The sequence below is a fragment of the Haliotis asinina genome, chromosome 1, assembly GCF_037392515.1.
Source record: "Haliotis asinina isolate JCU_RB_2024 chromosome 1, JCU_Hal_asi_v2, whole genome shotgun sequence".
In the NCBI taxonomy this organism is placed as follows: Eukaryota; Metazoa; Mollusca; class Gastropoda; order Lepetellida; family Haliotidae; genus Haliotis; species Haliotis asinina.
In genome coordinates, this window is record NC_090280.1 from 38,950,647 (window position 1) to 39,020,541 (window position 69,895).

The 69,895-nt window shown below is 40.2% G+C and overlaps 1 protein-coding gene across 1 annotated transcript; it reads right to left on the reverse strand.

Moving 5' to 3' along the window:
- Positions 1–50,809: 50,809 nt before the first annotated feature.
- Positions 50,810–60,530, reverse strand: LOC137278730 (glycerophosphocholine cholinephosphodiesterase ENPP6-like). Its single transcript, XM_067811247.1, has 8 exons — positions 60,355–60,530; positions 58,140–58,371; positions 57,673–57,827; positions 55,955–56,120; positions 55,366–55,664; positions 53,849–53,989; positions 51,435–51,540; positions 50,810–51,187 (listed from the first exon to the last, which is right to left on the reverse strand). The coding sequence occupies exons 2-8, from the start codon at positions 58,360–58,362 to the stop codon at positions 50,961–50,963; spliced, it is 1,317 nt and encodes a 438-aa protein (XP_067667348.1). The 5' UTR covers positions 58,363–58,371; positions 60,355–60,530; the 3' UTR covers positions 50,810–50,960.
- Positions 60,531–69,895: the final 9,365 nt, after the last annotated feature.

The window sequence follows — 69,895 nt, forward strand, 5'->3', positions numbered from 1 at the left end:
AGATGTCCAAGATGGAAATGGCAACACGCCACTTCATCTGGCTGTCATGTATAATCAGTTAGAGTGTGTGAAGTTACTAATTGGAAAGCACGCAGATGTAAATATTTCAAACTTCCGGAGATGTATTCCAATGCTATGGGTGGACGAAGTAGGAAGTCCACACACAGACATAGTACAAGCGTTAGTACAGGCAGGCAGTGACATCGAAGGTGTAGATATAGACCACAAGACTATCCTTTACAGAGCAGCTGAATGTAGTAACCTAGCAATGGTTAAGTTTCTGCTAAGAAATGGCGCTGATGTCAATACTGACATTGTATCAAATCCTCAAGGAATCTTGGCTAAGCATCCAGTCTGCAAACGTGCCATTCTTGTTGCTTGTAGGCATGCCGATGTTGACGTAGTGAAATGTCTGCACGAATCGGGTGCTTCTCTTGACATGGCAGATGTCACCGGTGAGACTGTACTTCACAAGGCAGCAAGATCCTCGACTGACACTATTGAGAAACTCCAATATCTTCTGTGTGTCCGAAAGGACCTTTTACAAGTAGTGGACAATGAAGGAAGAACAGCTGTATTTGCAACGGTATTGATGTATATGGAGACTGGAGACGATGAACCTCTGTCTTTCTTACTGGAAAATGGACTGACAGCAACAAAGACAGGCAAAAATGGACACAAACAAAACCTGTTGCTGTTTGTATTGCATAATGCATCCAGTGACTCCCTTCATGCACACACTTTAGATAACTTGACTAAAGTGCTTTTGTGTAAAGGTGTCGACCTGAATGATCAAGATTCAACAGATAAAACGGTGTTGCACTATGCAGCGGAGAAACACACTGGATTATTGAACACTCTCTTGCAATCAGGTGCTAAACCAAACACTAAAAGCAAGGACGGAAAGACTGCTTTACACTATGTTGTTGAAGGACGATGTAGTGACAATGTTAAATTGCTACTAAATGCAGGGAGTGATCCATGTCTTCAAGACGCTAAGGGTAAAACAGCACTACACTGTGCAGCTAAAAGAGGAATGACTGACATTGTGAAGCTATTGCTGGACACACCCACTGATCTGCAAGTTCAAGATATAAAGGGCAAAACTGCCCTTCACTATGCATCTGAAATCAACACCGATATTCTGAAACTTCTTTTAGATGCAGGAGCTGATCCTTGTATTCAAGATGGGCGTAGAAAAAGTGCATTGCTCAATGCAGTTGTGAGGCGCAATTATGCAGGTGTTAAGTTACTTCTGGAGAGAGGGGCTGATCCTTGTTTAAGTGACGAGTTGGGTGTAACTCCACTCCATCGTGCATCAATGCACTTTGACGGGGATTTTCTCAAACTTCTTTTGGCACACAATGGCAATCTGCATGTGCAGGATGAGAAGTGCTGGACACTACTGCATTATGCAGCAGAAAGTTCAAACAGTGACAACGTTAAACTTCTCCTGGAGAGAGGCCTAAGTGCATTTTCAAGGGACAAATTTGGCCGAACGCCTCTGCACTATGCAGCCGGATACGAAAATGTGGACATTATAACATTATTAGCAGAGGCAGATCCTGACATTGATGGGAGAGATTGTGACGGAATGACAGCGCTGCATTATGCAACAAAAGATAATTGTTATGAAGTTGTTCAAATTCTTTTAAAAAAAATGGCAGATCCAAATTTAACAGATCATATGGGCATGACTTCATTGCTTTTTGCTGCCAAACATGATTGCAGCAGTGCAATTACTAATCTTCTTTTAGAGGCAGGTTGCGACCCAAATCAACAAGACAATCGTGGAAAATCTCCCATTCATTATGCCGCTGGAAGCATAAAAAGTGACAATACTGAACTACTTTTGGAGTATGGTGCCAACCCATGTGTGATGGATGAACTTGGGAGGACTGCTCTTCACTATGCAGCAGAGAAGAGCAACACAAAACATTTGGACCTCATTCTGCATAAAGGGGCTGATCCATGTGTCAAGGACAACTTTGCCAAAACAGCTCTTCATTATGCCTGCAATGTAGATTCCAAATCTTGGTATAGCAGCACTAGTTATGTAGATACGACAAGTAAAAGTGTTCAACTTCTCTTGGAGAAAGGAAGTGACCCTCTCATACAAGATAAAGATGGAAAGACTGCTCTTCACTATTTAGCAGAGAAGCAAGGCATTGAATGTTTGGTTATGGTGTTGGACAAAGGTGCTGATCCATGTAAGCAAGATAAACAGGGCAAAACAGCTCTGCATTATGCCTCACAACTTCCCAATACCGAGTCAGTGAAACTCCTCCTGGACACAGGTGCTGACATATCCACACGGGACGTGCATGGCAAAACGGCCCTTCATCACGCAGCAGAACATGGAAATCTGAAAACCGTATCATTACTCCTGAATCGAGGGGCTGATCACTGTGCCCAAGATGAGCAAGGAATGTCACCTCTCCAGTATGCAGTGACAAGAATGGACTGTGTTGTTGCTAAACTTCTCGTGGACCACGGCTCTGATGTGAATTTACAGAGTTATTGCAGCAAGACGGCTCTCCACTATGCAGCTGAAAGGGGATGTTCAGCCAGTATTAAGCTGTTGTTACAGAGAGGCGCCAATCCTAATGAACCAGATGAGAAAGGCATGATGCCACTTCATTGTGCAGCACTTGCGACTGAAGTTTGGTGTACTGATAATGTTGAGACGCTCTTACGTTTAGGCGCTGATCCATCTGCTCAAGACAGAGAGGGAAGAACGGCTCTTCATTATGTGGCTCAAAGTGAAAATCATAGAGCTTTGAAGCAGATTTTAAATAAATCTGATGTTGCAAGCATAAAAGATCAAGAAGGAAAGCTAGCTCTTGACTTCGCAGAAGCGACTGGAAATGCAAAGATTGTAAACCTGCTCAAGGCACTAGCTCTGCAAAATGATTGTGGTAATCCTCACCGTTCAGAAATGGGTTGAAGAAGTTAAGAGGACCAGATGAAATGATAAAAACAAACATGTACAGTGTGTATAATAGCATAGATCACAATGTCATGTATGGGATCACCCTGACATAGTGAGACAGATACTGGACGACAGCTTTAATCAGTGGTGTTTTTGAAAAATGTGTACAAGATTTCGAAGGGCTGCCATGCATGCAGTAGATCAGCTTTTAGTCAGTATGGATTCGATGCGTGCAATCTGTTCACTAAGTTTAATATTGTTCAGAACTGGTTCACTCATTAATACAAAGACGCGTTCTCAACGATGTTTAAGTGAGTTATTGTTTGTGCCTCATGTCGCCTGTCACACCAAAACCCCTTGAGCAAACATGACATTACCAACTCCCGATTCGTCAGACCGGAGGCTTACTTCTCAGTGGTGCCATAGATGGACTGGACTGACCAAACTATACTGATGGTTATTACACCCTGATACCTTTGATGCACTCTTCTGATAATTATTACTCAATGATGGTATAAACCATAATGGCGACTTTTACCCAGTGATAACACTGAAACAAAGTGTGACCAGTTTGTACACGCCAACCACAAACTGTGTGGTTGGGACAATAATTATACACTGATATCGATGCCTTGGTTGCTCTGTGTTGTAAATTATTAAATGAATCATTACATAAAGCACAGTGGCGACTTTTACTCGATGATAACTATGAAACAGTGTGATTGTTTTTATACACTGGTTCCAGATACGATGTGCTTTTGACAGTTCTTATATACTGACGTCTTGGATATGCTCATCTGACAGTTATTAGGTCCCGGGGTAGAATAGGCCTTCAGCAACCCATGCTTGCCATAAAACGCGACTGTGCTTGTCGTAAGAGGTAACTAACGGGATCGGGTGGTCAGGCTCGCTGACTTGGATGACACATGCCATCGGTTCCCAATTGCGCAGATCGATGCTCATGTTGTTGATCACTGTATTGTCTGGTCCAAACTCGATTATTTACTCACTCACTGGCAATTATTACGCAGTAGTACCACGGGTAGGATCAGACGTAATTCAAATCTGACACTTGACACTAGAAGAACAAATATGACCCATTACTATACTAACACACACTGGAAACGCAAAATTTAATTCATATGAGAAAAAATTAACAAAGACCATTTGGATGAAAATTGTAATACAATAATTTTGAGGATTTGTGCTTCAATTTCATAAAAATTGTTACAGGAGTTCCGCTAATGACTCGACACGTTAAGCGTCACACTCAGACTCCCTTACGTCCATCAGTAGCGAATGTGGCCTCCCCGAACATGTGCACATGCACTAAGTCGACAAGGCATGGATTCACACAAACGTCAACCAGATGCTTGGGGGATGTTGTGCCACTCCTGTTGTCAAGCCAGGGTCAACTCAGGGACGATGATTGGCAGACGTTGTCTTTGACACGAAAAAGGTTCGAACCCAGATGGGCTTGTGGTTTTATTCGGCAACGTCACAGCACTATATTTTTGTGTGATAAATGAAATTGCTTCACAAAACATTATTAGAAATTGCTAAATGGGTTTTGTGTTTTCAGTGTGTGTCAGTATACATTTCAAGACGATTCAACGGGTTATCAGATAGGCATGTGCAGGACATTTCCATACTTGATACATCAGTGACAAAGATTTCCGATGCACACCTTATTTATTTCTTAATGATTCACAGAGACATGCTCTGTTATCGCGTCAACTGAATAGATTGTCTGGCTCAGAGTGGATTTGTTTATAAACAGCACCATACACACTGCTGAAACAAATATCTGCTCATGATGTGGTCACAATTGAACAATCGACTCTGCTTTTGGTAGAGATTCCTTATGAATGTGGAAAAAGTTGTGTCGCCTTAAGTTCAACAATTATAGTGTCTGTTATCAGAAACTGATACATATAACATATGTTATATTTGTAATTACGCTCTCTTAGCACAGTACAACCTCTTGTACGTTTATGTCACATGAGGGATTCAAACCCGCATCCTCGTAGTCAGGCACCTAATTACCACCACACACAGTCTGTGGGAGCTGTGCCAATTTACACGTATCAGAGGGGTACACAAAATACGCAGTCTAGGCTACCAGTTGTCCATTTTTGTGGAAGTCACGGTGGCTGAACGGGTTATGTGGTTGACTTTGTGTGCCTGCGATTAGGTGCCTAACTCGGAGGGTGCTGGTTCGAATCCCGGATGGAATTCAACCCAAAAACTACTAGAATTTGTACTTGACTAAGAAAGAGTAATCCCAAAGATTGTACATTCAATGTTTAAAAAAATGATATTTGGTATGAAATATGATAGAGAGATCATTGTGATGTCAGTAGCTAAAACTGATACCTTATTTCAAACATATACAATGGAAGCTGTATTCAAGATCACAACGGAGCTCAAAATCTTATTCTTATTGTCTGTGCTATTGTACCACTGCGGGTTCTGTCCAGACAGGACAGTGGCAGCGTGTACGCGAAGTAGAGAATCACCATCTGGGATCACGCGGTATCTGAACTATTCATTTTGCATTTTGCCTTCTTCCAATAACTTTTCATCTGTACCTTTTGTGTACTCCTCAATGCGTCAGTTCAGAGTAAAAATTCATTTAGCAATACTGAGGACACAAGAGTGTTTGTTAGTAATTGCATAGAGAATTAACGCATTCTAGATATTCATTCTAGGACTCTTCCTTTTTCACATGTGAAGTCGTTAGTCGGGTAGTAGTTTTAAAACAGCCCTTAAATTCTCGAAACGTTTCTGAAACTGTCTTACATTTATGAATTTACATATGCAAAGTGGTGCCTCGTCTGCACCTCGCCTATGACAGGTCACCTCTGCCAGCAAACTGTATCGTTCCTGTGTCTTGTGTCTAATGTGTCTCTGCTGATTTAACATTCTGAACAAAAATATTCATAACAATCTTATGTAGTATAATTCATTAAAAATGATAAAATTAAGATAATTATTAAGGCATTAGTTCAGATGTATTTTCGTTCAAACACTGAAGTGCGTGTCTTTAGTTCGAGTTAAGCGCAGCCTTGGAGGTGCATTTCGTGCTGTGAACCATTGAAATTGAGTCTTTGTGATAGCTTCTTGTGAGTCATCCATCTCTTCTTCCGTCAGAGGAAGGAGAACAATGACTGTCAATGATAACGTCTGCTTCCTGTTGAGGTGGAGCGTTAAAGAGTGAACAAGGGTGCGTACATTACACAGGCAATGTTAAAACAAAATGTAGAAAAGAATCTACACAAGATAGCTTCTGGAGGGGTACATCAGCCAGCAGGTGTCCAAAGTCACGCCAAACCATGGCTCGAATCTCATGTGTACAATGTGTGGAGGTCATATATTCAGTCCCGACTCATCCTTCGAGGAACGAGAACAATGACCGCTGACGACTGGTAATGCCTGCTGCATGTTTACGCGAGATTTCATCTGGATTTCCCCCAATGTCAGTGTGACTTGGTATAAGAAAAACAGGATGTCAGTGTTCTCAAGACCGAACTTGTTAGAGAAATGTATGAACTAGCAAGTAAAATTAGACAAATAGTACTTGTAATAATACAACATGAAATGGGTCTGGAGATCACCAGCAACTGAAGGCAGATAACCATGAGAGGGACCTTGGATCCTAAATGGATTTACATCATCCCTTCATCAGTGCTGCCAACTTCCGCCTGCCCGACTGTCCGGGACGGTCTGTTTTGCGAGCGGACGGTCAGTTTCAAAAAGCTGCACGCCCGATGTTTTTGGACGAATCTGACTTTGAATATACTGATCACAACCTTGACTGAAACAGATTTGAAAACATTATTCAGTTTCCCACCTATATGTACCTTCTTAGTACTTTCTTAATCCAGACAATTCTGGACTGGCAACTTTCCAGTTTTCTTGCTGAAGTTTTGGTGAGTTTACAACTCTGCCCTCAGCCACTGGGGATTGGAGTTACGTGTGGCTATAATTTGAAAAAAAAACACATATTCTACGATTAAAGAATATGGTAAGTTTAACTTTTCTTTGAATGTATTGGGACGTGTCCTCTGAAGGGGGACACAGCCAATTACTATGTACACGAGAACAAACGCCGGGTGTACAGCATTAAAACAGTTTCCTCACGCGTGTTTGAGTTAAGCTTAATGAGAGAAAGAAGTTAGTTTTACCTCGTACGCCGCACTCAGTAGGATTCGACTGTCAGTAAATATTCGTGTCTGGACCAGACAAGCCAGTGATCAGCAGCACAAGCATCGATCTAGGCCTCTGGGATACGATGACCCGTGTCAAGCATTCGTCCCTTATGTCGCCTCTTACAACACGCACAGTTTACCGAAGGTCAGTTCTAAGCCGTATCTTCACGGGTCCAAACGTTTAATGAGTATCTTCATCCCCTTCTTCAGTACCCAATAGACAGGATATCAGACAAGTACATCGCACATGCACTCGCATTATGTTAAAACACAATGTTAGCCTTACTCTTTCCATGAATCCGAGCACTTGTTAAATGTGATTCGCAGGTGGTTATCAGTTAAGTTCAAACCGTAATAGGTCATCTGTAGAAGGATCATGCTGTTTCATTATCCGCTGTAGTCAGTCTGCTTATTTATTTTTCTTCCCCGGATGTGTCAAAACGAAATACTTTAAAATATGGTACTTGTTGATTCCTGCCCTGCAGTTTGCATGAATGGGTACAAAAAGGACTGGTCGGCTCGGAGTCTGTGTAATGTCTCTCAGTGGGATGTTCATACTTAACATGGTACCTCGGTGAGCTAGTTCTATAAAACCAGCTTAGATCTGAGGTAGTACAAGCAGTCAAACATACAAATGCATTCACATCATCATATGAGCGAACTATACTCACCACACAAACACACACAGGCAGGCACAGACGCAGCCACAAACACAAAAACACACCTTCCCTCCCTCTCTCTCTCTCCCCTCCCTCTCTCCCCCCCCTCTCTCTCTCTCCTATGTATCATACAATTTACAATAATATTTTGTAAGTTCACCTTAACCTTTGTCTAACACTCCGTGTGTTAGCGTTTACATTAGATTTTAAGATGCTTGCTGGCTTAAGTGAGGTACACAGTTGAAACTGACTGAGTCTCGGTGACAGTGGCCCCATCCATCTTCATTTCCCCCAGAAGAACGCGAACAATGGCTGTTACTGATAATTACTGCCTCCTGTTGAGTTGGCGCGTTATATGCACAATGATTGAACAAGGGCGTGTAGATCGTTGGCAAAATTAAAATGAAATTAAGGAATGAAACGGACTGAGTCACTGTGATGAGCATATCCGGGGTTTGATTTACTCCATTATCACAGGATCCGAGCACTTCGACATCCTGGCTGCGTAGACCAAATATGGCGCATATGGTTTGAAATTCCATCTTAAAGCCATAATTTCCTCCTAATTTTAGCATTCATATTAATGAATAGAACCCAAACTAAAGAGTGGAAACAAACAAACAAACAAACAAATAAATAAGTACCAGACGAATAATACAGCATGAAGATATGGCAGAATACTCATACACAAATGTTAAGCACCAGAACTCTCTGAGTAGAAGGAGCAGTGGGTGGTCTTGTACCTCCTTCTGTTGGTCACCATGCCATGTTGGATTTTCGTTTAACTGAGTGACTGATTTTGCTAAAGTTAGATCGAATCCCAAAGAAGTCCGACAACCGTGGAGGGACAACCATGGACCCATGCATACTTATTGTGGCCTGAAGATCTGAATTTCTTGTGTCAATGAACATTGGTAGTGTGATGTTTCAGAAACATAGCACAGGAATACTGCTGTAACTGTCATGATGATGGTTTTTTTCCTGTTTCTCTTGTTGTTGGTGGTGGTGTTTATATTTTGTGTTGGTTGGTTTGTTTATTTGTTTGATTTTATTTTTATTTTATTTTTTTATTATTTTAAATTTTTTTGTTCTTACCTTATTTTTTCTGTTTTGTTTTTGTCTAAGTATATTTTCACATTACTTTGTTTTCACTTTTAGTTGTTATGCGTACACGTTTAACGCTTAAGATGAGTTCGTAGTGTGCTTTCCTCCAAAATAGCCACGCTAAAGGCACGGCTTCCATTCCCCACGTGGATACCATGCGTGAAGCCCATTTCAGGTGTCCTCAGCGGTGATATTGCTGAAATATAGCTAAAAGCCGCATAAAATCATACACACTCACTTAAAAACAATGAATGTCAACTGTTACAGAAGACTTTGATAATCTCTAATAACGTTTTACTGTTACGGGCAACAGACAGCAAATTTATCAACAGGGTCGATGTTGCAGAAGCTGTGTGCGGGGCCACATCAGAGATCTGTTCCATCGCTGACCTTCACTGGCGTCTTGAGAACCGGACACAACTGGAGATCTGAAAGATGTACAAATCGCGTCGGAGAAGCTTGTTCATATCAGGGCCTGACTGTGGGCTCGCATTACTTAACAAATAAAGGCCAAAAAATAGCAAAATAGACACAGTAGTACACACAATTAACCTTTAGCTGTTGGTCAAATAACAGCTTAAGTAGCGGTTTCCGTAGTTATTGCTGAAAAATAGAATGATAATATCTAGTTTATCAAGAAGCATATCCCTCTCCGAGCTTGCACCCTTGCCTCTGAGCAAACACAGAACAAGGAGCTGTGAAGACAGTTTAAAAATGTGTCCGTGTAAAAATGTGTATCACACATAGCAATGAGAATTTCTCGCGGAGAGTCCTTGGACCTTGGGTGACCGTGTCTGTCGGCTTGACCAATGCGAGTTTCTAGGAACTCAGTTCTTTCTCACTACGAAGTACATGTAACACATGTTGTCCCACCCAAAGTAACCTGGAACATAAATTGCCTCTGTTTACACACAAGTTACCTGTCCGGCTGAATTGATCATTAAGACTGTTAATCCTCTAGCTCCTCACAGACAGCTTGCTTCAGCAGGTTAATAATGATTTAGTGCCTTGAGCACGCACAAGTCTCTCTATACAAGCGGTGCATAACTAGCCATTAACAATGGTATAAAGGTGGTTCAATAAAAATATCTGTGTATTAATGGTGAGACTTACAACTTGTTCCACTAGATCAAGTGAATACTGATGCAGTGCGTGACCGTCACAACTGGTTGGGTCTATTGTTGTGAAGGGGTGTATCTTTGTCAGTTGATCTTCAGTATGTCCAATCAGCAGAGACAAGATCGCCGGTTGACATCTCAGTGTCGAGAAATCGTCAGCAATGTCCTAACTTTCTTTAAACAAAGAGTCACAAATTTAATGTATCCGATTCGGGCTTTTGGGCAACGAGCAGCTGCTGGTGTTTCCACTCATAACTGAGCTACGTACAGAGAGTGATGGCGAGAGTGAATCAGATCCTGAAAGTAACTGACATCTGTACGTTATAAAGTTAGTACAAATTTAATTCAATTAAAACATGAAATGATTATTTATTCACGAATGTTGTTTTCTTGGACATGTATTCATTCTTCGCACGAATGCGACTTTAATAACATTCTCTTCTCCCCTATTTATTTAAGTCGACCTGCCGTTCAATGCATAAGCGCTGCGGTATGGAAGCTTGGATTACATAGGATTTCCATGAACAGATACCGCATCCAGCATTTTAGCAGTTTCCTTGTGTGCTTGCCTTACTGCTTGACTTACACTGAGTGTTGGTAGGGCCAACATGCAGATGGCACTCTCTCAGCAGCTGGAGGTACGTCATTGCGATTACGAATTGTAAGGCATGTGTCATTTACATGTTGGCAGCCTTATCACATCCGCCTAGCATGGACGTGGGTTCAGCGAGAAACTGATAAGAATAGTCAGTCACCTTCACCGATGTGCAACACACCTGCAAATGGAAGCAACAGTAACAATAAACAATGCCTGCTGAATAAGACATAGCTCCTTGTAAGAATACATTCAACCTCTGACCCGTGCAGATCCGACTTAGAATTGATCTTCAGCAGTCTGTGCTGGCGACTGACGGGATCGAGTGGCTTAGGCTCGCCATTTGCCAAGATCGGTGGCCTTGCTCCTGGTCACTGGATGGTCTGGTTACAGACCGCTGTCATGTAGCTGGAATATTGCTGTTTAAACATGAAACCCGCCCAATCAACCTTTACACGTGCTGTTTGAATTACTGCTTTGATGATGCAGTTGAGGAATACTAACACTGGGAGATGCATCTCAGTGTTCCACACGCTGACGCATGTATAAATTTTGTTCCAAATTAGCTTCACATAATCTAGATCTACATGGGGGAGATGTTTCTCACAGTATGCCATCACAGCCTGTGTCTTGACGGGTGAAAATCACAAAATGCACAATAGGGTAAAAATCCTAAAAGACCAGTTGTGCTACTGCTTACTACTTCTGGCAAACTGTTAACTTGAAAGCTCATGTACATTCGATTAAGTGACCCTAACGACATATCTTAAGGTCAAATCACCACATTTATCTTTCAACAATAAATGGCCTGGCAGGCCCGTAAATGAAATATGCATTATGTTGGAGATCACAAGAAGAACCTCCAATAGCATCACCTTCATCAATTAGCAGATAATATATACATTCCGTCGGCAGATTTTGAACTCGTTGCATTTATTCGTTCATATTTGGATGAAACGAATTCCGTTTGTTAGAAATTCAACACGAGTCCGGATTCGTAGCTGAAGTAAGTTTAACCTATATGTTTTTATGAAATGCTGATGCACTGTTAGGAAGGAGATTTTATCTTATCTTAACCAGAACAAACAGAACACGGGAGAGTGCCAGGTCACGATAACCAGTGAATTAGGGTTAAGGTTAGGAATATGACTACTTCCCCTCTATTTGCATTACACGAAGTAGTTATCTAAAACCTGTAAAGTTAAAAGCCAGTCTCTGCCCCTGAGAGTAGGGCAATGCTAAACACTAAGTTCAGTAATGATAACCTTCCCATAATATACACTGAATATATCCTTTATTTGACTTTGTCGTTTTCATCATCTCACGCAATCTCAGGACGTTTGATGCGCTTTCACTTTGGCTATTTAGTTTGATTATACGAACCAAGAGAGTACCAGTCGTGACACACAGTAGTGCTGAGGAAAACCGTCCTCCTCTTCTTGTGGCGCCGGTATGTTACTTGTCACCACTAGCCCTTGTCGATACGTGTTGTAAATTATGCCCGGTAATAATACAAATCAACTGTAACTCACGTAATGATTGTCACGATATGGCTGCAATATTGCCGATGTGACGTTAAATGTTAACTCACTCACTCACTCAAGTAATGATTGTAGAGCTTTGATAAAAAATATATTTCGTCATGTTGAAAGTACAATGCACCTAACGAAGAGAATTATTGTGCTGCTTCACACACACACGCACGCACGCACGCACGCACGCACGCACGCACACACACACGCACGCACACTCACTCACACACTCACACACACTTGCATAATTTTACAGAACGGTTGTCACTGGTCGAATTGACTTTATTCTGACGAACTTACGGACTTGGTTTGAAGATTGTACGTGCGCTTCCCACCATTTTCAGGAAATATAATCGCTACGACAGACACACTCAGGCACACACGCAGAGTTACATACACACAGACACACACACAGACACACACACACACACACACACACGCATACATACATACATACATACATACATACATACATACATACATACATACATACATACATACATACATACATACATAAAAGGCGATATCTACCTCTACAAGAGCCTAAAATTGTTATATTGTATAATGCAACAGAAACAGATTTGAATAACATAATCTTTGAATGCGCACACTGTCATCTCCATAATCAAAATAATTCAGTAAATTTACCAGAAACAACATCAAAGACAACTTCTAAGTAAGATTTCTTTAAAGAGTGAGTGAGTGAGTTTAGTTTTACGCCGCTTTTAGGAATATTCCAGCAATATCACGGCGGGGGACACCAGAAAATGGGCTTCAAGCATTGTACCCATGTGGGGAATCGAACGCGGGTCTTCGGCGTGACGAGCGAACGCTTTAACCAGTAGGCTACCCCACCGCCCAGTTTCTTTAAAGAGATGATATCAGTCAAAATATATAGCATCTAGCTACCTCATTATTGCGTAAAGTTATATTTGATGGTCACATTACCATTATTAAAAAATGGCCCTGTCATATGGAACATGAATCTATTTGTGGTGTTGAGATTTGATACATGCACATCAGGTACAGAAACAGATGACGCAGGTACAGTGATAAGTTTGAGGATTTCACCAAACTCACGGTCAGTCAAAAAACTAGTTAGGTCATCACTTGTAAGCAATGCGTTCTTCTTCTCCCTAGAAAGCTGCTCACAGGTCACATCACTGATGGCGGTAGACATCATCCTTTTGGTTTTGTCATCAGTGAAACCAGTGTACGTTTTCAGACTCTCCTACAAGTATTCACTTTGAGATATATTTCAAGGTAGGTATTGTATGTCTCCTTCGTAGGTTTTGGTTATAATCGTCTCAATCTCTATAATCATACTGATTTTTCTTTCAGGTAAAATATCTCTCTTTTCACTTGCCTATTCAAAATGACTTTTGTCTCTTTGTATTTTGTCTATTGCAAATGACCAATCAACATAGCTACAGCAAATGAAGTGTCACGCTGCCATGTGGGTAATGCGAAATATATGTCCCGCTTTCATACATGTCCCACTTTTAATGCATATCCACGGCTCACGTGATTCAAAATGACACCGCTTACATGCGAGAGATCGCCTTAGATGATTGACAGCTTGCAAATATTCACCTCTAGATATTTCGATAAATAAACTAGTTATACATACAACAATTTAATTCACATGAGCGTTTAGAATGTAATAATCGTAACGCGTGCACGAAAGGACTTCCTCCTTCGCGGCCTACAGAGGTGCTACATAGCGTTTTTGTGTGTGAGTACTACATATCCTAGCTGAGAAATGTGTAGACTTGAAAAAGACATTTGATATGAAATGTCAGATACTGCAGGTGAGAGAACGGAGGCATACCCAGAAATACATATGTGTCAATATACTGAACCACAAAATAATTATCGCACCGATAACGGTTTCTTCAAAAAACTCTTTTATTTAATTCACTCTAATTAAGAATCAAAACTGAGGATTGATTTCATGTTTGACGATTATGCTTAGCCTATTTTGTGGCATCACATTTGCACAGTTCACACAAACAGAATCACCACAAATGGTACCGTAACATACACCAAAGTCAGAATTGTGTGTGGCCTCTTTGGGCATCTCTCTCTCACACACACACACACACACACACACACACACACACACACACACACACACACACACACACACACACACACACACACACACACACACACACACACACACACACACACACACACACACACACACACACACACACACACCGTGTGGACCCGGGGGGGGGCATATTTGGTCCCATTTGCCGTGGGTTGCGGCCCTGTGTCGGTGGAGGAAGCGATCCTAGTGGTTGAGGGCGTGGAACCATGTTAGTATTGCCTAACACACCACTTTGGCCCTGACTTCACCTAGACGGGTGTTTGAATGGGCCCGGCTCAACCAATCGGCTGGTCATAGATTGTGTACGCGTCACTGCACAAATTTGATTTGGAATTGTTTGAATTTCGGTCTTGGCACTACTGTTGATCTGTAACTTTTCTGATTTTGAAATATGCTCATATGAACTTTACCAAGAGTCTTATGCCAGAAGGCGATGACGCTTGGGCCAATCTGGTGGATTAGTTATTTATAATTCTTCCGCTGGAGTATATCATTTGAATATCTTTGGTGCTGCAAGTCGGAGACCCACTTGTGTTTAGTATTGTCCTTGTGATACTCCGTGGTGGGTGGGGAGCTCGGATGATGAATTCTAACTAACTAAACATGGCTTACGAAAACCCGCAAAAAAAAGAGACCAAGCGTCAACTTGACACTGATTCCGTTGAAGTTGTCCACAGACTGCCCCACTCAGCTGATTACTGGCCACGTTGTCTTGTCGTTGAGACTATACAAGGCAATTGAATCCTTTTGCCGTAGCTAAAGGTATACAAAGCACAGGCCGGTGATGTTAAGAACATTAGGCGATTACGTTCCGGTGCTCTGCTCGGCATTCCAGTTTCGATCTCAGCTGACAAACCACAACCTAAACACCGTCGGAAGCAAGTATAGCAAAAGCAACCGCAAGCTGTCAAACTCACTTGACTTGGATTACATCAGAAGCTCATCTGATTTTCTCACCTACAATATCTACTCAAAAGCCAGAATCACTTTCGTCTCAGATCCAATCAGTAGCATCCTCTGATCATGAGTCATCTTCTCAATCAACTCCAAAATCTTCAGAAACCGTTATAACTGAACCGAAGACGCCAGATCCTTTGAAAAATCTAAGTGGCAGAGCCCCGAAAGGGTCGGAAAATAGAATCAAAATGTGTATGGATCACTTGAGGACATGGACGTGTCGGAAAACGTCAGCTCTAGGGCACACACCTTGTCGCCCTCCAAACAAGTGCCCTTAAAGCATCCCCCATAAATCCACCTAAGAGATAGGTTATCAAAATAGCATCATCAAACGGAATTGTAGAAGACTAAGAACTAATTTTAACGAATTACAACTATTAGTCCAGGATTTTACACCATCAGGAATATGTCTGCAGGAGAGATATTTAAAACAGACGGATACTTTTGACCTACGCGATTTGAATGCTTATCAATCTTTCTCACCTCAAGGTGATCGGGCCACTGGCGGATCTTCAATCCTTATCAAACAGAATATTATCCATAGCCCAGTTACACTTGCCACTGGACTCCAGGCTGTTGCCGTGCTACTCACTTTACACGCTACGTTCACATTATAATCTTTGTATATCTCACCGTCTTCAACTCTTCAGAAGACTGACTGTCAAAATCTGTATGACCAAATGCCCAAACCTTGTCTTATTATGGAAGATTTAAATGGCCACAGCCCACTCTGAGGCGGTAAACTACTAATTCTAAAGGTGAACTATTGGAAGACATCTGTTCAGATAATGATTTCTGCATATATAATGACGGTTCCAACACATTTTACTTCCTGGCACGGGAACTTATTCAGCTCTAGATTTATCACTTACAGACTCGAAGGAGACCTAAGGAGTGAATTCGAATGGTCAGTCCATGATGACCTCTGTGGAAATGACCATTTTCCCACGGTATTAAAACCCATGAACCCATCTGATACTACTTCATCCTCGAGATGGAAAAAGCTAAGTGGAATTTATATCGTACTCTATGTAGTAACAGACTTAAACCTGAACATTTTATAGAGGTTCCTGATCTCTTAAGTATTTCTCTGATGAACTGAATAATATAGCGGATGAGTGTATCCCCAAATCTTTTGCAATTCCACACATACGAAAACCATGGTTCAACGCTGAGTGCAAACAAGCTAGGAAGGCACGAAAGAAAGCTGAACATTATTTCCTTTGATGCATAACTTCAATAAATTTAAAATTCGAAATGCCAAAGCGCGGCGTTCATTTAAACAGAATAAACGCCAATCTTGTCAAAATTACGTATCCAAAATCAATTCTCGAACTCCCATGTCCAAGGTATGAAACATGGTCCAGAAAATTAAAGGTAAAGGTACTAAATCTGGTGTCCATCATCTCAAACATGGAGATCAATTACGTACCGATAAATCAGATATTGCAAATATACTGGGTGAAACTCTCGATAAACACCGTTCCTCTTCTAATTACGTACCTAAATTCCTGCAATATAAAAAACAAGAAAAGAAAACTATTAACTTCAATTCTGATAATGGGGAAGAACTATTTTCTATTCCGTACAATTAGCGACCAATTTCACTAACTAGCCGTGTTTGCAAGACCATGGAACGCATGATAAATAATTGACATGTTTGGTACTTGGAAGCAAATAACTTTATAACCGATGTACAATGTGGTTTCCGTAAAAATAGAAGTACTGTCGATCACCTAGTGCGTTTGGATTCATTTGTATAAACGCTCTAATTAACAAACAAAACGCTGTGTCTTTTTTATCTTGAGAAGGCATATGATACTACTTGGAAATATGTCAGTTTAAGAGATTTACATGACCTCGGTTTGAGAGGTCGTTTGCCTCAATTTATAGCCAACTTTTTAAATGAGAGACAATTTCAGTTCCGAGTGGGTTCTACCCTGTCTGATCATTACAATCAGGATCAGGGTGTTCCATCTTTTAGTATAAAGATAAAGAGTTTATAAAAAGTTTTAAACGATTCAGTTGATGGATCATTATTTGTGGATGATTTTAATATTTCTTGTCGTGGTAAAAATATGCATACTGTAATTGTGTTTAAACAAGATTAGTAAATGGTGTCTTGAAAACGGCTTTGAATATTTAAAAACTAACTGATACATTTTGTCTAATCTTTGATTCACACTTAACGTTTTTACCACGTATTAAATCCCTTAAAACGAAATGCCTGAAGGCACTTGATTTGTGGAAAGTGGTTTCAAATTCTAAATGGGAAGGTGATCAAGCTACCCTTCTCCATCTATATCGATCATTCGTGCGTTTTAAACTTAATTATGGCTCCATCGTCTGTGGTGGAGCCTGCAACATCAACCTAAAACTATTAGATTCTGTTCACCATCAAGGTCCAAGACGTTGTGTTGGGTACTTTAGAACTCCTGCTATTGACAGTCTCAACGTTGAGGCAGATGAACCATCTCTTACACAAGGCCGTATAAAATTAGCTTTACAATATATCACAAAACTATTCTCTAACGAAACCCTGCATATAACTGTGTTTTCAATCCTGACTATGAGGATTTATATAACAAAAAGTCCTCTCTGGTTCCACCTCTTGGGCTCAGAATTAAGCCATTTATTGCTGTTGCCGGCAATGAGCTGGAAAATATAGCTCCTTCAGATTTCTTTCTTCTCCTCCTTGGCAATTGGTTTGGCCTCTAGTTGACCTAACATTAACCACATTTAACAAATCAGAAACTAATGAATTACAATATAAACAAGAATATCATCACTTAAAGTAAATATAGCAATTAGAGATGGGTCCAAAGATGGTGGGGCAGCAGCTTGTGCCACTGTCATTGGATCCAGAACAATATCTTCTAGATTACCGGATAGCAATTCTATTTTCACAACTGAAGCTAACGCCATACTAACGCTCCTTACAAATATCCAAAGACACCCTAAACAAAAACAATATATAATCTATTCTGACTGTCTTTCTTGCCTTCAGGCTATTAAAATATTTCTTGCAAACATACACTCTTAATTGAAATCATTGAATTATATAATGATCTTGCTACTGGCCAATACGATATCGTCTTTTGCTGGTAACCCGGTCACATTGGCATTTCTGGGAACACAATGGCCGATCTTGCTGCCAAGGCAGCACTCAACAAATCTGTGACACCACTTCTTATTCCATACTTACAAAGATGGTATTACAAGTGGGACACCCAAGCTGGTATCAATAAATTACATGCGATGAAACCCTATACTTGGGCTGTCAGTCCAGATTTGAAGAGGTCAGTTTGTGAAGACGTCTTCTTAGCCATACACGACATACCCATGCCTACCTATTGAAAAGTAAGGATCCTCCGTTTGGTTACTTTTGTGATGAGTGAATCACGGTCAAGCATGTGCTTCTTGACTGTGTTGAATTCTCCATCACAAGGGATAAATATTTCAATGTTAAAACTGTTAAGGATCTTTTTACTACTGTTAGTACTCATTTAATTATTGTTCTTTATAAAGAAATTCATGTCATGGATGAATTTTGATTAATATGTTCTGTAGGTAGATGTAATTTTATGACTGGCAGTTCAGATTTATAGTAACTTGAACTGGTAGTGGCTGTACACTCAAAGGGTGTTGAAGTATTGTAAAATTAGTGTCCTGCTGTGAGGGTACGTAAGTCCCCAAACGTTCAAAGTCAGCGTAGACTTACCAGCATATTTCAGTGTGGTATTGTTGTTATTTTAATTTTGGCTAAAATCCCCTACAATCGCCAACGGCTGATGGGATGGTGTAAATCCAACTAGGGTCCATGCAGGTACTGTAAGTCCCCATGGCCCCTAGTGCGGTGATTCACCTTCTGTTGTTGGCGATTTCTAGCCTGCTTTACTATTGTATTGTCCATATCATGATATCAGTTTTAAGTTTCCACGCTAGATTTAATGCTAATTGTGATATTCTAGTTGTTTTATTTTCCTTCTTCGACAGGTTTTATAATATAAATATAGCCCTCTTCACTGTTAAATGTTCTCGTCACGATATGGCTGAAATATTGCCGATGTGACGTTAAATATTAACTCACTCACTCTGTAACGTCCAAAACATGGTACATCGTGCGGTCTTATTGAATATAGCGAGCAGCTGTCATGTCCTCTCCTCAGCCTGGACAAAGATTCTGCTTCCGACCGATTGCACCACACATTGTGATGCTTGGACAACCCCACGAGTCTCTTTCAAGAATACACTCACTGGAAAACGGCTCACCACGCCTTCACCATACTCGAATTCTACCATCGACTGTCGAAAGAAAATATCGACTTTCATGAGATGAAACGCAGAGCTGTCCTTTGTCAATAACGCGAATTCCGATGCTGAGTTGCCCATTGCAGTCGGTTTTAGCGGTGAATAGTTGTGAGGATAGGACCAGGATATGCCTTGTGAGAGCTGAGGTTTGTTCGACGCACTGTATAGGCAGTGGTCGGTCTGTTGTTAGTCATAATGGTCTAGCGAGCAGCGAGCGTTGCTCTGGTGAAGCGATCCTGCAGATGGTTGACCTTGACGTGTGCAGTCTGACAGCCTTTACCTTGTGATATTATGCTCATGCCCTAACATTGATTTCAATCGAGTTTGGGACTCTCCTTCATTGGTAGGGATGTAACGATATTCACGTGCTTCATTTTCACGCATATTATACAGTATGTCCCATATATCTGCCATTTTCGGTGCGTTTGATGGATATGCTTTATCATTAGAAAACAGACACATGTTAGTAATAACTGTCAGTGTAGACTGAAAAACGGTTCAATCATAATACAAACAAAAGTTTGCAAGAACAATATTTTGCATTTGATCTTGAAGAGCGATTTTTCTTTTTTGGTTCGGTTTACAAGGTGAAATAGTTGCGTTAAAGCAAATTATTATGATCATTGCTATTTGTTAAAATGGGTTAGAATCATTAAGAGAAACTTTGGAGTTCCTCAGTAATTATTATCATTGTTGGAATTAAACAGAACGGGAGTTATGGTTCTTGTTTAAGGAAGTATACGGTATTGCGAAATCCTTCTGGACGGGACACCCTTTAAGATCCAGAGCTCTTCAGCAACCGACACGTACCCTTAGAGGCGTCTCAGGCTCGATGACACTTGAGACACATGTCATCATACCCCAAATACGTAGATAGATGTTCATGTTGTTGATCACTGGATTGTCTGAACTAGGTTCTATTATTTCCAAATAGTCTCGATGAGCTTTATGCAGGTTGTGTTGACAATCACAAACTCTACAGATTATAAATCAGCTTCAATGGAGATTATTAACGAATTCCAAGATGTATTCCACTGGATTGGATGTGTCGAAGATGAATATTACATACAGACTGCGGGAAATGCAGTACCAGTTGTATATGCTGTACGAAGGGGTCTCTTAGCTTTGGATACAAAAATACAGAAAGAATGAAGAATTTTCGTGTGGTATGTAAGGCAAATGAACCAAAACGTTGGGTGAGCACAGTGGTGGTTGCACCTAAGTCAAATTGTGAAATTAGACTTGTATCTGGAGACCATCAGGCTACGGACAGCAGTGCTACTCCAACTGCTTCACCGTTAACACACGTAGAGAGTACTCAACAGTCAGATATCAAACCCACAGTCCCAGTGAACCTTTGGCAGCCAATTGTCTACTCACCCAGAGTACGGCAGGGGCTTTAATATCTTTTTGAAAGCCACTTGCCACAGGGTAAAGAAAGTAACTTGTTCTGACTACTTTTCCATTTGTCATGATTGTATGACACAATGTTTGATGTTAATGTTTACTGGACTATTTATCGAAGAGTGATAAATTTCAAAGAACGATGGCTCTACATTACTATTATTGCGAAATGTAATAGCTACAGTATGAGCAGATATGAAATGAAATCCAACTTTATGTGGAGTTTGAAACCATAAGTGGAAATTATCTTCTAGTCCACGGACAAGTAATATACCATAGATACCATCAAGATTTGAATGACTTAAAACACATAAACAGTGGCAGTATATCACGAACTTTGTCTCATTAAAGTGACTTTCCATTTGTAGTTTAGACAATGTTTGACAGTCAGCAGCTTTGAGCCATAACAGAATGACTACTATAGTTTGTTCTTTCGTTTGTGTTTAGAGCTTATAAACAAGAGGGGATGTATGTTATTCGTTTCGGCTACGATCCTATATTTGTTGACAACACTTCGATAAGTTAAGCCTGTACAAGTTTTTGAAACAATACCTTAACAGTGTGTTTGTGTGTGTGATCTCGCAGTGCGGTTATGCCGCCGAAGTTCAGATGAGCTCAATATTGCGTCTTGTTTTTACTCCACGTCGGCACAATAGAAAACATTGTTGACAAAGAAGAAAGAAAGATAGATAAAGAAAGATAATGAGACTCACTTTAGCAATCGTTTCTGCAAACATTTTTCATTTTTAATAGTTCCTTATCTTAGACTGATTCGTTTCGTGTGTGAAGTACAGGTAACGATAATATGTCATCAGAATTACATACTGACTTAAAGATTATAACATACATGTATTTGCATTCTTATTCTAACCATGAACGTGGACATACCTCTCATTCTAAATACAAAATGATACGACAGTCATAGTACGTAAGGTGCGAGAATGGCGTACGTACAGTCACTGAAGACAGAAGAAAGTAGATATGAATATATGGAGACATGTTTTAATTAAGATGATTTTGATAAGGCGCACGACGGTTTATTGCTATCAAGGAGGAATACATAATGAAATCAATACATAATCAATAGCTTCTATTCCATGAAGCATACATTTAAACTTGTCACTGATGGAAAACACAGTGTGAACCAGATAGGAGTTATTGTGTGAGTACTCTCGTTAACACACTGGAACGAAAAACAGTGACACTAATGCGGTTTCATTTTTCAGTCGTAAAATAATGATTGTGTATTTTTATGTATATAGCGCTTGGCCCATCGAAAATAACAACGCTTACTGTGTTAAATATATTGAGGTCATGTGGAAACATTAAATTCTGCCGTGGAACTTACTATTACATATAAATAACATTACAAAATTGAAACGACATTACAATTTTCAATAATAAAAGGAGAAATGTGCTATTTAAATTCTGTAATCCAATGGCCGTGTCTTAAGGACTGTATTTTCACTATGTTAAGGACTGTATTTTCACTAGTTGGTCAGGTGATATTTATATTTGTTTATCACTAAATGTCATTCAAAGATACTTCTTTTATGAACTGTGAAACCCAACAATTTGCACTGAAGACAATGCCTGAACGGAATTGTACCTCCATATAGAAGATAGTACAGCTCCTTTCCGATGAAAACCTGTTTGACACAAAAAATTAGTTCTGTAGTCGCAATTGCGGACCCGAGTCAGGATGAACTAGATAGATATAAACACAACTGGCCAACACATTACCTGAAGAGCGGATAAGACCCCCACAGCAGGGAATTTGTTAACCTTATTTAATTAGATATTTTCCACCGCCACGTGTTCCGCACAAAGTAAGCTCGTCTCATGGACTGATTCCTAAATTAGGTCTGTAATCACTCTCTACAAGCGGTTGTGAGTCAGATATTGTATCAGTGGGATGAAATATTCATGCTCTGTGTGTCTGACGTCATGACCTTCAGTTGTCACTTCTTAGATGCATCAGGGTACAATTCATCTTAATCTTTTCTTCACGTGATCGTGTTTAAATGGCTTCAGACCCAAACAATCCGACAGTGAAACTGAACCTTTTACATGCCATCCATGAAGCTACTGTACAGTCACAATACGAGTAATCGTTTCCGTCCTAAAATTAAAATGTTTTTAGGTAAAACGCTGAATTGTGATGAAAATAAGATAACTACACAAAACATTGTTTCTCGAGCTGATCAGATCCACTGAAATAATGACAGTCTGAAAGGACCTCCACACATCTGGCTGCTGTTACCAGCACATGGACTGTTGCACTCCCCTTCGTTCTGGACAGTATACTTCACCTTGTCATGCGAGTTTCCACAAAAACAATGGTGATAATGCTGAAAGAAAATAGTATTGTGTTACTGTGTTTTCTTGCGTATAAACCAAAAATATAATTTCCCATTCATCATGGTGGCAAATGGTAAGTGTCAATTCCATATGCGTTTAAGTCTCCCTTTCCATAGTGCTACACACATATACGTGCACAAAGTGAGTTTGCACTGATAATACCGTTTATCTTGGAAGATTCCGTTCAAATACCAAGATTCATTTTTTATGAAGGATTTGTAAAAGACAACTGCAATCAGTGGAAGGGATACTAGAATAATATGGCTCCTAAATCATTTCCCTCATCGACTGTTATTGCGTTTGGCTGTGTATAAAAATAAATCTACTTCACTGCAGTTAATACACGTTGTTCATCAATCACCAGTCAACACTTATCAGAGTTTCAGAAAGCAGGAGTGACACATGTACATACTAAGTTGAACGAAACAGAACCATTAATAACTCACTGTAATCAGGTGAGGCTAACCCTGAGCATGCGTATTTGATGCGTTTGCTACACACAATGTAGTGACAGTTGTGCGTTGTGGATTATATTATGCATCGAGAGAACTAACCACTCGAATAGTTCGTATTGAGCTTGGATGTGTCTCGTTCTGGGTAAATATTTCGACTTCTCTTGATTTGTGTTGCATCAGTAGTCAAGGTAAACATTGCGAAGTACAGTTCCAGTTTGTTTTGTTGCGTTGTACTGACTGCAATGGAAAATGTTTTCCAGGTGGGTAGTGTCATATTGTCTTGTAGAAAGGATGTATACCCAAGTGATGTAGGCGTCCCGATCAGTATTTCAGTGATGTCAGTCGCCCTCCACCCCAACCTCCCACCCCCTCCCAAATCAAACTCTGTCACCCACATTCAGCACCCTGCAGCTTCTTTACAACCATGGCTCACGTTCCACTATCGCAACTTATAAACATTAAAACATTTATGCCAAGATTTCAGAATACACCCGCTAACCAGAACTGTCATGACTATACCAGGCGGCGTATTATACCATTCATTCGGTCTTGCCAGGTTAAGGGGATGGATACGTTCCAGTGTTATGACGCAGGGTACAAATTACTTACCTCTAGTCCTGCAAGAAGAAAGCTACCCTGCCTGCAGCGGGTCAGACACATCTCGTGAGCCATGTAATCGTCCACAATGTGCAAGTCGTTGATCAGTCTGTCCAGGTCATCCAGGTAACATCCACGGTACACATAACCTGCAAGCAGTTTAGCATGTCAGATCAATGACTTTCAGAGCTTACTTTGTACATACTGAAACAAATATAAGCTTTTGTTGTTTCTATTTTTATTTTTTGTTGCCTGATGTTTACATCTGCATGCATTCGCAATCCGTCCACTTAAAGCATGAACTGGGAAATAATCAGTTCTGGGTAAACCGTACAGTGATTGACATCGCGATCTTCTATAGCTAGCAATCTTAAAACAGAAACTTTCATGTGCCAAAGCATCGTGTCTCGCCTCTTACAGCACTCGGCTAGCATCGTTAAACCAGTATGCATGTTATGAGCTATATGCAAAGATAACACATGTACAGTACATTCTGCAATTATTTTACGGTGATATACTGTTACAGAGAACACTTTTTAAATGCTCATTAAGACATAAGACCTAGCTTCATTATAAAGGAGAGCTGAGGTAAAGGTAATAATACTGAAACAATTAAGGATGTAGCTACCATGGAATCTCATTTTAGTATCACTATAAAAGGCAAACAGATAGAAGGGGTCGTCTCAAAAGCAAACCAGGACATTTGTCACAGACGATGTTTTGGGTCGGACAAGGGGATAGAGATATGAACCAAGATAGGGTAATCATTCAAGGAAATAAAAGTGGGGAAGTAAACAGCATGAATGTAATAACGATTTAGAAGTAACAAACAGTCCTGTCGATCTCCGGGTGGTCATGCCACCATTATGTTTTGAGACATTTAATGCAATAGCTGATTTAAGGTTTTCTGTGGGCATCATATACTTTTGCACATATCTACATAAAGCTTAAGAAGGAACGAAGATCTTAAGCAAAAGATGAGTCATATTCAACCCATGTGAAAAGGTATAAAACATCTCGTTCCCTAATGCAGCACATGCAGTTCGTGTCAGGTGAGTCGACAGTCTGTCGCCATATGTGTCTGAGCGACCTATAATCTGAGATATTTTTTTCAGCAGCTATTCGTATTTTTGCCAAACATGGTTTCCTGAATATCCTACTTGACATCCCACTGAAGAGCAAGTTAACTGAAAATGAATTTGTCGACACACCTCATTAGCAATTGTGTAAATATTAGGGATACACACTAACAGCGTAAACACTGTTTTTAAAATATTTTCAACCCAGTATATTAACTAAACGACTCTTATGATAAGGTGCTTACAGCGTGTTAACTGGTACTGTAAGCTACATGATTAGTGTGACCTGAAATGGTTACAGTGTGTTGAGGTGTAGATTAGCTAAATGGCTATTGTGATAGGATTGTTACAGTGTGTTGAGTAGTAGATTAGCTAAATGGATAGCGTGATAGGATGGTTGCAGTGTGTTGAGATGTAGATTAGCTAAATGGCTATTGTGATAGGATTGTTACAGTGTGTTGAGGTGTACATTAGCGAAATCGATAGCGTGATAGGATGGTTACAGTGCGTTGAGTTGTAGAATAGCTAAATGGCTATTCCGATAGGGTTGTTATATTGTGTAAACTTATGGATTAGCTGGATGACTCCTGTGATAAGATTGTTACAGTGCTTCAACAAGTAGATTAGCTGCATGGTGATTGTTTCAGGGAGGTTGCTGTTTGCTTAGTTATGCTGAACGACTGTTATGACGGGATGGTTAAACTGTTGCCTAGCAGATCAGGTAAATGCCTATTGTGATAAGGTGTTTCAACTGAGGTAACTAGCCGAGGGAAGATTCTGATACATACTGACGCATTCAACATTTGTTCGTTACATACATTTCAGTTACAGATGCAAAACTAATACTCTACACACAAACATCTCCATATATCAATTATTGTCCATGCAAAGATAATATTGGGATCTAAATTAGCCTAACTCAATTTATTAACACTAAATGGACCCACCAAAATTTGATCGCAAGACATTACCGTGAAACCCACAACAACGATTTGACGCAAATTATCTCAATCATGTTTTTCAATCAAGAGTGAGGGGGGAAAATATATGCAAGAATAAGCGTTGGTAATCGAGATATGACTTAAAATGTATCCAGAAAACAGAGACACATATAATGACACATTTTAACAACATTCCTATCTGAGCCTGAAGAAATGTATATTAGTCAATTAATTAATTTGATGTACTTCATTGTGACTAACCAAGTTTGATGAATGTTCTGGCTCCTGGAGCGTGAACAAAAGATGTTGACACCGATGAATTGTAGAGGAAGCATTGCCCTCCATAATGGGTCAGAGATACACAGGTATCATCCTGGGCACAGAGTATCCCACATTCCAGCTGATTTTCCGTGTAAAGGACGCTTGACGGGATATCTCCAGACTTTTTATTATCCAGGGTGTTCCGTCTCACGAAGTAATTCCTCAAAGTACGCCTCTGTGCAATAAGGATTGGGACGAAGAGAGGGAGGACGAGCACCAGCTTCATCATTTTCCACAGAAGTGTAACCAACTGTAGATGTATATACGGCGGTTGGTATGAGCCCTGAAACAATACCACTGCTACTGCAGCTGATACATGAGACTGGTCGCACATTACAAAGTTGTTGAACACCGTTTCTCCATCTCTATTTAGATGCCTCAACCAATCCTTGATTAGCATAATGGACCGTGGCGCATCGATCTAAAAACGTGAAAACATAGTTGAAGCTATTATGCAATTCACCTGTGATAACAGTATGTAAAATATTAACGACCAAACGATATCATAACGAGTATCGCTAAGGGCACAAATATTGTGCAACTCCTAACACATCTCTCAAGCGAGACATCGTACATGTACGTATGAAGAATATTGTTGACAGGTATTTAGTGAGTAAGTTCGTTAAAAGTTAACATTGCATTTCAGCCATATATTACTCCAGTTATGTTAAATGTAAGAAACATATGTCATAAAAGACGGTGAAACATTTCGTTGTAACTTGAAGATTATTAAGGCGTTAATACCATTAATATATGAGCTTTATGTTACCTTAACGGGGGAAAAGGGGACTAACTGCACATCGGCTTCATGCATGAGCCGACAGCAGGATTTAAACAATCACTTTGGTAAACGGTAGTTGTAGATAATACATGCGTTATTGACTGCAACTATCACAAATCTAGCTTCAGCCAAGAAGAGATATGCAGACGAAAAGAAAATTCCCGTAATGTTTTGTTGATGAGTGAGTGAGTTTAAAACTTACGTCACATGCATAATATTCAAGTGTTATCTTAACAGAAGCTCACGCACGAGGAATAAATATTTTAATTTTGTATAGCAACAACAAAGCAACAAGAATGCCACATATTTTTATAACTAACCTGTGAGCAACTATAATGTTGCACAATCACTTTATGGAACATGGGGTAAAAGGAGCCCACAGATGATTGGACTGTCACTTATGTATCCCTTGTGATCAAATATCACTTCAAACAAGTACTGCGTTCTTTCTTTCGTCACCAGGGATACAAAACGTTGTATCCTCATCTTTTAAATGAAATATTCATTGAGTGGCCAACATGACATGGCCGCGTGATGACCTCTTTAAATCTGAACTGTCAGTCCAGGTGAAAATTGCTGGAAAAATTAATCTTATGTATAACTTCTTCAAAACGACGTGTCCCACTTCTTTTGAGTTTGATTCCCTATGTAGCAACTCAATGTATGGGTTAAGAAGAGGGGTCACAGAATAACCGTTTTCGTTGCAGCATCGGCTCTTGAATGAGGATTTTCTGGATAACTATGATACAAAATACACCATAACGGCCACATTACATCTTTATAGCAGAAGATGGACGGAATAGATCTTGATAATAAAAGATCTGTAGACTGGAACCCTATGATACAAGATGGCTACACAGGAACCCCTACGATTGAAGGTGGTCAGACTGGATCCCTACAATAAAACATGACTAGATTAAACCCCAAAACAATTAAAGTGGCCAAACTTGATCCCTATAGAAAAATATGTTCTCAGGTTTGATTACTTTGCAATTCCACTGGTGTTTCAACAGGGGTAGCAATCTGCGTTGTAATTTTCTTGTTTCCTTCAATGCTTTTATGTTTTTCTTTTTGATTTTGGGGGACATTTCATTTGGAGGTTTCATATTAGATGCTTGTTTTCAGATGTCGGTTTTGCTGGTGTAACATAGTTGTTTGAAGAATGATATATTGCTGACAATCTGAACAATGTATCTGTTTGTCAGATGTTCTTGTAACAGACACAGAATTTATCCACGCCATTTATGTAGAAGATGCAGTGTATGCTGGTGTTGATAGAGGTGGTCTGCTAGCAACAGTTCGTTTGCATCTTGAAAAGAAATGTCGTTTTGTCATTTTTACTGTTGCAATTTCATTTCCCTATGCCACATTGGACACGATTTCGAAGGAGCACCATGTTTGGCCAATTACCGCACTTTAAGCCAGCTGTACAATCAGAGCCTTCGTTACGAACACCACAGTCGGGCGAATACGACAACCACTCGGGCCAATCCAAGATTTGGAATCATGTCCTAATTTTTTACTTTAATAACACTGAAGTTGATTAGGAACATATACCTCCACTTCAGTGTAGATATATCCTGCTGCTATGAATTGTGTATGATTGTAAGAGAAAAAGTGAAGAAATAAGTGCTGGTCGGAATGATATGTTCTCTATCTTTTCTCATGATACGTTTGGCGGAAATGACATGTCGGTCTGCAAGTTCTTTCAATGTTCTTTCCATCTTCTGACATTTCTGCCAGACAGCGGGTTCTGTCGCGAAGCTCTTAAAAGTTGAACAGTCAGTAATATTACATTCAGGCTGTCGACAGAATATAAGTGATTACAAACGTTGACCTGATTACAAACGCGACAGCTGGCACCGATGATCGTTTCATCATGATGAACCCATGGTCAACGTGATTTCTTAGACTAGAGATGACCATCCCAGGTCTACTGGTGTTAGAATCAGTGACCAGACAACTTGTAATCAGCTACACAGATGGAACTGTCAGAAGTCCTCGTGTTATCCCACGACTGATGGACAGTCACATCTGTCTAAGGCTATTTGACTGCTAATGTAAAGCTCAGTAACATGCCTAGGTTAGTTTATTTATGTCAACAAAGACATAAAATATGAAAAATTGCTACAAGATTGTATTACATATCCCTATAGTAATATGCGTAGCTGTCAAAAGTCTAAAATTATGAGTTCAAATAAGGCACAATATCAAATGGCACCACGCAGCAATAGGTACCGTAATGGTGGGTCAAAAACTAGCACAATGTTTGATTCAAACGCCCAAACACAATAGCCTAGCACATATGGGAGGCGGATTTCATAAACAACATGAATGCAAAATGTGTGTAATGATGGTTATGCCTATCATTTTCAGTACGCAAAAGAGAGAGAGAGTGTGTGTGTGTGTGTGTGTGTGTGCGCGCGCGCGTGTGCGTGCGTGTGCGCGACCGCAATCATGGCTGCACCTATGTGTTGTGTTGCTATGGTTATTGCCATCGTTTTTAATATACTTGTGTAAATGTGTGTGTCGTCACACTGTGGTTCCGAATGCATCTGAAACATGACACACTCTAATGTGAAAGAGTGATACTTGTAAAGAAATGGAAGGCAAGAGTGGAACGTAGATAATGATATTTGGAGAAATAATTTAGTGAAATTGATTTTCACAATCGATGATGCACGATGAATTATCATTCCACTTAGCACGAATGCATAAACTGAATCAATATGTTATCAAGTGTTGAGACATGGAGCATGTAAGAACCACATAAAAAGAAAGATAATATAAGTCGCTTTAACAATCGTTTTAGAAGAATTTTTTATTCGTGAGAAGTTCCATTCATGGGCAGATTCGCTTCATACGTAAAGTACAGGTAAGTAAATTATGTAATCAGCATTACATATTGGCCTAAGAATTTTAACATATTTGCATTCTTATACTTCGTATATACAATCATAATATATACGTTGCAGGGATGACATACGTTCAGCCACTGAAGACTGTAGAAAGTAGACATGAATATATGGAGACATGTTTTCTTTAAATTGATATTGACAATCGAAGACACACGGCGGTTTATTGCTATCCAGAAGGAGTCCATAATGAAATCAATGCATAATCAATACTTTGTAGTCCAAGAGGCATACAAACTAGCCACCGACGAAACACAGTGTCAACCAGATAGGAACCATCGTGTGAGTGTTTTTTAACACATTAGACCAAATAATAAAGACTAATGCGGTTTCAGTTTTCTGTCGAGAAGTAATAATGTATTCTGATGTATATAACCCATGGCCACCCTCAAAAAGGAAAACTTACTCCGTCAAATATATTGAGGTCATGTTGAAACACTAATGTCTGCCATGGAACTAACTGTGGACTACAGATGGCAAAACTGAAACGACATTATAACATTGAACTTGATGAACAATGCAAGGGGGAAATGTGTGTGCAGGTTAACTTCTGTAGTACAGGTGTTATGTAAATGACTTAAGTTGATATTCATAAAATATATTTCCCCCTCAAGCTTATATACATACATACATATTCCACCTCCACGTGTTCGGCTCAAAGTAATCTCGTCACACTTATTTCCTCCAAAATTATTTCTGTACTCTCCCTACACAAGTGCGAATCTAAGCAAGGATGAACTGGATAGAGTACAGACATAAACACAACTGGCCAACACATTACCTGAAGAACGGAGAAGACTCCCACAGTAGGGAATCTGTCAAACGTATAATATGACTTACTGTAGCCATCGTTGCAAGCACTATTGATTCTTAAGAGGTTCCTTATCGTTGATCGTTTCTTTAGTGAGTTCAGGTAAAAGAAATACGTGATTCAAAGATTATAGCATATGGGCATTGTGTTGTTACCATGGATATGAACATATCCATCATTCTAAATAGGAAATGACACGAGTTTCATATTGTGAAAGGCAAAATGAGGGTATAATTTCAAACATGGGAGAAAGTTGAAAGTAGATATGGTCACATATTCGAGCGTAATTGATTTTGACAATGGACAATGTCGGACAGTCATAAGAATACATCATGAAATAATAATAATAATAATAAATAATAGTAATAAACATTTTGCAACAAATGAAGAAAACATACTTGTCGCTAATGAAAGACACAGTATCCTCCAGATAAGAATCTTCATGTCAGGACTGTTGTTTATATGCTGGAAAGAAAAATAACTGTTCCAATTCTTGCTCATGCAAGAATGTTGTATTCTCATGTATGTAACCCTTGGCGCGCTGGAGACATTCACATTTATTGTGTTAAATATCTTGCGATCGCGTCAAAACATTAAAATCTGTTCCTGAACTTACTGTACGTTACAAGACAAAATTGAAACGACGGTGTTATTTTATTCTTGAACAATGAAAGAGGAAATGCCGTGCAGGTTAATTTCTGTAATACAATGATCGTGGTGTTAAGGTCTGTATTTTCACTCCTTGGCTAGGTGCAATGTAAATGACAGAAGGTGATGTTCATAAAGGATAAGGTATGATAGAGGCGAGGCCCTTATTAGCCCACAACATGATATTTTTAGCATAAAAAAGGGCTAAATGTATTGTTAAAGTTACCTCCGATTGCTTTTTTCGGCTTTTAGTGTTGTTATTACCTCAAAGTGTCACAATATGTCACAATATCTTCTAGAAACCTACATTTTCTGATTTTCAAAGTGATAGAAAAGTGTGAGCAAAAGCATGACCCATCCCAATTTTTTCACCACATATGAAGAGAGTAAATTAGAATGCTCACCTAAAAAATTGTGGTGGGTCACGCTTTTTTCGGTTTATGAAATTGTCCCATACAAAACCTCAAATAATACACACTGACTAAAATAACACCTTTAAAATCTACCCATCACGTTTACACACTGTGTCATCATACAATAAAATTTTGAATGGTAGTGTGCTCCAAAATACCCATATCAAACTTCTTTATTAACATTTTCAATATCATAAGGCACTCGCAAGGCTGATGTATTTGAGGTAAACATTGGGTTTTGGTAGTTGGTTTCTGCTAGAAAAGTAAGAAGATGTCTGAAGATTTTCAAAATATGAGCACTGTAAAGGTGAGAATCTTTGTTATTATGTCAGAATTTGATGATAGTTGTTCTATCATCTGTTTATCAAACACCTTTGAGTCACCTGTCACTGTCAAAATAATAGTGTCATTCAACAGGATTGCCATGTACAAGCATATACATTTTCTAAGAACTCATGTACCTTGATGTTTCCAATGACATGTCAGATTTCATTTAACCAAAATGATTACACTTAACTGTATGAAAAGTTTTGTGTTTTCAGCTAGAATAAGAACATTGTATCAAGGTCTAGCAGATGATGAACACACACAGACGTCAAGTCATACATTGCTGTATCAATCAGACATGCGGGTTCAAATCCAAATATTGTAATTTTTTCTTAGGTTTGGTAATCTATGTAACAACACTGTTGAAACAAGCTTTAATTAACATCATGTAAATCTTTTCTTAAGCCTGAAGACACTGACCATTCAACTTTTCAAGTCGGTCTCATTGCCTTTGTTCACATTAGTTTAAAATTCATATTTTATATATTTTAATCTCCTTTAGGTTTATACACTCTTGAATGCTGCAGTTCTTGACAGTGAATCAGAAACTGAGATCGATGAATGTGTGAATGAAGAGTAATAGTGGATGTTTTATATCTTTAAAGTGGATAAGTTGTGAATAATTACTCTGTGAAGTCTTTTGAATACTGACTTTAACACTTGCATTGTGTAATATGTACCTGTGCCCACAATATAATTTCACCCAAAATGGGCCCATTTGAGGCCAGGACCTCTGATTTTTAGTGCAACATGGTTGGTTGTTGTAATAACATATGATAATTGAGATGTTAACTTATATTTGCTAAAACTGGTTGTAAATACTGACTTGTAATACTTACTAGTGAAAATGAAGCTGTGTGCAAAATGTAGTTTTACCCAAAACAGGCCCCTGTGATTTTTAGTACAACATGACTGGATATCATGATTACATGTTGTAAAATTGACCCATGGATTACATTTGCAATAATGAGTGAGTTTGGGGGAAACAATTGGCAAGTAATTGAATTAACAACGTTTTGCAACCCTAATTGGGCCCCTTGGGGTTAAAACATTGTGATTGAAATTGACATGTTTCTCAGCATGACCAACCTGTTGCAAAAACTGCTGTAATTTGTATGTAAATACATTGACAGTTGTAAACAAGTCATTATCGCACACTGACATATCAGACTTCTTGTTGTTTTTCATGGGAACTGATAAAACTCATTTTGGGCCCCTCTGCAGTTAAATTACACCTCAGATCATATAAAATATAGCATTTTTATGCAAAGCTAACCTGTCTCTGAACAAATAACATACTTTAAGCTGATTCTGGTGATGGGCCAAAAAACACCTTTATCATACCTTTACCTTTCCCTCCTGCGAGCGCATAACTTCAAAATGGCTTTCGAGGATACTCTTTTATGGAAAATGACACTTGAAGTCAAGGTGAGAACAGGGAAGTTTTGCAACGTTGAAAAATATATATACCGCTCACATGTTCTGGACACATGCTTGACACAAAGAAAGCACATGCCACTGTCTTCCTCCACAATTAGCTTTACAGTGGCTTACCACTTTGCTGAGTGCGGCGTTAAACATCTAACCAACCAACCAAACAAACAAACAATCAACCAGCCCCGAGATTTTCCATAAGTTTTCATATGAGGTACTCATCTGATCTCATGCACTTCGTACAGACCCGATTAGTTACTACTTTCGTTTGCATGATATGAATGGGGAGCATTTGATCGTACTCATTCCTCCGTTGCAAGAAATATCACCATACAAAGAAGTCATTAGTTTTTTAACCCGCTTCCTTAGTGTGGTGGATTGAAAGCTTGCCCAAACAAAGGATAGTTGTGGTTCGAATCCCGGACCCGTCTTTAGACTTTAGCCAGAGAAAAAGCCATTACACTATAAGCATGAAACTGGGGTGTGTCGAACTCTGGTGTGTCGAACTCCTCGGTGGCGACTCTGCGATAGTCTTGAAGCAAATGTTTGGTCCTTGTGTTTGTCATTTAAGTCATTAATACCCGATGGGATAGTCTAAAATGCTGCCGGGAAGGTGGCCTGAACATTTGCTGATAGCGACCTCTAACACGTTTTTATTTTGGCTTGTTTATTGCCAGCTGCCATTTTCACATTCCCGAAACTACTGTTAAAAGAAATGCATTCAAAGACACCCTAAATATAAAGAATATCATCTGTTCACACTCTCTTTCTTGCCTTCAGGCTATTCGAAAACTTTCTTCCAAACATCCACTTTTAATTGACATTTTTATTTATATTATGATCTTATACTGGCCAATACGACATCGTGCTCTGCTGCTTACCCAGCCACGTTGGCATTTCTGGTATATATACATATACAGAAGATATTTATCAGAATTCATCAATAAAATCAATTATTACATGTAATTAAGAAACCTGTAGTTGAGACCTAACAGTGTCAAAAAGATCCTCAACTGTTTTCACAGTAAAATCTTTATCCCGTGTGAGGGAGAATTGAACACAGTCAAGCAGGATATGCTTGATTGTGACTCCGTCATCACAATGGATACAAAACGGAGGACCTTCACCTTTTAACATGTATTTGTGAGTATAACTAGTATGACCAACACGACTTCGTCGCATGATGACCTCTTCAAATCTGGACTGACAACCTAAGTAGGTGTAATAAATGTAGGGTTTTATTTCAAGCAATTTATTGATACCTACTTTTGCATCAAATCAAGGATGTAAGGTCTAATGCTAGCTTTATAGTCAGAGTAAAGAATTATAAGTGGTGTCACAGATATCGTGAGAGCTGCCTTGGCAGCGACAGCGGCCATTGTGTTACCAAAATTAAGGATTGGTAGGTTAGACTGGTAACGTCTATTGTTAGTGGCTGTATCCTCAAAGGGGGTTAAAGTACTGTGAAAAATATTGTCCTCCTGAGAGGGTACGTTAGTCAAAGTCTGTTCCACAGACTTTTTAAATCGCAGACTATTTGTTGTTTGATTAAGGCTAACTATCAGTACAGTTGCTGAAGGGATGATATAAATCCAGTTAAGGTCCATGAACGGCCAAGATTAGCTCTCTTAGCACTAAGATATTCGTTAGTTAGTGTTAACGTATGACAATTACGACTATCTTAGCGCTAAGAGAGCTTCGAAAATCTAGGCACTGGTAGCCAAAGTACTGTAAGTCCCTATGGTCCCTAGACTGCTGATCTACTTTCAGTTGTTGGCGATCCTCAGACTTTTTAACATTGCATTGTCCTAATTTGAAGTCTAATTTTAGAGCTATATGCTAGTTTCATCTCTTGATATTGTGATATTCTAGTCTGCTCTACCGTCCTTTTACAGGATTTTATAATTTGCCATAAATTACCATGTAACACAATTACATGTTCTCGTCACCATATGGCTAAGGCATTGCCGATGTGACGTTATGTCTTAACTCACCCACTCACGGTTAAATAACATGTGATAATCTAGTTATTATATTGTCCTTTGGGATAGCACGTGCATATGAAGGACGTGCATGTTAATGTGATCTGGGGCATGTCTTTGTAGATTTCGGAGAGAATGTTTGCCACAATCGACTCATTGGAAAGTTGTCAATTACGACCGGAAGAAAACATGAATACATAATACACACACGCGCGCCTACCTAATCCCAACCCCTATCAACAAACACCCGTGCCCTGCACTGCCATGCAAACAGACCCCTGCGCACACGCAGAGACAGAGTGTGAGGATTAAAGAAAGAATGAAAGAAAGAGTGCAGTCAGCAATGTTCCAGTTGTATGGTAGCGGTCTGTTGAACTAATCTAGTCTGGAACTGACCTCCCAGTGATCAGCAGCACGAACAACGACGTACGCAGATGGAATACGACGGCATGTGGCAACCAAGTCAGCGAGCCTGACCACCCGATTCCGTTAGTGGGTTACTGAAGATCAGTTCTTACCAAGATCTTCACGTGTAGATAGACAGAGAGACACAGAGATCATTCCACCATCAGGTCTAGACTTACACAAACAGAAAGCAAATTAAACATTCAGCGATCGCGCTACTCTTTGAGGTTATCGACGTATGTGATATTTCAAGCAGATAAGCATTGTTTATTGCAGATGGTATTTTGTAGTGTATCAATTTGTCGTATCATTTTCAAACTCAACAATGGCCACACTCTATAAAGGAGTTTTTGTCAATAAAGTAGTGTTATCTTTAGGCTGTGCTCACTCGGAATAGGTGCACCCTGAAACAGTAGGTTCTTGATAATACCCACATGAATTGATAAGCACCTTGGTCTGCACAGAGCCAGAGTTGTCCATTTGTGAATGGGGCGTATAGTCACATATTTTGCTCTTTTCGCGTACCGTAAGAGATCTTGACAAACATTAGCAAATGTTACTTGTGATTACAAGCTTCTTGGGTCTGCAGTTATACAAATACACTGGTATCATATTTGCAGATTTCAAGAAAGTGTAGCTTTGGAAATACTGATTTTGTTTCAATGCATGTCTTCGGAAACAGAAAAATATAAGCAGTCTCTGTCACAGACAACAACTCAATGTGTGTTAATTGACACCTATGTATCTGAATGCATGCCTGCTAATGTCAATGTGCAATACACAACTTCAGTCACTGACCACATACAGCTTGAACTTAACACCTATCAAGCTTTGCACCGTAAACAAAAATACATTGATTTATGGCTTGTACAATCGAGTTCTGTCTCTGTCACATTATGTAATTACACAGACAGGCAGGTGTGATACTTGTACACATGACGTGTTATTACGTCTGTGGGATGTACACTGTATCCATTTTGGGCGGATGACTGGATCGGACGGAAACTGGTGTAAACTCAGATCGTCTGTTTCAATTTCTGCTTTGTACTTGGCCGAACGACAGTTTCCGGCCACGCGTAAGTTCACCATCTCAGTATTTGTTGACTGGACTAGACTTTGTTGGTATATGCACCCATACCGAAACGTCGCATCATATACAACAAAAAAAGTTGATAATAAGATCTCAGCGTATCGGAAAATGAACCAGCCAATGAAAAGTCTTCTTTGGGTACGCGGTGGGCGAGCTGGCTACAGCGCCAGGCTAATTAGCCAGCCATGTTGAGGTGTCGGATCGAGACCACCCCAGACTGCGTGTATATTTCTAGGAGTCAAACCCAAGAACAAAATATTGCTCTTTTTCGTCGCGATTGTAAGCTTATAATGTTGTATATTTTATTGTTCATTATCAGAAAACAATGTATATGCTATGTCATGAATAAGTGATAATTGTGTATTAATTATGTTCGTTTGTTTTCTTTATCTTTTTTCGTCGTGGCGCTAAGATCGCTTTGCAGAAGGGGACCCTGTACATTATGTAATGCAACTAATTATTGAATTTATGTGGCTCTGGATATCTGTTGAATACGTTGTGACTTTTGAGATGCCCCACCCCTTCCTCGGATCGCTGTTAAATATGTTATAAACTTTGAGATGCTCCCGCCAACCACAGTTTGTGTAATATTACTTCGAGAAACGACCTGATCCGTGATGGAAGCTGTTTGCTTCCTCTGCAGTGGTCTCCTTGCTTTGATGCTTCTAAAACATTCAGAAAGTAGCAATCCTATGGCTCCAGTCAAAGCCACCACTATAAATAAAAAATCACTCCAGGGCAGTTTTGTTATTTCCAAGAAAATACCCACGTTCCTTCGCAAATTATACTGCGTAAATCAAACTGGAATTGGAATGTGTGCAAATCTTTGTAAGGAGACAGCAAGCTGCAAAGCGTATTTCACAACGGACACCTTGAACTGTCAGCTGGCTCGTAGATCAGGCACGGATCGACGATTCAGGCAGATATCAGCTTCAGAGGTAGGTTGAATAACGTTTAGCCCTTTCCGACATTGTCACCAATCCCTGTTGCTGTCTGTATTTACACTGCTGGTTGAAAGTTGTGTTGATGGGAAATCCGAACAGACGAGTGAATGTCATGAAGTATTGAAACATCTGAACTGCTTTGTCAGTGTAACCTTATTGGATGTTCCCAACTCCATGACTCTGACCCAGCAGTTTACATGTTCCCCACACCATGGCTTTCGCCCAGCAGTTTAGATGTTCACTGTCCATGCCTCCGAGATAAAGACACTACCGTGCTAATTATTTTTACGGATTAAAACGAAAATGCGACAGAGACGGTTCCGGTGAGGCTGGCACAGCCTGGCTGGTAAAGCTCATTATCTGTTTAGAGCCCTCACCCCCTCTACACGCAGCCCAGACAGCGAATGGGACTTCTCCCAGGGAACGCTGACTAGCGGAACCCATCAAGAACATTACAGAGGATATGAAGGCTCTCCAACACCGTAGCCTTCTGCATTACCCAAAGTATGAGAAGGGCTGTGCTCCCGGTGGAGAACCAGGGCACTCTCCTGATCTGCGCCAAGACATCAGGAGATACCAAACTAAGGGCACCGAGAACAATGGTCAGCCTGACAACAGTGTATATGGGATGGAAAGTAAGCGAAGTCCGCATATTTAACAGGTTTTTCCTCAATCTTGCCAGTCAAGCTGCTGGGAAAATGAACAGAAAATTAAATTATTTAAATAAATTCATTGGCTTCATCAAAAAGCGCATTATCAGGATTATTGCCTGGAATTCTAAGGCTGTATAAGGGCCTAATTAAAAGTTAAAAAGCATCGTTTTCCATGTCGCCCTGGACATGTTCAGGGTCGTATCATGGATGTATCTAGGCGTCAAACCCACAGGCACGTCGGAGACGGTAGTAAAAGCAGCTAGCCATGCCATCATGCCTTTTAAGATATGCCGTTTGTGCCAGCGAAGAACATATACTGACAAGGTGTGGACAGTCTTTTTTCATAGAGGGAACCCCCAAAACAGGTGTCGTGATTCAACATGACGACACTAACATGCGACTGCTTGACTGAGATGTTTGATGGCCTGTGAACATTAACCTCGAGAAATTACTCGATTGTGGTCTGTAGATTTACTTCATAGCGTCCGTGTATGTGAACGCTAAGTCTCTTGTGACATGGGTAGACATCGAGACCGCTGCTACCAAATGTCAATACTCATATGCAGATCCAAAAGGGTCTCTGTGCGTGTGTATGTGTACAGGGGTACGCACCCCACCTCCATTCTCAAAACGGTGCCCCCGCCCCTGTATACTACAGATGCATTGTGGTTCTCTTGAAATCCGCCCCCAATCATCTCACGTCCGTCTCACTGAATTTCTAAATTTACTCAGGTTCTTCCAACGTTGGTGTTTTATGAAAAAAATTCAGGTTCGTTGATTACTTCTTTACATAATAAAACTGCCCTTTCAGTGTCTTTGTTAAGGCATTTTACTCATTTACATTTATTTCTATTCAAGTGTCAAAAGTAATGTGCAGACATTATACCTTCTTCATACCAAAGGGATCTAGTTTTATAGCTTTGATTTGCTCGTGTTCAAAGACGAGCAAAAGGAAGTATTCATTCCCGTGGCCCGTTCTCGTCAATATTGGAATCTTGTCGTGAGATTTTCTTCAAGATATTGTTCAGCCTCGTTGTTGTTATTTATTCATTTATTATGGAGTGGGGTGAGGAAGGGGTGTGTGTGAATTGGATCAATTATTTTTCGTACATTTATTTAAGAAGATTAATGTATACATTTTTAGATCTTCAGAGACGTCTGGGAGGCAAATGACTGAAGACATTACAAGAACCAGAATGCTGGATTTTAACATATTAGAAACAGACAATTCACAGTTGTAAAAATGTAAACAATTGTACAAAAGGCGCTGTTGGCTCACAAATCCATCTACACATAAAAGCAAACAAATATGCACCGACCATTACCATACAACTGACTGCGAAATCAGTTGAAACGGGAAAGATGCTCAACAAATATAAATGTTATTTTGTATCCATGCCTTCAGACACGGGAGTCGTGCCAACTTTCCTTGTCAGAGGGGTACACAAACTACGTGTTCTACACATCTAGTCAAGTTTCCATATTTCTTAAAAACCGGGATTTGCAGAATGAGAAATGTCCCTGTCTCCTGACCCGGTCAGGAAGGGTTTCGAATCCGGGTTGGGACCCAACCTGAAAAGGTACTAGTGTCTGAACTTTACTGATTAAGTGTCCTCACAAATCTTGAACATGTCACTCGTGTTGGTAGGCGAACATTTTGACATACATTTCCCCTGACTCCTAGTGGGTGTGTTCACCCCGTCCTGATAACAGCGTAACTCGTGGAGTTCTGCTCCCGTGGGTATGTGCAGTTTAAACCGTCATCCTGTCAGCATGTTGTTATCAGAAGTCACACTCAAAGCTTATCGAAGTGTTAAGGATACGACAAGCGTGGGTTGCTGAAGACCGATTCTAACCCGACGCTTCAGCTTTACAGGAAATGAGGAACGTCATCAGTGTTTTCCACGGATCTATCGTCACGGATCCATCGTCATATGGCCTTGTACAACTAGTGGAACGGTGTTCCGCTGACGAGTGATATTACCACATAAAATGACTTTTTGTTCTATGATTATATAATTACTATACATTTTCCCATGCGTTTTGTTGTTACAGATGATGTGGTTGCACTGTCCGAGGAGCTGTTGCAAGAAGGGACAGAAATGTCTGAGAACCAAACACGGAGGGAGGAAATGCATCACTATAGAACGCGGTAGTATATCTGGCAATTGTTCTTGCAGTGCCAATCATTCCTATAAATACAGCCCTACCTTTTCCAATGATTTCTACTCTATACCTGTTTGGGCTGCCGAACAATGGGTGTGTGAAGATGTTTTTGCAACACTGCAAAAATATAAACGGCGGGGGCAATAAACGTGTTTTTAACCAGGCCGGTTATAAAACCTGGGTCCTTTGCGTGACGAGCGACCTCTTTAACCTAGAGGCTACCCTAACTATCTGCTGACCCTGAAACGAATTGTAGTTTCTAATCCAGGTTCGAGCTTGTTATTTCTCTTGGGTTGTCAGTATAATTCCGCTGTTCGTGGGTTTACCAAGACGTAAACGTCTCAGTACTGCACGTGTGATATGAAACAAACATGCAGATACACATCGAGGCATGTTCTGCACGTGAAACATGACACAGGCACAGGGACCATGTGTCGTGTGCAGCAAGAGCGTCACGCACAAGAAACACACACGCATGTACATTCAGTTCTCGGCATGTTCTGCCTGAGATACAGACACAATTCAAGACTCGTGCACCACGGGAGTCACAGATGCAACACATACAGAGGAAACATTCAAGTCATGTACAGCACGTGCGTCTCGAACATAAACACAGAAACTTGAGGCGACAATGCTATACCTTTTCAGCGCTTGGTTCACAGATAACGAAACATGTACAAAGAATTTGAGACATGCACAGTGAATGAATGTGTGAGTGAATTGAGTTTTACGCCGCACTCCAGCACTCCAGCACTCCAATATTCCAGCTATATGGCGACAGTCTGTACATAATCGAGTCTGGACCAGACAATCCAGTGACGAACGACATCGATATGTGCAATTGGGAACCGATGACATGTGTCAACATAGTCAGCGAGCCTGACCACCCGATCCCGTTAATCGCCTCTTACGACAAGCATAGTCGTCGTTTATGGCAAGGATGGGTTGGTGAAGGCCTATTGTACCACCTTACCTTCACGGGCCAGACATGAACAGCACGAAATGCATAATATAATACACATTTAGAGACACTTCTGTGTCGTTAACAGCCAAACAGTCAGTACTGACACAAGACTTATTGAGATGGGCTTATACGGCTTTAAGGGTAACAGTGAACCGAACTCACATATAATGAACTGACGAATATAGGAACTGTTTGGGGACACTTTTGCCTGCTTTACGTTTATACCTGCTGTACTTTTCAGGCGAAACGCATGTAAAGAGTCCTGGTTTTCAATAACTGATATCTGAGCAATAGCCAGACGTGTTTTAATCTCATCTTCAGGTCTGTTTTTTCCCCAGATTCAAGAGTACGTCGATGTCGTTAAACGTTGACAGAGGCATGTGTGACACTGGCAAGAATCCTGGTCAGCGATCCTATTCACTTATCAACTGCAACTGATGGTTCACCAAGGGATGCAAAACCCTGAATTCCAATGGACAATGGGATGTTTTCAGTGATCACTACCTGGGGTATAAATCTGGCTGGTAACGCAAATGTCAACGTCATTCGTTCACCGGTGAACACTACCACCACAAACGAAGGACAAAACGTTAGCACTGACATGAACGTCATTATTTGTTTAGGTTTTGATTTTGGAAACTTGTTCTGGTTGAACGTTCTAACATTCAGCATTACACATCTGCAAGATTATTGCACATCGACATTGTCAGCGACAGGATTTAACCAGTTATTTTGAGAGATTTGGTAGGATATTTATCTTATCTTAATAAAGCAAATCTATAACTAATGAAGTCTGTAATAATTCAAAATGTTTTTTTAGAAAAATCAATTTCGGGACATATTATTCATCAACTTTACGCCCAAAATGAACATAGTGATACGCGTTAATTGCCTAAAGCATGGTCTTACCGTTTGACTTATAAGTAGAGGGGGTCTTATTTGTTTTTCATTTACGATTGAAAATATTTAGGAGATTTATCGGAGTCAATTAATGTTGATATGACATTACTGAATGTTTTGAGAGTGCATCACCATTTGCATTTCTTTACAACCATAGTTATTTGGAATGTAGTCGCTTTTGAAAGATGGTTGGTGTATGGCGTGTCATTTGCATTTAATATTTATACGGCTTTCACTCTAAAACAAACGACTAGAAACAAACACTAACAAATGCGTGGTGCAAGATGAGTGTCAAAATTAATGTTCCAAGTGATTTCTCGACCTTTTTGAAGAAATCTCAAAATCAAGAATGGGACCCAAATGCACGTGTATGCAAACTGAGTTGTGCACGTGCACATCATGCGTTGTGTTCAGGTGTGGTAATAGAGGGAAATGGTGGTGCGTTCATAAGATGTCTGTCCTTGAAACGTGTGTTGACGTTAAGACTTCCTATCCAAGTTCAAAGTTCATTATCCCCTACATTTTTCAAGAGTATATAACAAATTAACCTGTGCTTCTTGGTATTGGTTCATCCCTGTTATGTATGAAACGTCTAACTTCCATCTCTTGACTTAACCTACTGTATTGTCCTTGTATACTATCGACATGAATGTACAAAATCTCACTATCGTGCCTCCTTTTATTAACAATCCTCTTGGACGTCGTCCGATATTCTTGGATAACTCAAATCAGCAATCGGTTGAAAATGTCAACACTACCAGAGTATTAATTGTACAAAGGCAAGAAAAATCAATGACTTGGTGTGACATATTCCATAGTGGGTGTGCGTCATCGCCTTATGTTTTCCGATAGGAGGATAGACGTCGCAGTCGAACCTAAGTTGTAGGCACCTACGTAAAGATTAGTGAAATATAGTATGTACACCCGGAAATTTTGGGTTCTTGTATTCACCGAGTAAAGGATTACGAGCGATTTCTCCAACTTATGATACCCTCTCCTTGGTGTGTACATAGGTAATTTAGATTTCCGCAACTACAAATGGCAGGTAGTGGGCAGGAACGTAGTCTGAGAAAAAGACACAGAATTCATAAAGACATCATGTTGTCTCACAAATGAAAGATTGCACCAACTTTAATGTATATTAATTTCTCATGACGATAGGTCTGCACACCCTTCTAACAAAAGAAGGTCAACTGTAATATTTGCTGATGAACAGTGTCCTTAACAGTTAACATGAAGTTAAGTCTCTGTTGTTTGTACAATGGACGTTCAAACAGATATTGATACGAGCCCTCAATACAATCACCACATGTACAATTGGGATCAGTTTTCAATCTCAACTCTGCAAATCATGGTTCAATACGAACGGAATAGCGGACCTTGGTATGAGTGGTGTTTGGTTTTCTTGTACCACACGACTAAAGCTGTTATGTATATGCATGGTTTTCAGTTATACATCATGTGAAAGTTAAAACGGTGGTTGGTAAATTATTCCAGAGCATATCAAAGAAGTAAAGAATGATGCTGTTCAATATTTGAGTCCTGGAATGGGAATTGTTAGATACAGAGAACAGCGTAGATTATACTTGATTTGGAATCAACATAATCAATCAAGGTAACTCAAGAGGAGCAGCTTGATAGTTAACTAAAAAGCAACTGTTATCATGGCAACCGACCACCAACTATTCACCGTTTTCTTTAAAACGCAATCTCTATTTTTGGTTCTTCTTCTTTTTTAAAAGAAGACGTCCCACCAAAATGAAATCGCTAGAGAAATTCTGTGTTTAACTCACGTCAAGTTGCAGGAAATGAAACTTAGAAACTGCATATTTTTTTTCATTTGCAGAAATGTAACTGATCCATTAATAGTTCTGCGGTGAGTCAGAATCTGTCAATATTATCTTACCATTTTTCAATGATTCAGGAAACAAGACACCAATTACTTGTCACACATACAGCATTTCTAGACGGGCTGTCCAGACATCTATTGTGGACACTGCAGGACAGGGCTCAGTAGGGACTAGGCGGCATCTGACAATAGAAGCAAAATGTGGACGGGGTGTATATACATATAGGGGACTCCTCCCAAACATACTTCTTTGTGATTCCTGGAGTAACTTTGGTCGTATATCTTATGAGAGAAAATGCGTTTCGCGCAGAAGTGTCACACGTATTCTGGACACAATGTTCCTTATTTGATTATGTGGTGGTAGATCCTCCGTTTGATTACAACATGTGAAGGCGATATCTCGTTCCATGCTCTTGGGTATGGGAAGACGACTGCCAAGCGTTTCACAGATTACAATTCACTAACTGATACCAGTGCAAGGAAGAACAAACAGTATACATTTGTATGAACAATGTCTCCTCTTCTGTACAATATCATAGTCTAAACATCTTACCTGCATATGTCAAATACGATAAACATATTTAGACATTATATATCCAACTTATATCTGTATTGTTCTTTTCAAGAACTATGAATTCTTTCATCGAGCTTAGCTTTGACTGATCAAATTGCGAACAAGTCAATGTTTCATAACTGAATTCAGTTCTCAAACATCCGCCATTTTCAATACATTTTGATTGGCCCAACCTGATGCCAGTATTTTCTATGAGAGTGGACTTTGATGCCTTCTCGATTGTTTGGCCTCCACATACTCCACATCTAGACACTAAGCGAACATAGTTTGATAGCAGAGGCAGATTACAGGTAACTTCTGAATGTAGTGCTGCCTTTAGAGTTTACAGAGGATCACAGTGCTATTAAGGATCACACGTCTTTATAGAGAATGACAAGTCTTTACAGATACTCACAAGTCTCTACTTTACATCAGAACCAAGTATCGACAGGTAGAATACACGAATACACGACTCCTAAAATTCCACAACCAAGGCAGACCTATGCACGTCTTGTAATATGGACATACCTGTGCACGTCTTGTAATATGGACAGACCTGTGCACGTCTTGTAATATGGACAGACCTATGCACGTCTTGTAATATGGACAGACCTGTGCACGTCTTGTAATATGGACAGACCTATGCACGTCTTGTAATATGGACAGACCTATGCACGTCTTGTAGTATGGACAGACCCATGCACGTCTTGCAATATGGACAGACCTGTGCACGTCTTGTAATATGGACAGACCTGTGCACGTCTTGTAATATGGACAGACCCATGCACGTCTTGTAATATGGACAGACCTATGCACGTCTTGTAATAAGGACAGACCTATGCACGTCTTGTAATATGGACAGACCTATGCACGTCTTGTAATATGGACAGACCTATGCACGTCTTGTAGTATGGACAGACCTATGCACGTCTTGTAATATGGACAGACCTATGCATGTCTTGTAATATGGACATACCTGTGCACGTCTTGTAATATGGACAGACCTATGCACGTCTTGTAGTATGGACAGACCTATGCACGTCTTGTAATATGGACAGACCTATGCACGTCTTGTAATATGGACAGACCTATGCACGTCTTGTAGTATAGACAGACCTGTGCACGTCTTGTAATATGGACAGACCTATGCACGTCTTGTAGTATAGACAGACCTTTGCACGTTTTGTAATATGGACAGGCCTATGCACGTCTTGTAATATGGACAGACATGTGTACATCTTGTAATATGTACATACCTATGCACGTCTTGTAATATGGACAGACCTATGCAAGTCTTGTAGTATAGACAGACCTGTGCACGTCTTGTAATATGGACATACGTGTGTACGTCTTGTAATATGGACAGACCTGTGCACGGCTTGTAATATGGACATACCTATGCACGTCTTGTAATAAGGACAGACCTATGCACGTCTTGCAATATGTACATACCTGTGCACATCTTGTAATATGGACAGACCTGTGCACGTCTTGTAATATGGACATACCTGTGCACGTCTTGTAATAAGGACAGACCTGTGCACGTCTTGTAATATGGACATACCTTTGCACGTCTTGTAATATGGACAGACCTTTGCACGTCTTGTAATATGGACAGACCTATGCACGTCTTGTAATATGGACAGACCTGTGTACGTCTTGTAATAAGGACAGACCTGTGCACGTCTTGTAATAAGGACAGACCTATGCACGTCTTGTAATATGGACATACCTACGCACGTCTTGTAATATGGACAGACCTATGCACGTCTTGTAATATGGAGACCCTGTGCACGTCTTGTAATATGGACAGACCTATGCACGTCTTGTAATATGGACAGACCTGTGCACGTCTCGTAATATTGACAGACCTATGCACGTCTTGTAATATGGAGAGACCTGTGTACGTCTTGTAATAAGGACAGACCTATGCACGTCTTGTAATAAGGACAGACCTATGCACGTCTTGCAGTATAGACAGACCTATGCACGTCTTGTGATATGGACAGACCTATGCACGTCTTGTAATATGGACAGACCTGTGCACGTCTTGTAATATGGACAGACCTATGCACGTCTTGCAGTATAGACAGACCTATGCACGTCTTGTAATATGGACAGACCTACGCACGTCTTGTAATATGGACAGACCTGTGTACATCTTGTAATATGTACATACCTGTGAACGTCTTGTAATATGGACAGACCTATGCACGTCTTGTAGTATAGACAGACCTGTGCACGTCTTGTAATATGGACATACCTGTGTACGTCTTGTAATAAGGACAGACCTGTGCACGTCTTGTAATAAGGACAGACCTATGCACGTCTTGTAGTATGGACAGACCTATGCACGTCTTGTAATATGGACAGACCTGTGCACGTCTTGTAATATGGACAGACCTATGCACGTCTTGTAGTATGGACAGACCTATGCACGTCTTGTAATATGGACAGACCTGTGTACATCTTGTAATATGTACATACCTGTTCACGTCTTGTAATATGGACAGACCTATGCACGTCTTGTAGTATAGACAGACCTGTGCACGTCTTGTAATATGGACAGACCTGTGTACATCTTGTCATATGGACATACCTATGCACGTCTTGTAATATGGACAGACCTGTGCACGTCTTGTAATATGGACATACCTATGCACGTCTTGTAATATGGACATACCTGTGCACGTCTTGTAATATGGACAGACCTGTGCACGTCTTGTAATATGGACATACCTGTGCACGTCTTGTAATATGGACATACCTGTGCACGTCTTGTAGTATGGACAGACCTATGCACGTCTTGTAATATGGACAGACCTATGCACGTCTTGTAATATGGACAGACCTGTGCACGTCTTGTAATATGGACAGACCTATGCACGTCTTGTAATATGGACAGACCTGTGCACGTCTCGTAATATGGACAGACCTATGCACGTCTCGTAATATGGACAGACCTGTGTACGTCTTGTAATAAGGACAGACCTATGCACGTCTTGTAATAAGGACAGACCTATGCACGTCTTGTAATATGGACAGACCTATGCACGTCTTGTAATATGGACAGACCTATGCACGTCTTGTAATATGGACATACCTACGCACGTCTTGTAATATGGACAGACCTGTGTACGTCTTGTAATATGGACATCATATACACAGAACACGCCATCACTGTATTTGATGAGTACGAGGTCAATAGCACTGTGCATTAGGACACCTTGAAAGGTCATCGTCTCGAGTTTATTTGAAAACAATTTGGCACATGCGGGATGCACAAAAAAACTTTAATTTGGGCTATAACGTTCAGACAAGAAGAAACCATTACTGTGGTCAGCATAAGCGCTGTTCTCCGCATGGCCTGTTTGCTCCCGCATATGAAAAAAGAGAGTCACTGATCATTACCGTGTGTCGAAGGCGCCAGGTGAATCGTTCAGTCGTCCAACGTACGTCAACGTACGTGCGAAACTGGTCAATATTGAGTTTTTATGTGAAAATATGTTGGACAAATTCCCTTTTAAAATTTGACTTGAATGAAAATGTCGATGTCACTGTAGCATTTAACTTACCTTAAGTTAAGATAATCCATAAAACACAATGTACTAATGCATGAGTAAAATTTCACTATATACAAATGTATATCTCTAGCATGCAGCCTAGAGGAGAGTGGATTCATAATGCTACATTGCATATGTTTAAAGAAGGAAATGATACAGGTGTAATCCTAACACGTAACATCAACATAAATGATTTAAACGTCCTATGGTGACAGACAGAATAATCTGCTTGATTTTGCTTATGTGCTCATAGTCATTCTCAATCTGTATGAAGACAGTCAGTATAAAATTGTGTCTGGATGAGACAAGCCAGTGATTGTTGTATAAACGTTCACCTGCTGTTACAATGACTTACACCAGCAGAGTCTGGTACCCTGACAACCCGATCTGGCAGGTCACCTCTGTAACAGGCATGGGTTTTTCTATACTCATAGCCGGAATTGCCACAGTTACCTGCCTCATTCATTAGACTATATATCCTAACACTTGAGATGGAAGATATATTTTCAGAAAATTTCATATGAAAATGAATTCGTACAGTCAGTTCCTACAATATTTACAATGCATTTTTTTGGATTTTCACTTCTGAACGAAAAAACCCCAGCTACAGTCAAATTCACAACCAATTTTCACATTTCACAGGTAGTACTCAAATTCGGGAACTATGTCATATTAAGAGCATTGAAATTAGGTATCTGCGAAAGTAAATACCCAACAGATGGTTTTGAATCTTCTTCGATCGAAGTATTTACAGGTGCATATTGTAGATAGAGGTACGTCCTCTATAAGGATGGTGTACCGTTACTACTGTATATTATCCCAAAGTTCAGGATGAAATCCTCTTTTGTGTACTCTAAAGGACTGCACTCTCATCCCCCGGTAGTATTATGTGTTCCCAACTCTTGGCAAAAAAGTTTCATTATTTTCAAGTAAAAGAGTTAATGCGTGTAATAAACAATCCCCGTGGATAGACAACTTGGAGGTACCAGGGACATCTCTATGGAGGGACCAGTTTGAGGTACCATGTACAGTATCTTACCCACAATTCCAATGGAGAGACAAGACTAAGATATCAGGGATATTCTCTCACCCACTATCCCAATGGCAATACCGGTTTCAGGTCCCAGAGACACTATGACACATAGGACATCAACTGAGAGACGCGTTTAAGGTACCAGGGATCTTTTCTCGTCCATGGGGAGACTCGCGTTTTGGTGATCCATACCCAGCTTTCATATTGTATTGTCGTCGGACCACATTCTTATTTATACACCACCTGTAATACTTTAAGTGTTTTATCGTCCTTCAGTTTGGTTTAAGACTGGCCTTTGTGTGTGTTTGTGAGAGATGCAGACAGTCCTGAAGCATGTTTAGGGAAGATGAAGCAAAGATTCCGTATCCTTCTGTAAAAGCTTAGGTGGTTTGAAACACAGCCTTTTTTGGCCGGCCCCAGCTGTTGACGACATCTCAAGAACGAGATTCAATCATGCAGTGAATCGAGCGCACGTCTCCAGCCTACTACTGGACCGACCATCCTTGTGTCATCATTTTTCAACAAGCCTGCAAGATACTAACTATATACTGCATGCAAGGATTTGAACCCGAGCGTGAAAACAATTTAAGATATGTTACATCACTCCCCCATACTTCTGCGGCCTTAAAACTAACTTAATAAACACTAAATAGGAAATAGTAACAGAATATTCTGAACGAGTATGATATTTTTTATGTATTTTATTTCAGTAACTTCAAACCAACATGCACTAGAATATCTGTTGCTGTTTTAATGAAATTGTTACCTAAATCGATTACAGGCCTGATAATACAGGTCATGTGAACGAACAACGGATATTGCTGAATGTCTCAGTGTCATTTATTGGAAGGATACCGGGTGTTATATAAAGTCACAGTGATACTGATCACAGCTAATGTCAGTGAACTCTGCAATGGCTGACTTCCGGATTGATCTCTGACCATGTGACTGACATGTGACCACGTCCCATTGTGAGAACGAGGCTTGATGTCGAGGATCTCACACATTATCTGGTACAGGTTGACGTTGGAGAGCCTTTCTGACTTCATACCGGGGATAAAACCTGACAACAACGCAAACATGATATGCTGGTGAATGTCAGTTAGAAATGTTATGATTACTTCTTTCCATTCAAATAGCTATAGGACACTGACCTTTATAAAAACTAATACATTTGGAGACAAACATTGTGTTTAGCAATTTGCCGGCAGTATTGCTCAGTTCATGTACTTTTCAATGTTTGTGGCCCTTTCACGGGACATCTGGTGCAAAGGTACGCCCTTCATATGTATGTCATTGAGTGAACCTACTTGGTCCAAATGCTGTAAATATTCCGCTCATGTTGGCCTCCGCTGGATCAAACCCATGTTCGCCAAGCATAGGTCCTGTGTCATAAGCGTAGTATCCAAAATTGGGCTGAAAAGTGAATAACAAAAAACAAAAATACGTTTGGTTTCTAAATTAGTGAACACATTGTTTGAAAATACAAAACATTTGTCGCACATGAATTAGGTCAGTTCAGAGATTGTTTCCATGTTAGTGTGATAATAGCCCAAATACTCATGCATGTAATGTATGTGATCTGTGGTATCATAAGTGATGAATTCAAATATATTATAAATTATAAATAGACATTTTGTTCATTAAGCAACTGAAAATATGCATATGGACTAATACATCAACTGTTGATTTTAGTTTGCATTTTGTTTTCCTTTTTTAATTTTTTTATTATTTTTGTTTTGTTTTGTTTCTTGGTTGTTCTTTATTTGTAAGTTGCATGTGACTTTTAACGAAACAATCAACATTGTTCCAGCTATGTGGTAGAGGTCTGTTGGAAAAAAACGAGTATGGACGAGGCAATCCAGTGATCCAGTGGATACTGTGAAATGCGTCAATGAGTCAATGCGAGTCTAACCACCAGATCCCGTTAGTCGTCCCATAAGATAAGCATGGCTTACTAATAAACAATTCTGATCTGGAAATTCACTCTTTTCGGATTCGCCGCAGTCCGAGAAAACATAGCTTGTCCAGGGCCCGCTTGCACAGAGCAATCTTAGTTACAATCAATCTTAGGCCCCTACAATCAACTTTACAATCACCATACAATTGCCCTAATCCACAGCATGGCCTTAAGATCGCAATCTTAACTAAGATCGAACTCTTCAACGTTGGAGGTAGAACGTTCTTAAACTCGACTCCTGTCTACAGTTGTCTTCAAGTGCGCAAAGAATGCAGCGCAAATAAAACGTGGAACTGGTTTCTGCACGCAACTGACATTCCTTCCTTAACCTCATCTTGCAGATTTTTCATGAAAACAAAACAAAAACAAAACAAAACCAAAAACAAGCAAACCCCTCCCCCCCCCCCCACAAATCTGTGTAATGATAACGTGGGATTACTCGTACCTCGTGGGTTATTGTCTAATTTTTCTACATTCTAATATTATTTATGAACTAAGAATGTCATACTGCAAATATCACGTTTTATGAAAATATTGAAATACAAGCAAATACATTAACAAATTTGGGTTTTGTGTTACTGACCTACTCATCATGAAAATTAAAAGATAACATAAATTATAAATAAGATTTCCTTATGATACAACACATAAATGTACCATGATTTGTCAATGGTTGTCAATGAATCTGAGTTTGGCATCTGGTCGGTGTTGTTTGGAGAAAATCCCAAATGTATCCCACAAGCATTAGATTTGTAAAGATATGAAAGGGTGACATGACTGGGAGCGTTGTGGGAAATGCATGGCAGGGAAATATGAAAACGATATTATTCCGTGTGTTTTCTATGTGTTTTTAAATACTTATCCACAGTATGTTAATTGCTTTACACTATTTTGTTGATAATTATCTTTTCTCTTTGTTAAAAAACTTTTTTACGCAAATTTCACATGCCTCAGCAAGTGTATTTTCCTGTTTGAAGAATACTTGTATTATATTTAAAATGCATAGATTAAAACTGTATTCTCTCCTCAGAAAGAAACATAAATTTGTACGTTATCCAACTGTAGATTATTATAATGATAAACCATTGATACGTCTATGATCGAAAAGAAACATATGTGGAGATCTGCGATGTCACTACATGCCATACATTGTATTTGGGCATGACAGATTTTACGGCAACGGCACAATACGCAAAGGGAAACTACTCCCATGTTGCGTAAAAACTAAGATTAGCTGCCCTTGAGTTATTGAAAATATCCATGGCCACTGCTAATCGCATGCAGACACCTTTCGTTACTATCCTTTCTTTGGCTATCAAAAAGGTGTGGTACTTCATACTTTTTCCAACACTGAATCAGGTGAGAATTGTACTTTTATGATATCGACTCGAAAATGATGTGGATCACTTCGGCAAATAACGATGTTTTTCAAGTTAAATCGATGTTACATTCTCCGTGTTGATGAAGTGTCGAGGTGAATCATACAGTTTTATGCAATATAAAAGTAACCCCCATAAGTAAAGCTAATTATTTGCGTGACACTGACACCAACTGGAACGCCATTTTGCTACTGACTACAATGATCCTAGCTCCTTACAATTGGTTCCGACCAACTGTAAGTTTTGATTGTAACTTACAATGATCGTAGCCTACAATCGCTTTGAGCAAGCGATTGTAGCCGAAGCCTAAGATCGATATCTTAAGGATTTACAATAATTGTAGCTCTAAGATCGTTTTGTGCAAGTGGGCCCTGGAGACCTTTACCGTATCAATATACCAGGGCATCTCCGCAGCCAGCAATATTGGGGGGATCCGTCTGTGATGCTGAAAGTGCCACCTGTTGGGGATGTCATCCTTCAGATAGGCTGTCATGTGGGGACTGTAGTCCTTAAGTGCATTGTAAACCTGACTCGATAAAAACATACATTCAGAGAAATCATTTTCGTTGCCATGCTTCACGTTGATCAAGATGTGAAATATTGACCTCAGTTCTGATTATACTTACTAAAACAAATTGATCACGAAATAAATAATTTTGTAAATACTGCGATGTCTACATAAATTCACCACGAATTATCCGTGCTTTCTTTCAAATACATATGTCATGTTACACATTGACTTTCGTCCATTGGCAGCGTGAGATGTATTGACCACTGCCTGTATGCTGGTTTTGAATACGGGACAAAGGGCAAATTTTGTCTTCTAGGTGTGTTGCTGGGTTGATGATAAAGCGGCATAAGATCACACCAACAGTACTACTTCCTGCCCCAAGTCAAAATATACCGAAGAGCAAAAGAAAGGCAATTTACGAAAACCATGAAATCTCCTAAAAGTTAGCGTTCATGTTTATGTCTTCTATTGAAACACTTGACAAAAACAGAATTACGTTTCTGTTGCCGTTCAGGCTCTAGAGTTTCGAAGCTCTCTTAGCCCTAAGAGAGTCGTAAGTTCTGTTAACGTATGTCACTTACGACTATCTTAGCGCTAAGAGAGCTTCGAAAATCTAGGCCCAGTATATCTTGAGAGGTGAAATGTGTTTCTACTGGTTGACAAGTATTAGATGAGCCACGACCTGACAAATGACCACAATTTGCATACATGGGAACTTCCTCCAGGACCTTCTATTTGAAATACGATGGAAACAGGTCGTGATCTAAATATTGAAAAGTTCGATTTCCTCGTGTGAATTGTGTGGTAATAGTGTTTTGTTGAACTATATATAAATCGCTCTGCGAGACACGCGTTAAACATTAGCGGTATTGATTTCACGCCACGGTATTGTTCGTGGTTAATCGCCAATGTACCTGCAGCAATTCGTCCAGGTTACTTGCCCCGCCTGCTTGTCACAAACGCGTTCACTGCGCTGGCTCATCTGACACTTGTCAAGCAGTAGATTATTATGATGTGACGAGATTGATGACGAGGTTCAAAATGCTAACACTGACATGTCATGCCACTCGTGGATACCCAACTAAGACACACTATATAGTCCTTGTTTTATCCCTGAGTGGCTAGTGCCAGGCAGGGTAACAACAAATACCATGCAACGCCTTTTGGCATGTTGCGGCCAGGGAAGGGAGCTGAACCGCAGACCTTCCGCTCTATGGGTAGAAGCTTTCTCCACTTCGCCACTGAGACGATCTTTCTATTGGATTTTATGATTACTATAAAATGCGATAAGAATAATATCGATATTAGCCTGTTATTATTGCACAATCTCCAAAATATAATAAATATCCAAAGAAACATCTGCATTGCACCGAACGCCATACCATACTTACTTCTTGTACACGGTCTTGTTTAGGCCAGATATAGACATGGGAGCCGTATCCGTTAAGAATGACGTCGACGGACGACATAGGAATAACGTCACTGACGTTGACGACTTGTGACGGCGATACTGTCGTCATCCCGTGGTCAGAGAATATCATCACGTCGACGGTGTCGTCGAGGCCGTGACTTGCAAAGTTTTTTAGCATCCGCCCAAGTTCTTTATCTACTTCCTCTATTGCAGAGTTGACCTCACTGGTCATCGGTCCATACCGGTGTCCATAGTCGTCCACCTTCTCATGGTAGACCACTGCAGGTCAAATATCAAATTTAATTCGTTATATATTATTGTGGGGAGGTGTGGAATTGTTGTCTTGTTTTAAATAAATGTGTGAATGGTATGATCAAAATGCACGGCTTCTCGAAAAGACACAAGTGTTTTAAGCAATAATTAATATTGATTCATATTGTACCTACTTTGTTGCCGTTAAGAAGATCTGAGACATAAACCTCTTTAAATCCACACCACCGGCGCTCACAGCTACATAATAATGGTACTACTATTGCTGATGCTGATGCTACTACTACGACTTCTCCTACCTGCCAGATCTGCACTGGAGTTGAGGAACAGTTCCATGCTCTCGTCAAGATCACGTCTAAAGTCAGCAATGGTGGGCACGTCTGTGTGCGGCCGACAGTATGTTGGTTGCCTCCCTTGTATGGTCACTTCACAACCAACCCAGTGAAACATGTACACTCCCTTGTCCTTGAACATAACGATAGCTTTAATAGTAGTTATAATATGAACAGCAAGTGTAAAAACAATAACACTCATACGGTATTAATGAAAAAAAGCATTCAAGCAATAGTAATAACAGAAATAAACTTCAACAATGATACTAATAATGCCAAACTATAGAAATAATAGCACTAAGACTCAAAACATATAAAAAATAAATAACGCACAAACGATAGAAATAATAATAGCACTCAAACAATATACAGAAAAAAATGACAATGACAAATAAAAATAATAATAATACTCAAACAATAGAAATATTAACAATAACACACAAACAACAGAAATAATAAGACCGCCTGACCAGAAGGATCATTTCTGATAACAGATCCCACCCTCCTCGTTCCTCTCTCAATGGTTTAAATATGCCCATCTATTCGGGGTAGGGGTTTGATTTATGTGGAGATTCATCATGGTAGAATTCTTTCGTGTACTTTTGCACATATTTATTTCTCGGATGATCCCCTAAGCTGATGCACGCCATGACTCCTGATGAAAGCAGGACCCCCAGGTCTGCCAAGAGTCGGACATGAGAGAAACTGGCGGCTTCTTTTTTGCTGCTCGGGACCAATCACATTACAATCGGAATCTCCTCAGTGTGAGTCTTAAAGAAAAATATTACCATGAAATGGAGATTGTGTAATCAAATTACAGAAACTGTCCATCAACTTGTCAGTGGATATTTTCCTTGACACAAACAACATATCTTAAAAGACATGATGGCATGGCTCCTTGCATATATTTCTGCCTCCATCATGCCTTTGAGTTCCATCCATGATATGAGCAAGAACATGACCTGGAGAATGATGCTTTCAAACGTCTTTGGAATCGGCCCATGTACAGCTTTATAAGAATTTCAGCCAACAAACCTGATCTTGTCCTTTTTGATAAATGAATTTATCATTGAATTTTCTGTCCCTTTTGACAGCAACGTGGCTGGCAAGATTCGGGAAAAACATCCCGAATGGAATGCGAACCTCGTTTTTGAAATGTCCAGCTTGCATCAAAAGTACACCGTCGTCAGGCTCTACATTGTTCTCGATGCCCTTGGTTTGGTACCTGCTGGTGGCGCAGGCAAGGAGAGTGCTCAGGTTCTCCAACGGGATCGCAGCCCTTCTGACACTCTGGGTAATGCAGCAGGCTGCAGCGTTGGGGAGTCTACATATTCTACGGACAGTTCATTGTGGATGCGACTAAGTTGCCCTTTCTGTGAGAAGTCCCATATGCTATCTGGGCTGCGTGTAGAGGGGGTATGGGTCATGAGCTGATGATGACCTTTACCAACCCAACAGTGCCACGATTACCCAAACCCTCTCTTCTGTATATTTGTTTTAATCTGTAAAACATACTCTAACAACAAAAATAATGACACAGAACCAATAGAAATAATAATAACACAAAAACAGAAATAATAACAATATGACTCAAAGAATAATAACAATGATACTTTTCTTAGTGCTCCCACTTGTAAATACACTGAACGTGGAAATTTGACGAGGTCACATGTCAGCCTGTCTACCTGTTTAACTGCAGATATCCACAATGGTTCAGACTCATCATACATAAATGATCTGTCTGCGGCTGTCAAGTTGTCGAACCATGGAGAGTACGTTTTTCCTGTTGTGACGTCATACATTTCGTTACCCACAAACCCGTGCGACTCTATATAAAGGCCTGCAAAAAATGAAAAATTGCAACGTTACTTTCAGCAGTACATAAATAGGGAACAGTAGAATCATTTCTAAAAAGTGGGTTATAGTTACAGCAGCCCATTTGAAAACAGAGTGTAATAGTAACAAAAGTAGATTTACCTGTAAGCAGAGTGTGGTGGTTAAAGAAGACCCACCTGTAAGTAGTATGTAGTGGTTGGAGTTGACTCACCTGTAAGTAGTGTGTAGTGGTTAGAGTAGACCCACCTGTAAGTAGTGTGTAGTGGTTAGAGCAGAACCACCTGTAAGTAGTGTGTAGTGGTTAGAGTAGACCCACCTGTAAGTAGTGTGTAGTGGTTGGGGTATGACACGGGTGGATATGCAGGCACGAGCTGTTTTGCTCGAACACCACGCCGGAAAATCTCGTTGAAAGCAGGCAGATCGAGCACTTGGTCGAAGTAGTCCCAGCGGAAGCCGTCCAACAGGATCAGGAGTAATTTGCCGGAAGACGCCTTACCAAAAATTGCAGCGAGTACCACAAGGTTGTTTAGGAGCTTCATGCTTGCAATCTGAGGAGATGCAAGTGTTTGATTTATATTGTCTGACAAAGCTACCTCGTCAGCAAATACACAGCTTGAACTAGAAACTGCCAAAAAACACGATCCGTACATAGTAAGGTAAGTTTTTTTATTTTTCACAGTATAACGTACCAGTTTTGGGACAAGGCGATCAGTTTACACACAACTTACAGAGTCTGTCAGAAGCTGCCAAAGGTGAAGTGAGACTGGCCCTTGGCCAGTAGGTGAGCTGTATTGACAGGTGAGTTCGTTTTTCCTTTTGCCCAGGTGGCCTTTAGCTTGTTTCTCCGTGCACATCTCGCTGTCTACCGGGTACACCCTGTTTGCCTGTCCTGTTGCTCTTAACAACTGAACGACTAACAAATTTTAGGTTCCCACGGACGGAACTGGTCGTAATTTGACGAGCGCTACATGTCTGACAAGTATGCACGGCGAACTATGTTTCCAACTCAAACTGGTTTTCAAAACAAGGTGTGTAAAATTGGAATCTCACTAAAAGAACGCAAATACCATATCCTTCTATATACGATGTCTTCCACAAGATAAGGGAAAGATAAAATGTTTTGAACCATTATACATATATCCCATATATCAATACATGTACTGAAATTTTCGTTATATCTAGAAACTTCAACTTTTATATTCAATACAACCAGCAGACATTCCAGACAGTCGGTCCAAGTCGTATATGGTATGCGCATCAGATGCAATTGTTTAGCGCATCAGGAATCTTCCATGGGATGTGCCGAGATACTCGTGAAGATCATTTAGAACTTTAAAGTTATATTTTATGGGATATATTACACCAGAAAAGTGGAACCAACCACACGGCGTTAACCATAGTCTGTGAACAAAACTAGTTAAAATATTATCAGAATAAACCTTCAAGGACCAGACAAAAGGGATATACCCCTAGAGCCCACTGGATCACGTGGGTCAATGTCGGGCTTTTTAATGGGCTTAATCATACTATGGCCCCGAATATCGGGGCATGTCCCGTTATCAAAATGAAAAGTAAACAGTTTGTGAAGAATGTCAAGGCATGCACTGTTCTTCAACGACTCAGCAGGTTAAAGTCCGGACCAGCTGCCTTCCCGCATTTCGGACCTGCAACTGCTTTCTCGACCTCATCACAGATGATCGGTTTATCTAGGTCACTGGTGTCAACTGAAATGTCAATCGTCACAAGGCGTGCCGACGAAGTTTACTGTATCTGGCACAAATAAGAATCGTCGAAATGTGAAGCTGATGGTTCCACAAACAGTGAGCTGTAGTCACTTTTCCACTTACTAATACAACAGTTCTGTCAGTAGACGCGCGATAATCATCATCATCATCATCATCATCATCATCATCATCATCATCATACACTTCCATAAGAACGCTTCTGCCACGACCACTAGCAATACCTAGTTCACCGATAGGTTTCTAGAAGGCACTTGGATCAGAGCCCGTATACTTATCTAAGAGACGTTGTTGTTCATCCAACAAAGGACGTCATCTTAATAGACATAGACATATAAAAGACAACCTGCAACAGATCAGCATCGGGGCCTAGCCAAGGGGTTAAGTCATTCGTTCATCACGCCGAATACCCTGGTTCGATTCCCTATATGGGTATACAGTGTGTGAAACCCATTTCTGGAGTCCCCCACCGTGATGTTGCTTGAATATTGCTAAAACGGCTTAAAACCATACTCACTCACTGTATCAGTTCATGGCATATTGCGGATATCCTCTAATAGTTCATAACATATAACAGGTAAACTGCAACAGTTCATGACACGGGGCTGCCCATAACATAACAGACAGCAGTAAATGCTGCGAGAGATCACAAAATGCGTGATCATCTCCGGTAGTTTCTAAAGCAAACAGATTTTACTTTTCACACATTTGGCTGTTGACAGGAAAGTACTTACAAAACCCGGTTTTCACCGTAACAAGGCATATATGTACTCATATATGTATACTCACATGTATTATGTGTACTCATATGTTTCACGTTAGTTCAATGGCACAACGTTCCGACAACTGTACAGAGGCGATGCGCTTGATCCTGGCCAGTAGAGCTATGTGTGTCAATCTGCCCTTTCTGACAAGGTAAACAAAGCCACTATTTCCCCTACTATCATAACAGCACATCAACGGGACACGCCTGACGCTTGGCATTTTTCTATTTTCGTTTTATCAGCTCAGCGTTCCCAAAATACTAACCTCTACCTTGCTGTAACAACGTTCGGGAATCAAGTGTCTGCGGTATAATGAGGATCATAACAGACGGAGGAAATGGAAATAAAAAGTATATTAGTCAGGGTTCTATACTCCCCAGGAAGCTGAGATAAAAACATCTAGGTTCTGCGCCTTAGCACACGTTGTTTGGAATAAGTGTAACAAGTGGACACATATTATTCTTTAAATACTTCAGTTTTTGTAGTGGTCGCGGTGGTGTTGGCAATGTTCATATCACTGTAGATGTCCTGCGTAAGACATTTGTCGGTATCTTATCACAGCCTCACAGGCCTCTGGATATGATCCCGATGGAGCATTAGGGGCGTGAACTTGACAGACGTTTAGATCAACGTCAACGTCAATGTCAACCTCAGCGTCAACACAAGTCCCATACACCTGTATAACGTGTTGCAGAAACAATAGAGACACATTTCACTTTTCATATAGACACAGAACGTGTACTCTGTAGATATAATGACTATGAGGATATCGTTACAGTAGTTTTGTTGTGGTTTGTAGAATCTAATATATATATACACATATATATTATCCCATCTAAATATCAGTCCTGGCCATCAGTTCTTTCTGTATGCTGCTGTCACCAGGAAAGGAGCAGCTTCTTCAGGACGTGGATACGTTTACACGAACTATCAAAATGCAAAGTCGCATGTACCACTCACCCATAATAAAGGTCTTGTGTGTACTGTTAAGAAACATTCCACTACAACACTATCCATGTGATCAAAGCCTCTCGAAATCCTACTGAGACTCTAGGAACAGCAATAAGAAACGTATGTCTCTGATTTACTGGTGTATACAATAGAATACTTTGCTAATAAAGATGTCAAAATCTTTTTTTTATAAATTGTTGTATCTTAAAGAAAAAACATCTAATTTCAACAACTTAAAAGCTCTACGCCACTGAATCCTTCCAAGAAAGAACATACCTTTAACGTCTTTTTACATGTTGCACATGATGACAGTGCAAACATTCAAAGTCGATCTCAAGCGTTGGGGTATTACAATTATACCTCTTTTGAAATAAAAGAAGAAGAGACTTTTGTTAATCTCATAATCTAGCGTAATTACTACCAGATGCTCACCTTATATTTCCAAATGTATGTTTCTGAGTAAGGTTTATGAATCACAAAAAAGGATTTAACTTACTGAATATGCAAATAAATAATCATTTTTATAGCTACAATAAATTTCAGAATAGATACTAAAAACTTAACTTTAAAGTATTTCTCAAACTGTACACTCGTGTAACCTTCTTGTCAGAGTACGGTGGAATTTGAAAATGAATAGCTTGCAAGAAATATGAATGACTGCCAAAATGTCATACTAACATATTCCAAGATACGTGAGGCAATATGAAAGACAGAGGTATGTCAGTTATATGCCGATGTCGCATTATTGTTTTGTAACACGTGGTGATAGCATATTCATATTTCCTTTTAAGAAGGACGGAAAGCGCACGTACAATCACCGAAACAACCTCGTCAGAAATAAACTCCATTAAACACGTGAGAGCTGTTATGTATGCAAACACACGTGCGTGTATATGGATCTCTTACCGTTCGTGGCACTACCTTTATTAAATATATGTATTCATGCCTTTTTAAACGATTAAAGTTCTGAGGAATGTGTTTTGTTTTCGTTTTATGCGCGTTCTGATTCGTTTTTTCGCACATAGCATTTGTCGAGAGGGTTCTAGTCTTCATGAGGATGTGATATTAAATACCAATGGAATCAAACAGGAACGGAGTTATCGTTCTTGTCGAAAGTAGGTTTAATGTTCATGCGCCAGTAAAAAATCCTTCCAGAGGGGCACGAGTCGATATTCGGCTTGCTTCGGAATAACACAAGTTGGTTACGAATGCATGTAACTGAGTGATACTCGTTCAAAACAACGATTCGTATGGTGACATGGCACTGATTCAGTTTCCTATCTCTCGGCTCAAAGCTGTCTGAAAGACGGCCAAGATCGACGTCATATAACTCGAATATTGCTGAGTGCGGCGTTGAGTTTTTCTGGGTGTTTTTGTTTGTTTGCTTGCTTGTTTGCTTGTTTAACACCTCACGCAACAGTGTCCGAGCAACTTCTCAAGGTCAGCTACGCAAAACACAACCCACTCACTACAAAGATCTAAAATATGAATCCGCCCTAACGATAGCACAGTATACCAGATTTTTAGATTCTCATGCTGTTTAGCACTGGACTGTGTGGCACAGACTCGATTTTATACAGACGGACGTAATATAAGTGGAATATTGCTGATTGCAACGTGAAACAATGAACAAAAATGGACGAAAGACAAAAACACTAGTCCTGCACTTGGCACATACACAAGATCCCCGTTCGAGGCATCGTCGCAGCATTCCCATGAGGGCGGAAAAAGTAAAGATACTCACTCACAGATTCATACAAAATGATTAAACTTTCCACTGTTATATTTATGTATATTATCCACCAAACAAGAAACGCATAGGCGATTTGTATATATAAAAATCTATTAATAACTTGTTGTGTTCAAACAATCGTCAAAATATGTAACAGAAATGTTGATAATTTGATTTTACACAGTTGCACAAGTAAAAATTCGAGCTTACCAGAAAATGTTGATTTTGATGAGATTTCTTACAAGGATTAGAGAGGCATCGCCTCAAAGCAACAGAAAATTGAAATTGAGCAGCAACGAGCATTCACTGTCTGGCGATAAAAATCCAGATTACTTTCAAATATTGTTATTCCTTTTGAAGGAGTTTTAAGGTCAAACCGCCACGTCACATGTTGACTCTGCGACCCGGGACATTGCCACTGAAAGCATGGATGCTGGAGATTACCAATCTTCTGTTGCCAGGCGTCTGAATGTTAGACTGCGCAAGATATCATGGCTTGCAGCTCGTTGCAACCAAACAGGTATAACATATGACCGTCCCGTACAGACAGACCTCGAGTGACCACTACAGCCCAAGATCGGTACATCCGGGTACTAGAGCTGCGTGATCGTACTGCCACGGGTGAGAGCACAGCAGCCAGGGTGCCTGGACTTCAGAGGATATCCGGTCAAACTGTGCGGAACAAGCTGAAAGAGATTGGTCCTTCTAAACTGGTGTAAAATTTCATATACTAAAGTCTATTTGTGAACTAGTTATACATGTTTGAAAATACAACATTTTCGAAACAGATACTCGTCTATGCGGTGATGTAGCCCAGTGGTTAAAGCGATCGCTCGTCATGTCGTAGACCTGGGTTTGATTCCCAACATGGCACAATGTGTGACGCCCATTCCTGGTGTACCCCGCTGTGATTTGGTGGAATGTTGCTAAAAGCGGCATAAAAATACCCACTAACAGACTCACTCATTAAGGCGTGAAAGGTAACACATGCAGAAAGATAAGATATGCCGAAAGGTATGCCTACACATCATGTAATGTCATTGATGGCTTCAGGTGCTCGATAAAAGAGTGCGCTTGTCCTGCTGAGGAGACCTGCTATTTAAACAATGTGATTTAAAAAGTCCTAACCACAGAATCATCCTGCTCATCCAATACCCCTAACCATTAGGGAGTATATACCCCTACCTAACCCTCATTTAACACCCCTCCCCACCCTACTCCAATACTGTTCAGCCGTAACGTCGCCGGCTACCGAGAAAGCAGCGTCACATATCCATAGGGTCACGGATATTCGGTGAACGGCCCTGATTGAGCGTTACAAAATGGACAAGACGGGGTCTCAATTTTGACCCCACGCTATCTGTACTAAATAACACACATCTATGTCACGCGACGCGTTAAAGGTACACCAGTTAAACGTGTGTCCATTTTTTATCGGAACTATATCGGTTTAGCATCAAACAAACAACATCGAAAATTTCGCTTCAAGGTTCCAGCTGTGAAGGTTCACGTTGAAGATGACTAAACAATGATATGTGAGGTGAATGACGTAATATTATATGTGGAACTTGGAGCACCTTTGTTATGAAATGAGCGGATCGAATAGCACTTATTTGGAAAGAGTGAGTGAGTGAGTGAGTGAATGAATGAGTGTTTTTAGTTTTAAATAGTTTTACGCCGCAGTCAGCAATATTTCAGTTATATGGTGGCTGTCTGCAAATAATCGAGTCTGGGACAGACAATCCAGTGATCAACAGTATGAGCATCGATCTGTGCAATTGGGAATCGATGACATGTGTCAATCAAGTGAGCGAGTCTGACCACCCGATCCCGTTAGTCGCCTCTTACGACAAGCATTGTCGCCTTTTATTGCAAGTATGCTATGATGAAGGCCTATTCTACCCCTTATCTTCACGTGTCTCTGTAAAGAGTTTAGCTTGTAGCACCTTTGTTATGCAATGAGTGGAACATAATGCAACTTTATTATATACTTATTGGAGATTAAAGCACTTTGTTATATACTGAGTAAAGCATAACGCACCTTTATTATATACTGAGTGGAGTATAAAGCACCTTTGTTTTATACGGAGTGGAGCATAACACGCGTTGTTATGTAATGAGTGGAGCTAAAAACACCATTGCTATAAAAGAATGGAGCATAAAGCACATTTGTTATGACAAAAAAGAAGCGTGAAGCCCCCTTTGTTATATAATCAGTGAAGCATAAAGCACCATTGGTATGTACGAGTGGGTCGTATAGCACATTTGTTATATAATCAGTGAAGCATAAAGCACCATTGGTATGTACGAGTGGGTCGTATAGCACATTTGTTATATAATCAGTGGAGCATAAAGCACCGTTGGTATGTACGAGTGGGTCGTATAGCACATTTGTTATGTAATGAGTGAAGCATAAAGCACCATTGGTATGTACGAGTGGGTCGTATAGCACATTTGTTATGTAATGAGTGAAGCATAAAGCACCATTGGTATGTACGAGTGGGTCGTATAGCACATTTGTTATGTAATGAGTGAAGCATAAAGCACCATTGGTATGTACGAGTGGGTCGTATAGCACATTTGTTATGTAATGAGTGAAGCATAAAGCACCATTGGTATGTACGAGTGGGTCGTATAGCACATTTGTTATGTAATGAGTGGAGCATAAAGCACCATTGGTATGTACGAGTGGGTCGTATAGCACATTTGTTATGTAATGAGTGAAGCATAAAGCACCTTTGCTGTATTATGAGCGGAGCCTCAAGAGTATATTTCAGTAAGCAGAAAAGTAGTATGTTGAGTTGACACTGAGAACCAAGACATGTGCCTAATTCGAATTACACATGGAAGATGCCGTGTCGCTTTAACAGTCCCAAACAGCCATCAATACGGGCACCTGTGGCGTCCAAACAGCTGATTTATTTATACCTGATCCTTATCTGCTGCGCTATCAATGCCACACTGTCACAGTTTGTGACTCGTGACAACATCGACTTGCATTCGTTTAGCTTGTCAACCGATTAACAGCCAGGTAGGAGCTATATTTCGGTAGGTAAGTCGTTGACATGAGTCTTTTCTTAGCTACATGTTGTTTGTACCTGCACTAAGAACGTTTCCAGTTTTATGTAAATGATTCAGTCTGGGCCAGACAACCCAGTGATTAGCACAAGCAGACTACCATTAGTAGGCTACAATGGCATATATCAACTAACGCCCATCGGTGTGCTGATAAGAAAGCAAGTTCAAGATACGATTATCGTGTAGAAAGGTAAAACTGATATTCCGTCGTTGTTTCGAGAAAGAGTGATATGTTTATCTTATTGTATGGTGTCGTGGTAGTTTATAATGTTAAGTTAGTACCATTCGTTCAATATTCGGAGAGCCTTTACAACTGTGAGTAGGCGTATGAGTTCTTTTGTCGCCGTTTCGATTACCCAAACAACTCTTGCATAAGTTAGTCCGTCTAGACAATATAAAGCTGTAGCTGTATAGACTAGTGGGAAATGTACGTTTGCCACAGTGACCCAGACTCGATTCCTGTTATGGGTACAGTTTGCTAAGCCCATTTCAAGGGTCCCTTGTGTAATATTGTTGGAATTTTGCCGACAGGAATTACAAAAGCAAAAACAAAACAAAAACATCCTCACACACCCAAGGTGAAAACAGGTGTTCTAGCAACAGCGGCAGCAAACGTTGATCAAATACCTACTCTATCACAAAGTTTACAAACATCAGCACTGACAACAAACAAATATAAAAAGTGTAACATTTGCAGAAGAAAAACTAATCGATTCATACACAGACCACGTGCCACATACTGCCTAGTCCATGACAAGACGCCTGTCTAACTATAATCTACTTAGCATTGTAACACCTGACAGGGTGGAGGTCAGAGCCTTGTGGTGTCCTGTGTCAATACCCGCTCTGGAGGACGTGAGCGGGGTCACCCTTACCGACATTGGTGACCCTAAAGACGAGACTGCAGATAAGAATACAACGTTTTAAATTTTAGGTTTTTTTTGCGTATCATTTTTTACGTTTATTCCACCATGAACGTAATTAAACATATACCAACGCCAGAAATGAACGAAATCGATTTCAATGGAAAGTGAAAGTAAAAGAATTGTGAAAATTGTGTAATGGGGTCATTCGAAATCCGTCATTACATAAGGGGTTTGAGAAAAGGGTAAGCACGCACTGCTTTCCAAAAGCGCACGCAACCATCACAATTTGCAAGAAAGTAAATGTTTGTTTGTAAATGATTCTTAATGAAGATTTGTCTGACTTGATACCATCCCTCAAAAGTTACACAGTACGAGGGGCGTTTATTAAAGATTTCCCCTGACCCTCATCTGGTTTTCACATGTGTTTGAAACTACAGACATGTCTATGGGTCATGTGGTGACTTTCAGCCTTGAAGTATGAAAGCTATTTCTTTGATACGCGTTATCTTGATGTAAGGTGTAGCAGTGGAATCAGTTGAGTACCGAGCAGTGATTAAGTTTTTATGCTGGAAACCTCTCACCCTAAGTGAGGTGGAGTAGCATAGCGGTTACAGCGGTAGATCATCATGCTCAAGATCCGGGTTCGATTGTCCACTTGAATGTAATCTATGAAGCCCATTTGCGGTGCCGGGCAATATCACGGCGAGGGACACCAGAAATGTCCTTCACACATTGTACCCACGTGGGGAATCGAACCCTAGTCTTCCACCTGACGAGCGAAAGCCTTAACCGCATAGCTACCACCTTGCCAATAGCACCACACTAAGCATTAACCTGAGAAAAACGAGACAGCATGTCACCGTTCGCTGAAGAAGCCATTCGAGTGACTGAAGGCATAACCACCTCAGTAAGCAAAGAAGGCGAGATTCCCCACCCGATATCCATTTTAGTGAAAAACCTCTGTTTTTCTATGAATGGTACATGGGTAATCCGGATAAAATACATCCATGATAACCCGGTAACCCATGACTGTTACCGCAGACTAAATTGAGAATGGGTTGCTTGCAAAAGCATGGGGTGTCAAGCTCACTATCGCTCATTGGGTACTAATGGTTTGGGATAGTTCCTGGCGAGAGTTTTTTATTTATCTGATAGCTTACATGGAGACTGCTGACATGACAGATGATCATCATCATTCATCATCACCATCTTCATCAGTCATTCATCACCATCACTATCACATCAGTCATTCATCATCATCACTATCACCATCAGTCATCATCATCATCATCATCATCAACATCATGATCATCGCCGTCGTCGTCACCACGACCATCGTCGTCATTATCACCATATCCATAAACACCATCATCATCAATCATCCGTCCTCCTCCTCCTCCTCATCATCATAATCATCAGGATAGTTGTACAGACAGTTTATCAAGCACAGCCGTACCGAATATGTAATGTAATCTTATTTTAAAATAAACCTAGGTATATCTTAGAACAATGTAGAACGTGTGTATATCTGGGACGCAAATTCCAATGGAGCCAAAAACAACTTTGGCAATCTGGATATCATTCCTGACTTGAGTAGGCCTCCACCTTCTTATTATAATATTCTCCTGGGTCTGGGACATAATAGTTTTTGACTAATCGTGATAGAATTATGTATTTTCTGAAAGGAATGAGTGCGAGTACCTACCACCTATACAGTCTTGTTTCAAGACATCCAATTTGTCATTTTTACGTTTTATCAATTTTTTTCTAAAATAAATTACCCACGCAGAGCAAACTAGGGGTACAACAAACTCGACGGAATCTCTAATTTTGGTTTGTTACGACCGTCGTTTGTTATACACCCTTGGCTACTATACAAGACGTGTCAGTTCGTAAACAGGTTTAATATTTGCCATGCTAATAGACTTGAAATGGTACATTATTCCATAGATGTTTATCAATTTGTGGTAGCACATCTTGTCTCAAAATGTGTTGCCATTGTATCTATACGCATGAATTATTTGGAAGCTGAAAGATTATTCCAGGAAAGGAAAACAGTCGGCTGTTCGTTCACTGTAGCTCAACGATAAGCTATCAGATTGGGACACTACATGTAGTTTCAACTCAGTTCATCCGATACAGATCTTGAACAGATATAATTATTATTCATCGAGTAAGGGTGATTACAGTGATCATTGTTGGTACTATGCAGAGTGCATGTGTGGCTGCCTGTACTAGCCTAAACATAATCTGGTGTTGTTATAGTCCTAGCTCACAGAGACACCATACCACAAGCACGAAAACCCCACTCAGATACATCCTACTGACTCTCCGAGTAGACCTTGTTGTACACATTAATGCAGAGAGGCAGTCAGGGACCAAACAGTGCTATTATATTAAATGCGTCTTTTTATGTGACGCAGCCGAGGATCGAACCCGCTACGTTCGCTCTCAGGGCGGACGCTCAAACCACTACGCTATGGAGGCGGTCACCCTGACTGAAATACATGTGTCAGCCAAGTAAGCGAGTTTGACCCGATAGTCGCCTCTTTCGACATAGCCTATGTATCAACGAAATATTATCTTCTGTCGGTGCGCCTGTTTCCAGATGCACCAGATACAATTTGTCTCTTTATCCAGGAATCTCAACACACGCTGTTATTTTGACCAGTAATCCTCTAATTCCGGAAAGCTCCGACACTGTGACAGGTAACCCCCGATAACGTCTGCGTCATGGGGACGATCTAACTGAAGATGTCCTCCAACAGGGGTAAAGTCCGCATGACTGAAACCACATCTGGCAGCAGGTCTGATAATACTTTGCCTCGGACTCAACATCGATCAAAGTGAGTGAGTGAGTTTATTTCTACGCCGCACTCGGCAATATTCAAGCTATATGGAGGCGGTCTATAAATAATCGAGCCTGGACCAGACAATCC

Coding starts and splice junctions, on each gene's coding strand:
- LOC137278730 (XM_067811247.1), bottom strand. CDS start 58,362: ATGAAGCTCCTAAACAACCTTGTGGTACTCGCTGCAATTTTTGGTAAG. Junction 53,990..55,365: donor AACAAGACCGTGTACAAGAA/GTAAGTATGGTA, acceptor TTATCGAGTCAG/GTTTACAATGCACTTAAGGA. Junction 51,541..53,848: donor TGCCCTGGTATATTGATACG/GTAAAGGTCTCC, acceptor TTCACTTTTCAG/CCCAATTTTGGATACTACGC.